The following is a 71373-nucleotide window of genomic DNA, read 5'->3' as shown; positions in this document are numbered from 1 at the left end:
GGTCCTGTAATTTTTAAAATCCCTGTAGTATTTTGAAGCAATATTAATTGGCTAGAACAGAAAAAGAAAACTACACCTGGAAAGATTTCAAGAAAATATATGGATATGCTTTACAGAAAGCTACCAAGGCAAAGCGTAGAATCTTCATTTTAAGATGTAAAGGATTCTGTAACCTTCTAGTGGCGGGGGGGGGGGGGGGGGGGGGACAGTAAGGATGCTTGGATTAAGCAGTTGACTGAATGATATTCAGTAATTCAACTTCACTTCCAGTATCAGTTTTCACATCTGTAAAAGGATCTAATCAGTTAAGTTTTTCCCATTAGTAGCAAGATTTGAAATTGCCTTGAAGGGAATGCCCCAGGGTTTTGGAAGTCACCCTCTCTGCCAGTGTCATGGACACAGGTCTAATAGAGAGGAAGAGCTATGAGAACGCCTTATGTGCAAGGAAAGGTGCGGAAGGTTAAAACACAAGATGGGTTTACTGTCAATAAGGCGGAAAGGCATGTCTTAGGTGTGAAATAGTTCATTTTTTAAAAACTCTATTATAGGTGTCACATGACTCTTGTCCTTTATAGACACACACACACAGAGAATAAAATTAACTTTTTTTTAGTTTTTATAAGAAGTCATTCATCTTCAGCAAATCTTAAAGCTCTTTCTAATCTCTCTTCTGTTTCTCTTCAGGAAATATCTGCTCAGCAAAATAAACTTCATCTTCAGGGGAATTAAATAACACATGCTAGGAAAGGTGGGTTTCTGAAAACCGAATCAGATTCCCCTCTTCAGCCAGAGGAAACCTATCTGTGGAGTAATTTGTGCTTAGGAGAGAGCTGCGATGAGCTTGTGTCGAATGGATTGATCCCCTGCTTGGTGTCTTTGAAGCCGTGTCCATGGATATTTGACAATGCGGGATGTTGGTGATGTTAGCATCCTGCCTATGCAATGCTCGGAGGGCAGGGGAGAGTAGTGGATTAGCAGAAAGGTGAACATATTGAGACAAAGATGAGGGTGGGCACAGAACATTCTGTGGGGCTCCTTGCTTTCTCTGACAGATGTAAGAAACTAAACACAATAGGATTAGCTCTCAAAACACGTTCAATTGTGTATAAGTGTGTGTGCCTGCGTGTGCAGCCTGGAGAAGGCATTAAGGAGGACACTGAATTTTCTTTAGGAGCTGCCTTTTGCAGAGGGAGGGATGGAATCTATTTCATCAGGGTCACCCTCATCACAACTCCTCAAAGGTTATACAGACAGTTGGCTATTGAACTCAGAGAGCAGGAAGGGGCCGGAGGGGGGGTGTGCCGTCCGCAGAGGAAAGGGGGCGGTGACTGCCTGCAGATCATTTACATTCATTCTCCTCCCCCCACATGGTTTCTGGGCCAGAGGGCCAATCCCCAGGCCTCCCTTCTTTCTCTGTGCTTTTTGTAAAGCTCTGAGCTAACCTGTTCGAACCATCTGCTGGGTGGGGAAAATGCAACCAGCGCTCTGTCGCCGGCCCACAGGCCGAGAGCCATTGAAGCAGAGAGGAGGGAGGCAACAGGCAGATTTATGGGCAGCAATCTGTTCCCCCCACCCCAGGCCCCTCTGCCAGGAGACAGCTTGATAATCCATCAAGCCCACTAATGAATTAATTAGTATTCCCAGTAATCCTGACCCCCAAAGGAGACTGGCCCACGGGCCTCTAAGGGGGCTAGAAACTGCCTTCTTCGACCAGACACTGAAGACCCGGGACCAATGTCTGACATTAGGCCCCAGGGTGCTCAGCTCCATGCCACAGATCCTGTTGTTAAGATCCCCAGATGTCCCTCCTTCTCACCTTCCCTCGGGAGACCGCGAGCTTTTGCTGAATTGAAACCAATACTACCAACAAATGGAGTCCAGAGCCATAAATCAGGGATGGTAGAAAGCAAGGATTCAGGCTGCCCATATTTAGGGTAAAACTTGAACAGATCCTAGAGCTATCCTCCAAGGGTTCGTACAGGGTTGGGGTAGGGTAAGGATGGAGGCAGAAGGTAAAGAAAGCACAGTCCCTGACCTCAAGAAACTCCAGTAGGGCAATGACACAGGGTCAAAAATAATCGTGAAACAGGTCGAAACAAAGTGATTTGTGACATGAATCTCTCCTGAATAAAGGCTGCAATGGAACAGAGACGTCAGCTGAGTTTCTGACCAGTCTGGAGACCAGCATCTGGGAGTTTAACAATCCTTCCTTACAACTGTAAACTCCTTCATTCTTTACAAAACTCTGAGATGTAGTGGGGTGAAAAGGCTTGGGAGTAAGGAAACCTGTGTTCTAAATCTTGGTCTGCCTCTTCCTGTGTGACCGTGATGAGTGATAGGAGCTCTCTGTGCCTCACATCCTCAGTCAATGACCGGGTTGGATCATGACCTCTTAGGTTCCTTCCAGCGCTAACATTTAGTGATGATGACATTGTTCAGTGCTACAATTCCCCCTCTGAGAGTGAATAACTCTAGCCCTGTGAAAGTAGACACTCTGAGTCCCAAGTTTGAGTGAGATAACAAACCAGGTTAATGACAAAAGTGGGTTTAGAAAACAGGTAGTAGACATAGGTGTCCTCTCTCCACCCAGATTCCTGGTCTCCTTTGGGAATGATGCTTTTGACTAAAACTGCTTCCACCCCATTCATTCAAGGCCTAAGCATTTGGACATTCACACGGCACAAAGAGTGACTCACACCAGCTACAAGATAGCTACCTACATTTCTTAAAAATCTGTTGGGAAACTTCCGAGCCTTGGAGAGCTCTACCACCTGCCTTCAGCGCCCTTCTCTGCACTTGCAATAACCCAATTGCTACAAGCAAAGTCCTCTTGCACTCTTTTGAAACCTAACATTGCCTTTTACTAACCATGCCACTTCAGAGAAGTTATTTATCTCTCTGGGCCTCAATTTCTTCATCTGTCAATTGAAGGTAATAATGTTGATCCAATAAACCTGCCCTGAGGAGTACGTATTTCATTAAATATGAGATAATGTATGCAAAGTGCCTGGTGTAGAGGCTGGCACTCTGCAAGCACTCAATAAACTGTAGTTGTTACTGATATTTCATCTCAAACATTTAAATCGGATTTTTCATCTCTTAGAAATCAAGGAAAAACTGTCAGGATCTTCATATAGAGTTCCTATCTCTGTGCTCTTACCTCTATAAAAGTATTCCTTTTTTATAATGATGACTGTACTATATTCATTTATCCAAGAAATGAATTTTATGTACATATAAAACCCTAGGTACTGTGTAAGATTCTGGGAATACAAAGCTGAGTGAGAGTCCTCATTCCTAACCAATCTTCAGTATAGTGACAGAGGCAGAGAACCAAATTATATAAACAAATAAATCAAAAACTCCACTGTCAATGTCTTTCTAACACAATTACATATGTGCTCCAGGAGCCACGTGTAGAACAGAGATGTTCATTGCAGTATTGTTTTTAATAAATAGTGAGAAAGCGCATTGTCAGTACATTAAGTAACCAGTGGTTTAGCCAGCCAATAGAATATCACTTAATTTGCATGACCTGGCCTATGTATACTAACAAGAAGTGTACTTTATGTACTAACATGCTGTGAGAGGAGATGTAAGGCAATGTGTAGACATATAGGTTCCATATGATACGTTTAATTGTTTTGAATGTATATGTTAAATGATAGATATTGCACACGCACACACACACCCCTACAAACTGATAACCCTGAGTCTTTCCCCCAGGATATCTCCTTACTGAGATTAAGTAGATTGAGATTAGGTGGTTATCAAAGGAGATTGTTTTCTTTTGGTCCAAGAATAATGTATTCATATATAATCTCTGAAAGCACAATTGATATGAAGATATAATTAATATATGGTACTTTAAAAATCTTATGTCCCACTCAGAGCCAACCTTATTTTCAGAAAGGATCTGATAGCCGCCCCCACCCACCCTGCCCCAGTCCCAAACACTGGGTATATGGCAATATACCTCTTCCATGACAAGACCGCCACACTAGCTCCCACCAACTCTGCCTTCATACCCTCAGCTCCGAGAGCGTTTGCCAAGTCTTAGGAGCACACTTTATGTTGAATTTAAGGGGCTTCGATCATGTGATTCTTAAGCCCAAGAATATCTGGTAGAGGGCAATAGGGATTTCCTAAGAATCCAGGCTTAATTTATGCCCCTGGAAGATTAGGATGAAGAGATGAATAAAACCAAGCCTTCTGGGAAGACCCAGCAGAGCACTGCCCTTGGTACTCTCCCATCACAGCCAAGGCTGCACTCCTCCAAGTGGACACTACGCCATCATGGACGCTGTCCCCCTGCCCCTGTGAGAGCTTTCAGTGGTCTGCTTCATTAGGCCAGTGCTCTAACCCATCACCCATCCTAAGCATTCATGAGTCGAGTGAGGCAGAGGCCAATGAGAAGAGGCTGTTTACTAACAGTAATAATTCACAGCTAATCCCTATAGGACACATACCATATGTTAGATGCTGTTGTAAGTGCTTTTCATGTATTAATTTATTTTGTCATCACAAGAGACTTATGAGGTGGGTAGGTAGGTAGGTATTAACAGTAGGATCATCTCTGTTTTATAGGCAAACTGGTCCAATACAGAGAGGGTGAATCACTCGCCCAAGGCCACACAGGAAGTGATGGGTCTTAAATGATGGTCTTGGATTTGGATACAAATAGTCAACCTCTACAACATGATACTGCCTTCCTAAGGCAGGTCACTGAGAGATAACTCTGCGTCTAAAATCTCTTCCCTGGATGGCCCAGCAGGGATACTGAAACTAAAATGATTAACAGTGCTTGCCAGAAAAGCTGGCAGGATGGCATCCTCATCTCATTCCCTGCAGTCCAAGGTATGTTTAAAAGAATCGTGTTTTGCCCATAATATACTAGCCTGAGATTCAATTTTGGGAGACTTTTTGCCTCTACAACTGATAATGCAATTTGGAGAGACGGTAGCACCTTGGTACCTAGAAGCTCGTACAATAGGAGAGATACTCCCCACTCCTCTGGCCTTTCTGAGCCCCAATCTACCCCAGGTCTCATGCTCTCAGACAGCATTTTATTAATCCAGAGCAGAGAGAATGACCTCTCTTATGAAAATAAAATGTAAATGTAGGATTTGAGCCAAGCAGAGTATTGAAAGACCGTTGTGGGAGCTAGCTGTGGAAGTGGGCTATATACTGTTCACCAGCGTGAGACGCATCTTCCGGATGGGGTTTTTCCTTTCTCCCACTAATTTTAAGAGGACAAAAGGACCAAAAGAATCATGAAATATCCGCACAGCCCGGTTCCCAAACTCTGGTGCTCTGCTTCTGCAGTGAATGATTTTTCAACCACACAGGTCTGGTGGGATTTCTCAGACATTTTCCCCTTCTTCCTGCTCACGCATTCTCTCAGCTGGAACTGCTTTCATTTCTAGACATTTTAATTCCTGGTATGAGTTAGGAAGGCAGGGATTCAGGCAACACGGAGAATATAAAGCCATGCCAGCCCTTTGGGGTTCAGAGGTGAGTATTTTCAGACCCGGGAACTCTAGTGTAGGGAAAGGGTAGGGATAAAGCAGGAAACTGACATTTGCAATGTGTCTACACCACACAGTTGCTGCGCCAGTAAACTGCATATATCATCTTCTTTAGAAATACAGCCAGCATTTTGTGAATTTTCACATTTATCTGACAGCGTTACCAACATGACTACATTTAATTGTGGCAACACCTCTTTGGGATGGGGACTAGCATTATCACCTTTTTTGTTAACAGATGAGGAGAAAAAGGTCCATTAATCCATGCATTCAGTAAATATTTGACTGCTTCCTCTGTGCAGTGAACACTGGGGATATATCAGCAAACAAAACAGAAAGGACAAGTGACTTTCCCGAGATCACACAGCCAGGAAATGAAGGCTATACTTTGAAAGCCTGGTGAAATAAAGGCAAGTAATGGTTCCAGGTAGTTACAACAAAAAGGGATTCTCTATAACAGGTCGAACAGTCTCCACATCTCCACCCATCCTTCCAAATCTATGTGTGTGCACACACACACTCACACAGACACAACACACAACTGTTGTGTTCACGCCATTTCTTCATATCCATGGTGACCGTAAGTTCTGGTTTGCTTAGCATAGTTGGTTTGTGCCCGCTGTAGATCAATTAATGTCCATTAATTATTTTTAGAGCCCCCTTCACTTTAAAAAATCCCGGCTTTCATGTACACCATATGATCCCCTACTCACACTCTGCCCTGAAGTTCCAGACTTGCCTGTTCCTGGACTTTAGGACCTTAGCCCTCCCTTGTTCCTTGTTCGGGTTAGCTTACTCCAGCACGAAAGGGGGAAAGGCTACCACTCCTCCCACAGGCTCAAAGGACTCATGATCAAGGGAGTTGGAGGGCTGTGAAGATATTGCAGGGCGGGGCTTTATGAGCGAAAGATGATTACAATGAGAATTGGGGAAGGTAAGGTGGGGAGAAGAGGTTAAAAGGCAGACACAAGACAAAACCTCCCTCTAACCCATCCAGCGACCCTGTGAAAAAACACCCCCAGGCCAGGTCTTGATATTCAGCCCCCACTCCCTCTGCGGCACCCAGCTGAAGCTGGGAGTTAGAAGCCAAATCCAGCTTTAAGGGTGGAGGCCATTTATTCCCCCAGGCTAGAAGGGATTTATCGTCTTTAAAGGCTAAATCAAGGCTCTGAATATTTTCTCTGCGCACCAGCTGAGGCCAGGCTGAAACCACCGCTCTACCTTCCGGGGAAACTCCCGTACTAATTCGTGGGGAGAGTTGCCACCTACTACCCAGGGTGCTGGTGAAGTCTGTCCCTAGATACTGCCTCTCCCTCCTAGACAGTTATTTACCCACAGCATTGAAAATTCAGTCTTGCCTAGATTTGAGGTCATCGAAATGCTCCTCCAAGTCCCCTGAGGCCTTGGGATTTATGACTCTCTGACCCTCCCTGTGCTATCTTTCCCCTTACTTCCTACCTGTTCCAGAAAAATGCCAGCCTCCCAAGACATGGCTTCCTTTTCTCTCCCCAACTCCCTCTGCTCTCTCCTCCTCAGGTTCCGAGGGGGGGTCCATCCCGCTGTTTCCGCCCCCACCCCACTGTGTGTCCTCTTCCCCCTCCCGTCCTTCCCCTTCCTTAGTGCACATGTCCCTCCATTTGATTTACTTCTGTACATTGTGTGGCTTTGCAACGGCCGGTCCTTAGAGAGCCCGCAGAGGGAGCACTCCATCTGTCAGCTTTTCGCCCTCCGTCCCTGGCCCCCAGCCATCGCCCCCCCCCCTTTCCCTTCCCATGGGTGGTTTCTAAGAGACCTGGGGAAGATGGAGGCACACTTCCCTTACCCCACTTCGTCCCCCTCCACGTCACTTGTTGGTTTCCTTTCCCCTGCTCGCCACCATCCTCCTTCCGCTCGGTTGCTGCCTTCCCTGCAAGGGACGCCTTTGAAGCCACAGAAGTCAGTGAGAAGTGCAGTCTGGAGAAGTCACTTTGCGCCCTCCCCCCTACTGGGAAGCTTGACGCCATGTAATTAAGACTTGCTGGTCTAACAGTACACTGGGTTCTCAGGAAAGTCGGGGTTAGGCACACTGACGATACGGGGCGATGGTGCAGAAAATCCCAAACTGCACATAATCCAAAATTCTATCCCATTTAACAAATATCTATTTGTTCAAATCCTGGGAGGTGCTGGAGACACAAACATGAATAAAATAGGAAACACTCCAAGGAGGCCAAGGCATCACAGTCTGATGGAGGCTATTAGCATGTACAAATAGCTTTAATTGAGGACAATGGCGAGGAGTGGAAAATGTGCCCCAGGACTCTTGGAGAAGATACCTCGAGGCTCAAAGAGTGGTTCCAGCAGGAGGTGGAACTTGAGATGTGGCTTGAACAGACGTCCTCCCATTAACTCAGCACCAAGTGGGAACCCGGCATGTACGTGCATTTTTCTTTAAAGCACGAGGGTAATCTATATATACTGTGTATAAGCAAACTTGCGGGAGTTTATTTGTTTAAGGTGAAAACCCTAGGGTGTTCTGTCTCTGTGTTTTGTTTTGCTTGTGAGTGCTAAGGAAAATCTGCAGATTTTTGGCTGGGGTTGATAATTCAGTAACTTGTTTCTGGGAGAAGTGCTGCATAATAGTGTTAGCTTTCAAGACTCTGACAGTTTGGAACCATCGAGAATAAAAGAAAGCCCCTATTTGCAGAGAGCTCTAAATATCTGCTAAGCTAAAGTTAGGTTTAACTCTGTTGGGTAGAAAGTCTGAATTATTTTGTGAATGGGAAAAAAAGAAAAGGTAAAATGTCCATTAGAAGAGTGGCTTGAATGATGTCCATGGACGGGGCTTGTCTCAGTGACTGTAACTTGTCTCCAAGCACCCCAAACAAAACCAAAATCACTTATCGCCACTTTAGTATTAAGATGTGACTAAATCCTTTGATTCCATAATTTCATCTCAAATGATCTAGCTAGAGGAAACAATCCCAAATCAGAAATAGCCTCATGTGAACTGAGGACTTCAGAGGGGAGGGGGTGGGGGAAGGGGATAGCCTGGTGATGGGTAGTAGGGAGGGCACGTATTGCATGGTGCACTGGGTGTTATACGCAACTAATGAAGCATCAAACTTTACATCGGAATCTGGGGATGTACTGTATGGTGATTAACACAATATAATAAAATAAAATTAAAAAAAAAACCTCATGTGTAGGTAAATTCATTCCTGTATTATTTACATGAGTTAACATAGGAGATAACTGAAATGAGCTCAAAAGAATAGTTAATTCATATTAGGTGAGTCCAAGAGATAAACCTTGCTGCTTTTCCTGGGTGTTCATAGCATATTTCTAAGACATAGAAAAATGGCATAAAGTAAGCAAGAAGAATATAATATATAAAATTTTGTATACAATGTGATCTCAATTACCTATAACGTATATTAAGAACTGAATCTTTTCTACACCCATGCAGCTTACTGTCTACATTAACCTGGCTTCCCTATTCTAGAAGTTCTCGCCCAGGAGGAAAAGCTTTCAAATAACTTTACTGTTTATTTCAGGAATTTTGCTGAAACAAAACCATTTAAATGAACATTGAGGGGTGCCTGGGTGTCACAGTGGTTAAGCGTCTGCCTTCGGCTCCAGGCGTGATCCCAATGTTATGGGATCGAGCCCCACATCAGGCTCCGCCGCTGGGAGCCTGCTTCTTCCTCTCCCACTCCCCCTGCTTGTGTTCCCTCTCTCGCTGGCTGTCTCTATCTCTGTCAAATAAATAAAATCTTTAAAAAAAAAATGAACATTGAATGACGTATATCCAATAACTGTTTACTATGAAGACTTTAAAATTCTCACCTCAGGGCGCCTGGGTGGCTCAGTAGGTTAAGCGTCTGCCTTTAACTCAGGTCATGATCTCAGGGTTCAGGAATCGAGTCCCACACTGGGCTCCTTGCTCGGTGGGAGCCTGCTTCTCCTTCTGCCTGCCACTCCCCCTGCTTGTGTTCTCTCTCTGACGAATAAATAAAATCATAAAATAAACAAAATAAAATTTTCATCTCATAATTCTTGCTTTCTTTCTCAATCCTAAATTATTCTGTTAAGCTTTACCCAATTATCTTTACTTCTCACACTGGAAGAACCTTCTTAAACTTCCATCTTATAAATAGCCTGATCCCCTTTTGACTCAAAAAACAAAACAAAACAAAACAAAACCCACTCTTGGGACTCTGACAAGATAGTGATCTCCCTTGCTGTGGAAAGCAAGAAGCCAAACTTTGTCTTAAAAGCAATTTATATTGGTAAAAGTTTTGAGGAATCCAGCATTTTTGAACATTCGAAGAAATAAATAGCAAGAAAGAAATACAAAAGATTTTTAACAATCATTATCCTTAAGCAGTATGCTATGCTTGATTTTTGTTTATTTTTATAGTAAAAAAATGTATGCTTTTACAAGTTTAAAATAAATTATTAGTCAAATGTATAAATCTCATGAAGTCTCTGCAGATTTCTCTTTTTTTATAAAGACTTGTTTATTTATTTATTTGAGAGAGAGAGCATGCATGCGAGTGGGGTGGAGGACAGAGGGAAAGGGAGAGAATCTCAAGCAGACTCCCCACTGAGCACGGAGTCCAAAGAGGGGCTCCATCTCACAACCCATGAGATCATGACCTGAGCCAAAATCAAGGGTCGGACTCTTAACCGCCTGAGCCACCCAGGTGCCCCTCTGCAGGTTTCTTTTTTTTTTTTTTCAAGATTTCATTTATTTATTTGACAGAGAGAGAGACAGCCAGCAAGAGAAGGAACACAAGCAGGGGCAGTGGGAGAGGAAGAAGCAGGCTCCCAGCGGAGGAGCCTGACATGGGGCTGGATCCCAGAACGCCAGGATCACGCCCTGAGCCAAAGGCAGACGCTTAACGACTGAGCCACACAGGCACCCCCCTCTGCAGGTCTCTTGAACTATATTCCACGTCATTAAGGCACAGAGAACATAAAATCATTTGAAAGCAATCCAACATGATAGTGGTTCAGAGGTCAGACTTTGAAATCTCCATGCTTTCTATCTTCCTTCATTTTTCTGACTCTGTGCTAACTCTGAAGACTAATGTCCTCCATCTAATTCTATATGCTAATACTCCAAAGCCGTCTTTGAACTTGTGATGGAACACCAGGCCACCCCTGGACTCCAGACCCACATATCCGACTGCAACTTGATATCCCCAAGTTCTGATTCAGAGACATCTCAAACTTAGCATGTTTAGGGCTGAGCAACTCCTCTCCCCAGATCTTCTCCAAGCTTTCACACCTCAGTTACTACTGGCAAAACCCCTCTTTCCAAGGACTCTGGCAAAAAAACTCACCGTCATTCCTGCCTACTCTCTTTCTCTTACGCTTCCAATCCAGCAACCAACACTTGTTGGCCCTAATTTCAAAATTTATTCAGAATCCCACTGGTCCTGCCACTACCTTACTACCCCGGTCTGAATCATCATCATCTTACATCTGGATTATTGTCACAGTCTCCTGACTGGTCTCCCTGTTTGCCTCTCTCATCTTTACTCTCTGTTCTCTGCATAGCAGAGAAGCGAGAATTATGTCCTATTTTTGCTCAAAAACTTCTAATAGCTTCACACTTTACTCACAAAATCCTTACAATGACTTACAACTCTCTATACATTCTTCCCTCCTCCCCATCCTACAACCTCTATGACCTGATCTCGGATCCTTTTTTTTTTTTTTTTTTGTCAGCTCTGCTCCAGAATCACCAGCTTCTCTGCTATTCCTCAAAGACCCCGATCTTCCTGTGCTCCCACCCTCATCCCCTACGACCCTATTATACCCCAAATTATATTCAGATCAGATTATTCTGCCTTCCAAAAGATAGCCCTTGGCCTCTCTTTGGTAAAAGCCCATTCATTGTTCTAGGGCATGCCACCTCCTCCATGATTCTCCTTCCAAGGCACAATCAGCCTGCCCTTCCAGGAAGGGAAAGAAGCACATTTTTTTTTTTTACCTCTACCATAACACTTATCAGGATTCGCTGCGTTATCATAATTCACGCTGTTTGTACATTTCTCCGACAGAATTCATCTTCTCCCCATGTTGAACTGTGTCTAAGTTTTCAGTGAAATCTCTGCGGCACACCGCACAGCACAGTTACTGCATTTGTTGAATCCGAACTGTGAGAAGTTGTCTCAAGAATCCTGCACTGCTGGTAGGACAGACTGACATCTTTGCATAAATTCCTACTAACCCCATATGATTGCCAGACCCCGTTCCAGGCACCAGTGAAGAATTCAACTGACAAGTTTCTTTCCAATTACATGATATGCATAAATAGAAACTAGACAATTTAGTTTCACGAGTGCTTCTCAGGAATAATCTTCTGAAGTCAGAATGTCCTACCTAGGAGAGAAATGCTATTTCTCTTTCCCAGTGAGATGTTCTTGTTGAAAATTCTTAACTCAAAAGAAATATTTTGTCACAGGCCACAAGGAGCTTATGACTTTAAAATGTTTCAAACACTGTATAAGCAATTGAATTAGATGTGTTACAAAGCGTATCCATGCATCCCAAGAGAAAATAGTAAAGTGACGCGTGAACGGATCCATCCAGGGAGCTTGTTTAGAATGCTAAAAGGAGAAAGCAGAATGGTTTAAAATAGGGAAGTAAGATGTTGAGTAGGAGGTGAAATGAGCCAGCTCCTCCGATGATGGATAGATGAGAGATGACAGATGAGAGATAGATCTCCTATTGGTTTGTTTCTCTGGAGAACCCTGACTGACACAATATTCAAAAGAAATTGTGAAGAAACGTTATTTCCTCTTTTGCAGATAAAGACCATGAATTAAGAGGAAAGTAAATAACCAAATGGTGTGCATACCTATTAAGTGTCACGGCAGGACTCCAGCCCACATTTATCTGACTGGAAGATTCATCATCCTTTGATTGCCCAGAGTGGTTGGGGAAATAAATAAGGCTCGTGTGAGGAAGAGAATGAAAGGCAGCATGAAATGTGACGAAGCCCGTATAGGGTGCGTGCTGAGGAAGCGGTGGAACCCTCAAGGGCTGTGGCATTTCAGACCCAGATCGTTCTGATACAGTCAATTGCTTCTTCTAAGGAAGGGTCTTAAAAACAAGTGTCTGCTTGGTTCCTGTACCTTTCTGAGAAAAGTGGTTCACCTTCCCTAAAGCTATAATTCAGGCTCTACCGAAACATTGAAACCCAACAATGGAGCTGCCTGGACCAGTGGTCAGAGGCAGACCTTGGGAGCTTATATGTGAAGGAGGCCAATCCCCTCGGAAGGGGTCTGGGGCAACACCCCAGCAGGAAAACTTAATTTCAGCTGTTGGTGAGAAGACCTAATCAGATCCTGTCCTGGGAAGGGCAAACTTTTGGTTCACACAGAACGTGAGGGAGGAGAGCCCACTTTGTTCTCAATTATCTCTGTCGCCCTCCCTGTGCATCAGTATCCTGGCATTCCTGGGACTCAGAATAATTGGGCCACTGCCATGTGTTCTCATGCTACTTTACTTCCCCACAAAGCCTGGTGGTAAACCTGGATTTTGAAAGACTTCTATGAGTCTTTCTTTACTCCACAAGACCCTCCCTGAAGCAGCTTTAAAGATAGCAGAGACGAGTGAAGTGGACACCAGGATCAGTAAATGGCATGAGCCGAGGTGCGTTACTTGGCCAACAGGGCCTGCTCAGAGTTTTGACACATTCAATGCACCTTTCTGTCTACCCATTCATTCAAGCCTTCGAACTCCAGCACTCATGCTCTATCAGCTCTTGTGCAAAGAGTTGGGATTATGGTGATGAATAGGATAGAGTCTCTTTCCTCTGGGATTGATATCTCTTTGGGAGGTCCAAAAAAATGATGCTTGTGCTTCTAGGAGGGCAGTAGGATGGCCATTTCAACCACTGAGGAAGAGCCATCCATCACTTCCCTTTATCCCACTTACTAGCAGTCAGGCTCCCGTTTTTCTGTGGTCAGAGCAGTAAGTCCAAGTCTGTAAGTAAGACAAGACATCTCGTTGGTACCACGATGAAGTACGCACTTCTTCCCGCCCGTCACTCTGTGATCCAGGCACATTTCTCACTCCCACATTCACTGCTTTGTGTCTCAGTATTCCATTCTAGAGCTGCAGGAACTTCACACTTCCCTGGTCTGTTCATGCCCTTTCGATGGCTTCCTGTGTCTTCCAATGTCACTTCCTCCAAAAGAATATCTTCCCCCAAATTGTGCAGAATCAAAACTTAGTTCAATCACTCCCACCTCTAGGACACTTCCTGATACGCCTAGGAAGAGTTAGGTACCTGATGCAAGCTGACTGTGTTCCCTCCAAAACAAGGTGCATTGACATCTTAATTAACCCCTAGGACCTTAGAATGTGATCTTGGAGAGTAAGTAATTAGTTAAAGTGAGGTCATACTGGAAGAGGGTGGGCCCCTTCCCAATATGACCAGTGTCCTTTCAAGAAGACCATCCGAAGACAGAGACACACAGGGAGAATGTCATGTGAATGAACACAGAGGATGGAAGTGATACGTGTATAGACCAAGGAAAGCCAATGATGTTAGCAAATCACCAAAAAGTAAGAAGAGGAAAAATGGATTCCCCTGGCATCAGGGGGAGCATGGCCTGACCGACATCTGGATATTGGACTTCTAGCCTCCAGACAATAAATATCTGCTGTGTTAAGCCACCCAGGTTTTGGGACTTGGTTACAGCAGCCCTAGGAAACAAATGGGGTGTCTTCCTCCACGCTCTCGCAATACCCTCTTTTTACGTATCTATGCGTAAGTCTATCTTCCTCTAGACTGAAGGACTCTCTTTCCATCTCTAGAATAGTGCTTGACACAGAAAAGGACTAAAAACATATGTGCTGAATCAGCATGTACATGAATAAAGAGGAAAAGGAGACTGGTGACTGTATGAGAAGACATGGACATCCAGTCCAAGGTTTTTGTTTTGTTTTCTTCTATTTTTAGCAACCCTACTGCCGGAACTTTTCCATTCAAATCCTTGGAAATCTTAGCTTCTTCCTTAAAGGCACCACCAAAGGAGATAGTCATCAAGAATGGGAGAGTTGGGGTGCCTGGATGGCTCATTCAGTTAAGCGACNGCATGTACATGAATAAAGAGGAAAAGGAGACTGGTGACTGTATGAGAAGACATGGACATCCAGTCCAAGGTTTTTGTTTTGTTTTCTTCTATTTTTAGCAACCCTACTGCCGGAACTTTTCCATTCAAATCCTTGGAAATCTTAGCTTCTTCCTTAAAGGCACCACCAAAGGAGATAGTCATCAAGAATGGGAGAGTTGGGGTGCCTGGATGGCTCATTCAGTTAAGCGACTACCTTGGTCTCAGGTCATGATCCCAGNCTACCTTGGGCTCAGGTCATGATCCCAGGGTCCTGAGATCGAGCCCCACGTCAGGCTCCCTGCTTAGCAGGGACCCTACTTCTCCATCTCCCCATGCCGCTCCCCCTGCCTGTGCTCTCTTGCTCTTTCTCTGTCAAATAAATAAATAAAGTCTTTTGGGAAAAAAAAAAGAATGGGGTAGTTATGTGTGGGAGGGATTCTTGCATGCAAATCTGAAGAGGAAAGCTAATACAAGGCGCGCACAAACTAGAGCAGCTCAGGTCTTTGAGAAACGGAGTTGTTCTCCCCGAGTGAAGAAGACATGAATTCGGGACCCAGAAAGATCCAGCAATAAAACATTCCTCCACTTCCCAAGACTCACCGTCCTGGCTACTCCTTTTTGTCTTATCCCCCGTATGCTTGCAGGTCACAAAACTGCTCTACCTTCTTGCCTTTTCTCATCCTGTTGTTGTTTCTGAGCAATTTTTCAAAGCTTCCCTCGAGAGACCTCTTTAATGATGCCTTTTCTGGTTCCTATCCCAAGCCTCTTGCACCAGCACTGCACCCCGTACAGATCTCTTGAAAGGCCTATCTGTACATCTACATATAGTTAGACCAATCATGAGGCCCTCCTCTTCTTGAGAACAGAAATTGTGTCTTTATTTCTTTAACATTCATCTCACTGAGAGGCATGTTAGTGGAATAAAGATATGAAGGCCAGGTAAGCTGTGTCCTGGGCAAATGGCAACATTTATTATGTTGCAGGCATGAATACAGGAAGAAAAGCATTAGAGAGAGTTTATGAAACAGGACTCTGTAAAGGGAGCAGCATTCTTTTCCACATGCAACGGAACTGGAAGAATTCAGCAATGATATGGCAGGACAAGCGGCAATGAGTATTTGCAGGAAAGACCTTGGAGTTGGGAAGAGTGGAAGGACCAGGAGAGAGAACAGTAGAATCTCAGTCTTGAGAACAAGCTCCATGCCATTCTTCCTCCCTTGGCCTGATGATGGCAATCAGGCAGCAGAGTGGATGGGGTTTAGGAAGGTCCCTCTGAGTACAACTCTCCTCTCATTCTAGTCTAATCTAATTCGAGGGGCCCAGATTGGTAGGGGAGGACAAAACCACCCAGGCAAGAGGAGTCAAATATCCTCAGCAAATATTGGCAGTGCTCATTTACTCTTCACTGGCCCAGTACCCCAAAGGTGGGGGAAGAGAATTCCGGGCCAGAAAATAGAATTAGTCAGCCTGCTGGTTTGGGCTCTAATTTAATCTGGACAGCTGTGCCAGGAGCCTGTATTAGCATGACACTGGGAGGCGGAGAACATAATTACGGAGCAATAGAGAAGGGGAGGAGAGGTGGGACGGTGACCAGTTTGTGCCTGTCCAGGGGAGGGGGTGTGGGAGGGTGATGTCAAGGGGGAGTGAGGATTCCCCTGGGAGAAGGGAATAGGAAATAGGCTTCTGTCAGTGGATGGATGGCAACTTTAATTTGGCTTTTGAGGAATTATGGATGTGGTGTACGGGATGTGTGTGTGTGTTGTGTGTGTGGAGGGCCTGGGCTTTGTAGCTCGGGGCTAGTCCACTCTGCATGACAAAGGTGAGACTGAGGGTTGATGGATGGCCTTGTTGGTTACCTTGGAGGGCATGGCAGAGGGGGTGATGGAGCAGGTTATGGCCGAATTCTGGACCCATCTTAGATACTTTTTCAGTGGGTCCGTCTAAATGGGGAAAGCAGAAAAAGGGTTTTAAATTTGCACACTCATTATCTCCTTTTTGCCTTTGGCAAAAGAAAGGCCATTAAAAGAATACTTCTTAGGAAATTCCATTCATACTAAAAAGCGACCAGCTGCTAATTTTACTTCTAGGGAGTCAACTTTGTGCTGGGCTCTGGGTTAAGCAGTTTATACTTTATTAAGTAGTTCTTACAAAGCTCGACAAGGTATTTGGTATTATAATCCCCACTTAACAATTGAGGAAACTGAGGGCTCGGAGAAGTCAAATAGGATGCCCCCAGGCACTTAGCTAGTAAATGCAGAAGGGATGATTGAAATCAGGCCTGTCGGACTCTGTTGACCAGAAACAAACTAACAACCTCAGTTGTGAGTTAGTATCACAATTGGAAATAGAACTTGGATCTCACACAATACTGCCTTTCTGCATAGAGGACTTACAGGGGAAAGAAGCAGCTATTATTTGCCAGGATAAGAACTGGATATATTAAAGAAACAGAAATAGGGGCCCCTGGGTGGCTCAGTCGGTTGAGTGTCTGACTCTTGATTTCCGCTCAGGTCATGATCTCAGGGTCATGGGATTGTGTCCCATGTCAAGCTCCACGCTGAGCATGGAGTCTGCTTGGGATTCTCTCCCTCTCCCTCTGCCCTTGCCCCTGCTCTTGCGCGCGCTCTCTCTCCAAATGAATAAATAAAATCTGGAAGAAAGAAAGAGAGAAAAGAACGAAAGAAAGAAAGGAAAGCAGGTTTTTCTCACCCTCAACCCAATGCTTTCGTCACTAGAACTAAGAAGCATGATAACAACCGCGACGTTCTCTGCTCACGTAGTGTGTCCTGGGTGACGCACCATCTCATTTCATCCTTACAGCACTTGGAGGTGGGCACTAGTATCGTCCCATGTTATGTGAGAAGACAAAGGCTTCCAGCCTACACCACTTGCACATTCTCTTCATCTCTGTCTCCCTGTGAGCCACACTCTTTTCTATCAGGTGTCATTGCCCCCTTCCTTCTGTGTCCATGACGGAGCCAAGAGGTTTATCCATTCCATGAGGTGACATGAAACTTCAAGGACCCATAGAAATCTTCCTTAATTTTAAGTCTCAGCCAGTACAAACCACATTTCAGCCTATTTGAGGGAGTGGAAAGACACAGAACTGTATTAGGGATCTTTTCCTTTACTCTCACAGTCAAGCTTCCCTGTGGCTTTTAGCCTTTTTCCCTCCCCTGCAAGGACCTGCAAAACCGTTCTGTCCTATCCTGGGGCCCTCTTGTCGTAGAAAAACACGAACCCCAACAGGGGAGAGGCCAGATTCTTCTTTTTCTGTCATTCCATGACTGTCCCAGCTCTCTTTTTCCCAGACAAAGTCCTCCCTCCAGGGCCTGGAGAGCCCCTGGGAGTAAGAAGGGAGAGAAGCCAGCTTCCTCCTCCCAAAGGAGGAAAGGAGGGCGGCTGTGCTCGCCTCGGGACAACAGAGTCAGCAGAGGAGATGGCCCTCCCTGCCTGCCTGTCCTGCTTGCTCAGCCGCTCAGCACCTGCCCTGCACCCAGGAGTGGGCTTCTCTAGGGTCCCTGCCAATCTCCTGGGCTCTGGCAAAAGGAGCCAAAAAGGGCGCAGATGTGTCCTGCATCCTGATGCCTTCAGGCACCGTTGGGCGGCTCCACGGTCCGTGTCTAGGAAGCCAGGAGAGGCGTCCTGACCTCACAGGTCTCCCTATCCCCTGACATCCTCCACTCATAGAGCTTTTATTCCCTGTGTCCTCTCTGTCACTCCAAAATCTTCGCTGGCCTGCTCAGAAGAAGGCACATGCTATCATTGGAAAGAGCTTTTGGCTGAACCTCAAAAAGCTTGGATTGGCCTCTAGCTGTGTGGGCACTAACCTCATCTATAAAATGAGACAAATGGCATCTGCTCTGTATTTCTCACAAAGTGGTGAGAATGACAGGAAAATGTCTGTGAAGAACCGTTACGTCAGTTACCGAGGCAATGACCGGGATTGCTCTCAGTATGGTCACCACAGTGAACGGGGCTACCCAGCAGCCCCAATGACACAGGTCTCAGAATCAGACCGACCAGGCCTGAAATCCTGGGCTCCTCCTGAGATGGCTGGAGCTCATTTCCTTTGTCTGTACACGGGATGAGATTGCCTGCCCTGCAGGATTGCCACGGGCTTCAGTGAGGGGATGGACGGTGACACCTCTAGAAGAGACGTAGGTGGCCCGTGAGAGCTTGAGACGGGTCTGTCCTCTCCCGGCTTCCAGTGTTCCCCAAATCCAACCCAGGGCTGCGGGCCCCTGCACTATGGCTGTGCTGGCTGGACCTCGAATAAAGGCACTTCCCCGAGGGAGCAAATACAACCAAGGCCCATACTCTGAGACCCAGCTGCATCGTCCTGGTAGAAAGGTGTCATTTTTGCCCCCAATCTACCAAGATTGTTATGTGCTAGACTCAAGCATTAAAAGGTTTCCTGAAGCCAGCTGGGACTCCAGTACCGGAGTTCCAGGCAGAAGGAGGACACAGTGTACAGGAGTTAGAGACAGTGAAATCACGCACAGGCACCTGCAAACACACGTGCTTCCAGCATGACACAGCTTCCAGAACGAGACTTCTGAGCATGGCTCCGATTACATCTTGCCCCACTCAATCTAGTTTTATTTTTGACTCTCCGCTGTTAAGAAAGTGAAATGCTAAAACGAGCAGGTGAGAATTGAAAGTTCGATAAGGAATAGGGTATTTCATAGTCCTGCAATCTTTAGAAGTGCATCGTAATTTTAAAAATTATAGTTTTACAATAAAAATCAAGAGAAGGAAAGTAGCATCTTATGTTGCCAGTAATGGGAAAAATGGTAGGTACCACGTGCTCCCTGATGTGACACACTGAGGGCACAAGAGAATTGTCTAATCCACAGCGACTCACAAGAAACAGCAAGCAAACCAAAGTGAGAGACGGTCTACAAAATAGGACTGTGCTCTTTAAAGGTCAGCACCACGAAAGAGAAAGAAAGCAAAGGAGCTGTTCCAGCTTAAAGGAGACAAGAGACATAAATCCCACGTGCACTTCGGGGTTCTACACATTCTTAGGAATATTAATGAAATCCAAGTTAAGTCTGCAGGTTGGATAATAATATTGTATCAGTCTTAAGTTTCCTAATTTTGATCATTGTACTGTGGTTGTGAAAATCATTGTTTTTAGGTAAGGGTAAAGGGGTGTAACATCTGCAAATGATTCTCAAAAGCTTCAGAAAAAAAAAAGGCAATGTAATAAAGCAAAATATTTTTTAAAAATCCAAGGGACCGGTGTACCAGCGTTCTCTTTACTCTCCTGACAATTCTTCTGTAAGTTTGAAATGATTTCAAAAGAGGAATTTACAAAATTAAACAGAAAATTCAAACCCTAAAAAGGGACATTCAAGGAATTCTTAGATATAATCTCAAACTATCTGAATGATCTATGTCCCGCTCATTCTTGGTCATATAAGTCACATTCAGCCACACAGGGCTGCTTGACTTTTCCCAAACAAACCCTACGTTTTCCACCTTGGTTTTACGCTCGCTCAGATCTCTCTGCCAGCACAGACTTCTTTTTACTCCTTGAACTTCTGAAATCCTATTCAACCCTGGACATCCTTTAAAAAAAATCACCCGATATTAAGAAAGAAACCCTCGTTAGCTCCTAAATCCATCCAGTCTGCTGGGTTTACTCCTAAGTCTGGGTTAAATCAACCTTCAGGGCAGAGTGGGCTCGTCTTAGATTCTGCCCAGGAAACCACACGCGGAATTCAGAGACCGAGTCTAGGCTGCCAGCTGGTGGTCATTAGGGATTCACGCGTTCATCCGTGAGCCCGTTTGCAGGATGGGAAGTCAGGACACAGATTCTGCTTGCAGTCTCATTCAACCCATCTGTGGGTTATAAAAATCCACTTCATGGATTGTTTGGAGACTACAGTTAAATATGTTCATTGTTTTTCACGGAATATTTACTCAATAAACTTAAAATAGTATACTTGAATCTCAAAGACGATTTATTTCCGTTTTATCACTTTATAGTTAAGGACCTTGAGATCCAGGAGAGGTGCAGAGCAAGGCCTACAAGACAGATTTCTTGGCCCCTCACTGCTTTAGCAAATGTAGGTCAGGAGAAGCAAGTTCATTATGAGCACGGCAAAAACTGTGATAGGTGATCGTAGAACGCTTGGAGTGGTCTGAATCTTTCATACCCAACCCGTCATTAACTTCCTTCTAAGGTAGGCTGCCAGCTTCTGGCTCCAAGTGGGTAAGGGCAAGAGGGGACTCCAGAGCAGGAGGGAGGAGGAGGATGGTTGCGGCAGGGGCTGCTGCCCGGGGAAGGGTGCTATGTCTCCTCCGATGAGGTAGACCAGAACGATCTGGGTGGTTCGGCTTCACTTTCACTTTCTCTGGTGTGTGAATCTCTTCCTTTCAGATTCTCCCTCTGTGCTTCTGTCTGGTTCAGTGTCTCTTCTTTCTTCTTCTCCACCTCTTCCTCCTTTTCTCTAAAACTAGCAAAGAAATGTCTCCTTCGCGCCAAGACTCCTGCACAGACCAAGGGCTGGGGTTAACACACACACCATTGCCCCTCCTGCAGCTCTCCCTCTGATCAGCAGACGACGGTTATCCCACTTCCTCTGATTAACTGACGCAACACTGATGCAGCGTGATAAGATCTTCCCAGAAATCCTAGTTTGTTCTCCAGTCCATCCCTGGGTTCTGTTCCACACCCTCTTTCTCCTGCCAGGGTCTCTAGTCCACTGTGACTGCAGAACAGCCTGACTTTGGTGGGATGGCCTCCAAGCTTCAGGGCTTCCCTTCTGGAGAGATGAGAGGAAACGGGCTTAGAAAAGAGCCACAGCTGCCTCCGATCTATTCACCTCTTGCCCCATCTCACCATAACCCAAGGGCTCCTGCTCTGGACCCCGTACTCACCCTACATTTTTTCCCCTTACACCAAATCTACAGCAGCCCCCAAATTCTATCTGCTGTTGTGGCTTTTTGTGCCTATCCTTTTAAAGATGTTAGAGTGTTGGACCCAAAGAGCCCAGTTTCAAACGCTCCTCAAATCCACGAGGTCACTAACCTCCCGGCACTTATTCCATAATTCCTCCAACGTTCAACCCACCTTAAAGGCTTTTTTTTTAAGGGCAACTTTGTTTATTTACTTACTTATCTAGAGAGATAGTGTGTGCATGAGCAGGGGGTAGGGGCAAAGGAAGAGAGAGAGAACTTTGAACAGGCTCCAGGCTCAGCACAGAGCCCAACACAGGGCTCCATCTCATGACCCAAAGATCATGACCTGAGCTGAAATCAAGAGTCAGACACGTAGCTGACGGAGCCACCCAGGTGCTCCCTTAAATGCTTTTTTACTCAAAAACATTATATTGCTTTTCTATCATCCCCTCTTTCTTTTCCCGCCATCAGTGAAATCAGTCATGAGTGTTTACTTCGTACCAGGTACCTGCTAGAGAGGGGCCCTACGGAAGCCCTCTTTTCTTCCTGACAGGGAGACCGAGGTGAAAATTTTTCCACACTTCCTGTTCCTCGAGTCCATGGGGCTGACCTAGCCCCCAAAGAATCCTGACTGTCACCCACCTATATCCCCAGATCCCCCCTCCTCCACTACACTCCTATGGGCCCCGGCTCTGTCCTCCTCAACAGCTTGTAAAGCACTGAGCATTCACTATGGGAGTCACACTTGAGACCGCAGTGAGGCCCTGTGCTTCTAAATTAAACAGGCTTACTCTGGAAAACAGTATGGAGGTTCCTCAAGACGTTAAAAATAGAGCTACCCTACAACCCAGCAATTGCACTACTGGGTATTTACCCCAAAGATACGGATGTGGTGAAAAGAAGGGGCACCTGCACCCCAATGTTCATAGCAGCAACGTCCACAATAGCCAAAATGTGGAAGGAGCCGAGATGCCCTCCTACAGATGACTGGATTAAGAAGATGTGGTTCATATATACAATGGAACATTACTCAACCATGAGAAAGGATGAACACCTACCATTTGCATCGACATGGATGGAACTGGAGGGGATTATGCTAAGTGAAATAAGTCAAGCAGAGAAAGACAATTATCATAGGGTTTCACTCATTTGTGGAACATAAGGAATAGTGCAGAGAACCATAGGGGAAGGGAGGGAAAACTGAATTGGAAGAAATCAGAGAGGGAGACAAACTGTGAGAAACTCTGGACTACAGGAAACAAACTGAGGGTTACAGAAGGGAGGGGGGTGGGGGATGGGGTAACGGGGTGATGGGTACTAAGGAGGGCACGTGTGGTGATGAGCACTGGGTGCTAGACACAGCTAATGAATCGTTGAACACTACATTAAAAATTAATGATGTACCAAACATTGGCTAATTGAACATAATAAAAAAATAAAAGTAATTAATTAAACAGGCTTGATCCGAAGAAAGATAGAACGTAGCTCACAGGACAGTCAAACGATCTCAAACCATTTGAGTATGATGAAAGACATGAATGTCACCATTTAATCTAGAGAAGACAGAACTGGAGCGGCTTTGTGGAGGGCAGCTTTCCTGAAACCAATTTCCTTGGGATGGTCCTCAAGAAAAATAAATAAACAATAAATAATAAATAAATGTATATATAGACAAATATGTTTGGGAACTAGAAACTCCTTCTAGGAGAATCACATTCTCACCAGCTTATTAAAAACTTCAGGAAGTTGTGCTTCAGTTTGTCTTTTGTTAACCATGTGTTTCCCCAAACTGTTTAATCAGACTGGAGAGTAAGCTCTCTAAGGGATAGCATTTTATACTGTCTCTCTTCATATGCCCCTGGATCTAGCTTCTTCCTGGTACTACCCAATAAAATACAACTTGGCTAGAATTCTAATTTCAGATCTCTGAAGGAATACTCTCGGCAGAGGCCTATGACAGATTGCTCTCCCAGTCTGCAGGACTTGGAAACAGGGAAGCCAAAGCAGGACAGAAGGAAGGACTTCCCTGTGACTGAGTTCCCTCTGAGTGATTCAGAGGGAAGGGTGTATTAGAAAAGTTACCAAATCCCATTTGTTGGAAACGTGAACTCCCAGAACACAGAAGCAAAGAGAAGGAGATGACCTTGGGGGATCCTCTTCTGTCTGGAGAAAGCCTAGAAAGCCCTGGATTAGTTGAACGACAGCCTTCTCCCTGAAGAGTGGCAAGGAAACAAACTCAAACTCCCACATCAGCAATGTGAAGGAGGCAGACTCGGTGAAGAACGGGTGTTGGCAAAGCCTCGCATCCAAGAGAGGAGAAAAACTGAGGACGGGAATGAAAGCAGGTCACTTGCATCTGGGCCTGGGTGGAGGGGTCCAGCTGCACAGCCGAGCAGGGCTTTGGGCTGCAGCTTCTCCGTCACCAGACAGCCTCTCTGAGCAGCTGTCCCAGCTCCGTGGCCCGGATCCTGCAGCCTCAGAACCGCTCCCAACTCCACCTCAGCTGTTGGAGGGACGCATGGGCATCCAGAAATCATTCTTACCTATCAGTGTTGTCAGGCTGCCTGTCTGGGGGATAGTATCATTCACAAGCAAGTTTTACTTGGCTTTGCCATGGACAAGAGTTGTTTTCTAGTGCATTCTCTGTTACTTGCATGATGGTTTCTTACAAAGGTCTGTCACTTAATATTTTCCTTTTCCACAATAAAGCACATGTAGTCAGGTGAGAGAAAAGAACAATAGTGCCTGTAGAGATGGGAGATTCCCAGAAGGAAGAGAATCTTTGAAAATATTTCTGTATTTGTCAGAAAAGGAAACTGATGTCCATGAAATTAAGTAACAACCCCACTGCTAATGTTGAAGTCGAGGGTCCTTTCTACTCCCAGTCCAGTGTTTATACTGAATTCCTGAGCAGCCAAGGGAGAGGGCTCCCAGAGGGACACACAGCCCGAGACGAGGCGCTGTGCTGCTAATGGCACAGCAGCAGAGCTAACTGCTCGCCTCGTTCCCTATAAGGCTTCTTGTTTTTAACCAAGGGGGAGAAATGAGCAAAATCTCATTAAAAACTCTGAAATCCGGGCCCCTAGGTGACTCAGTCGGTGCAGCGTCTGCCTTCCGCTGGGGTCATGATCCCAGAGTCCCAGGATGGAGCCCCATGTTGGGCTCCCTGCTCAGTGGGGAGTCTGCTTCTCCCTCTGCCCCTCACCGCACTCCTAGTTACTCTCTCCCACATGCTCTCTTTCTCTCAAATAAATAAAATCTTAATTAAAAAACCAATCAACCCTGAAATCCAAAGGGCAGCTGGTTCAGGACGCACATGTGATAGGTGATCAGAGCATTTCAAAGCGTCTGAGGTGTGGAGGCACTTAATGACTTCAAACACTAGAAAGAGTAGATGAGAGAGTGAGAGAGAGAGGGGAAGAGAAGCGGACATGGTGGGGGGAGTGGGAGAGAGAGAGAGAGACTGTGGGAAAGGAAAACACTCAACAACTGAGAAAGAAGACCAACCTAGAATGTGAGCATTTCCTTTTCCTCCTAGGAATCTCTGCAGGCTTTATTTGCATCTTCTAGCCACTGCTGGTAAAGAAGAAAACAGTTTTTAAAATCCCACACAAATAGCAATTTTCTTTCCTTAATTAAAAAAATCTCTAGAAACGTGCTTTAAAAAGGGCTTACTTAAACAATGAAGTGATTCTGATGTATAAAAACACATAACATGCTGGATAAATTGGAAACAGTATATAAAAGATCTATTAAAAAATTGCTCCGATTTGTTTAGCATTTGTGGTGAATAAACACTCTACATTCCTTTATTCCTATAGCTTTGCAACTTCTCCTTTAGGAACATTGTCCCCATTGCCCAGACGAGGAAGTTGAGGCCGGGAGTCGGCCAGTCCTGCGCACAGGACTACAGAGCCACCTACTGGCAGAGTCTGATGCTGACGCCTGCTGTCCTAACCGTGACACTACCTGTGTTGATGGAAATGTTAGCATGTTGGACAGGACAACCAATCATTCATTCCTGTGCTGAAAAGTTCTGTACCTTCAAAGGCACTTAGCATCTTTGGCCCTCGGGCACTAAATACGGGAGCAGCTCAACTGTCCCTCTGAAGATTAAAATGCCCTTCCGTGTTCACAAACTGCCTATGGAGGTCTACTCTCTAAACCCCAACTGTTAAGGGAAATATTGCATTTCAGAAGTGCAGGGCTGAAAAGAATTTTAAAGAGTTCCACTAGTTTAGTTGTTTTTGTCTTTGTTTTGTGGTGTTGTTTTTATTTTTGTTTTTGAGAGAGAGAGAGCAAGCCAGAGAGCAGGAGGGGCAGAGGGAGAGAGAGAATCTTAAGTAGGCTCCATGCTCAGGACGGAGCCCAACGCAGGGCTCGATCTCACGGTGACTGAGCCTGAACCAAGAGTCAGAAGCTCAACTGACTGAGCCACCCAGGCACCCCTACCGTAGTTTCTGTAGTTAATTTGTACAGAAAAGAGTCGTGATAAAGAGACCATGAGAATGCTGAGTTTGGTTTTTTTTTCACTTGTGGACTTTGAAGGAATTCTCAAAAAAAAAAGCACCTACTGTGTATTGGGAAACGTGTCAGACATTTTCATCCCCACATGTAAATAAATGCTGTGTGTGTGTGTGTGTACATATTTGAAAGAAAAACAGAGAATTATTATTTTGCTCATATTGTCCTTGAGGAAAATAATATTTAGAGCACTTCATCTGCTGAGCAGGAAGTTTACGTAGGCTTCTCTCCACCGTATACAGCTACACTGTGGATAGCCAGTGAAGTCGTCCCACTGGCAATTGGAATGGAATTCGGGGACGTGGTGAAAAGAGACCCAAATGTAGTTACAGCCATACAATTAGAAAGAAAAGAATGGATATGTGGAGACCTGTCTCATTCAGAACATTCGAGGTGTGCATTATACACGAATATCGTGATAAATATTTGTAAATAAATGCTACACGGAAGGAAACAGAATAGGTTCAAGAGAGAGGGATGAGACACAGCTGGAATGGAGGGCATCAAATGGAGAGTGAGGTAGGGAGCAGTCCTGGCAGGTGTTGGGAAAGTGGGGAGACAGCTGGTCACCAGTGCTGAATGCTAGCCAGGGGTGACAGTGATTGAAGGTTGGGGAAAACCTTTCAGAGTTTAAGAAAGCTTCTTGGAACTGAAAGCCAATACATTAGAGACATCTCCAGGTTGTGACAGAGTTTTAAAAATTCAGCTTTAAAAGTTCCTTGAAAAAGCAATAATTTATTTTTTTGTTTGTTTGTTTAGGAAGGAAGGAAGAAAAGAAAGGAAGAAAGGAAGAAAAAAGAAAGAAAGAAAGAAAGAAAGAAAGAGAAGAAAGAAAGAAAGAAAGAAAGAAAGAAAGAAAGAAAGAAAGAGAAAAAGAAAGGAAAGAAAGAAAGAAAGAAAGAAAGAAAGAAAGAAAGAAAGAAAGAAAAAGAAAGGAAGGAAGGNAGAAAGAAAGAAAGAAAGAAAGAAGAAAGAAAGAAAGAAAGAAAGAGAAAGAAAGGAAAGAAAGGAAAGAAAGAAAGAAAGAAAGAAAGAAAGAAAGAAAGAAAAAGAAAGAAAAAGAAAGGAAGGAAGGAAGGAAGGAAGAAAGAAAAAGACTTTAAAGTGGTTTGAACATAAAAACAAAGGGCTAATAAGTCAACCCCAAAAGAAATTGTCCACGATGGCACACAGTATTTGAAAATAAGCTCCTAGAGAATTTACCAGAGTGTGAAAGAATTATGCAAACTGATCAGTTTGGCTCAGAGCTGTCTCAAGTGTGTGATAGGCATTTTCTCAAATAAACGTGAGATAACTTTTAGACACCCCTCCTCCTGGGGACAGAAAGCTTTATCGCAGTCACAAGATTCCAGTAACATGGTAGGAAGACTCCTACACACGCATTGTTCAATGGGTTGTACCTTTCCCTTAATAGGAAAAGACCTCTTGTTTCACAAAGACCAAGGCAGCCCTCTGACAGGAAGGGCTCCTTACTGGTGAGCTCAGTGACTTCAGGTCTTTTGTTCTTCAGTCTCCTGAGCTAAGCAAAGGATGTGGCTGGGGTAGGAGGCGGGGACTATGCGTGCGTGTGTGCCTGTGTGTGTGTGTGTGTGCGCGTGTGTTCTCATTTCCGCTTCCCCTTTCTGAGCTGGCAACAGCAGTTTAATGAGGACAGAGAGAAAGGTACAACATGCAATATGCTATTTTGTCACTGTCCTCGCTCAGACCCCGATACCTGGGAAGGGCTTGGCCCGACTTTGCTGACCTCTCTGCCTCAAACTCTGCTCTCTACCTGCAGACCCGTGAGTATAATTTCCGCCTCAATTTTAAGACTATACTGATTTGGGACAGAGCCGGGAGATAGAGGAAACAGGTAGGAGAGAAATCAGGTTGCCAAGAAAAGGGAAAAATCAGGAGAAAATCTCCCACATCCCTGACTTCAATCTTAAAAAATTCATCACTGTGCCTCTTGGAATAGAAAGGACCCTTTACTTTTTCCTTCTTCTTCTTCCAATTACAGGAGAGGTGCTCTATTTAGGGTCACAAACCATGGGTTCTTTGGATGATCCGAATTACTATTTAGGAAAGTTTCACCTTTCTCTTGTGGGAAGTTCCTCTCTGTGTCTTGCTATACTCCCTTGTGCTGTAATTTCAAGCCGATTCTAACTTTGAAAGGTCCTCAAGGAGAAAAGTTTCTCACTTCCCTGCAGGTCCCATTCTCGTGCTTGTAGCTGTGAACTAGTGGAAAGACCTCGCCTAAATCGGTGCTGCTTTGTGTGGGGGGACTACTGTCCTCCGAAGCTGCAGGAGAAAGCTGGCCAGGACATAAGCTACAGCAAGATAGGCTGGGCATCTGTAGGAGGGAGAAGTCACACGCTGGACAGTGCCAGGCCAACTTCACTGGAAGGTTCAAGAGTGATAACCGTCTGTGGGGCTGTCTCTCAGGCTGGACATCTCAGAGGTGGACATAGGGGTATGTTGACCGCTTAATGACTTACGTCATCTCGGGTGGGGGAGGGCCTGTGCCCCTCCAACATCCCTTGTCTTACTGGCAGGCGGACTCAGCATGTCACCACCTACATGACTTTTGGGGAAGGTAGAGGAGTGGAAAGATCCCCCACCCTGGGGTTTTCCCAGGCCCCTGCTACGCTACTGAGCTTTCCAGTGGGTGGAGAAGAGGCGGGTCCCCTACGCGGAACAGCGACAAGATAAAAGAGCCCCCCAGAAATGGTTTGATAAGATCATGAGCATTTATAAGCACCAGTGACTCTACCACAAGTGGCTGCCTGTCTAGGCGAGAGGACCTTTGAGACAGTATGTAGCAGGTGCTGAGGGTAGGAAGTTGGAGGTGGGAGGCTTTCAGCTTATGTGTCCGAGCTGCAGATTGACGGGTGTTGGGCTTGAGTGATTGGAGCTGAAGACCTGGTATGATTCTCCTGTAACGGGAAGCAGTACCAGGAGGAGGGTAGGCCAGGTTTATTATCCATCTCTACTTGAATATCATCAGAGATCACAAGCAGAAGATGTAGCAACAGAGATAGAAAGAGACCTAACAAATGATTGCTTATTCACGGGCACCGCGGGGAGTTTAGAAACTCTTTACAGCCCTACTCATAGCTGTTTCTCGTAACTCCCCTGGCCCCTGAAAGGAGGATGGAGCCCTGGGATTAAGCATTACGTAGTAGCCCTGGGAATCAACACAGTCATTTTTAGTCCAGGGCTTCTAATAGAGTATGGAGAGGAAGTTTGGTCCCTCCTTAGACCATGACTCATGGGTCCACCCTGGGCTACAGTAAGGGAAAAAGATCAGACACTTATCGCCACTTGATAACTGGCAACTATTCTGCTTTCCACTGAAAGGACAAAACCAAAGTGTTTATTCTAGTACCCACAGTACTTTGTACCCTGCCCACACCCAAACCCAGTGCAGAAACAAACTGGGGGCTTCAGAGGGGAGGGGGGGTAGGACATTGGGATAGGCTGGTGGTGGGTATTAAGGAGGGCACATATCACATGGAGCAATGGGTGTCATACCCAAACAATGAATCATGGAACTTTACATCAAAAACTAGGGATGTACTGTATGGTGACTAACATAATATAATAAAAAATTTTTAAAAAAAGAAAAAGAAAGAAAGGCCTAAACACAGATTCAGAGAAGAGAGCGTGTAGATCATTGCGAAAGAAAAAGAGGGGAGAATTAAAATGAGCACATGAGGGAAAGAACTGCATTCCCATGGAAACAGGACTGAAGAATTGAAGACATGGATTCACAGAGCTAAGAAATCTGCTCACGCTCACTCCTGCCTCCAGACCAAGCCATCTGCAAACCAGGACAGGTTAAACGTATGTTTCTTCGCCCTGCTGTCTTTGTAGCCCATCCAGGTGAAAAAAATTCAGTGCCTCCCAACACTGAGAGCACAGGATTACTCTTTTCCAAATGTATAACTTTAATGTTTCCCATGGCACTTTATGAGGCTCCCATAAAACTCATTCACACCGCGGAGGTGGGCATAGGGAAGAAAAGGAAGGAGAGAGAAAGAGGTCTTAGATGGTCTTCTTTCAGTATTTTTCAGCTGAAATTATTTATGGGAGAGAGAGGGTAAGAGAGGAGGGTAAAATAGTTATATTCATTCATTGACATTTTTCTTCATATTATTTATCAAATAACATTCCCCTTTTCCCCCTGAAATAGATGGAACGGCTACTTTAGGCCATAGGAGTCTCGGAATGCTCCAATGCTAGGCTCAGGGGAATTTTTGTTCTGAAGATCTTCCCGACTGCAGTGACATGGACGAGAACTAGAAATTAGGAGTGTATTTCCTATCTATGAAAACACGTGAGAACATTTTGCAGGTTGGGGGCGTGTGCCGAATGGGGTGCAGTCAACCTGGCTTGAGGCGGAGGTTGTCCATCTGCAGCAAAATGGCAGTCCTGGGGTTTCCCACAGCCCTTTGCAATGGAGCTGATATGTGCATACCTTGGCTGTAAACGGGGATAAGATGCAGAAGGCCTTGTGGGCCCCATCATGGAAACTCTGTTTCCTTCTTCTCTCCTCCCACGCTTGTTTTCACTCTCAGTCCCAGTTTACAGGCCCTGCTTGGGTGTAGTCACAATACAGACAGAAGACAAGAGAGGTCTGTCTGATACGTGTTCCCGGGAGGAGGCCCAGAGTGGAAACCACAGGGGCATGAGGAAGGCGCTGTGGTGTAAAGGAAAAAGCAGAGACCTGGGGCTCAGATCTTTTGAGTTTCAGTCCCATTCATAACCTTAATAGTCTATGTGATTTCAGATAATCCTCCCCTTCTCTCTCCCTCTCTCTCTCTTCTCACTTTCTCCCCCCGCCACCCTTTCTCTTTTTCAAAATGACTGACCGGGATTAGATGCTCTCTCAGGTCCCTCTGGGCATGAAGGAAGAAGGAAGGAACTACTTACAGTTTATGTTTTATCTCTGCCCAGCAGCTGTGTCCCTCTTTCCCCATCTGGGTTTTATTTTATTATTATTTTTTAAATTTTAATGTTTTTTTATTATATTATGTTAATCACCATACAGAACATCCCTGGTTTCTGATGTAAAGTTTGATGCTTCATTAGTTGTGTATAACCCCCAGTGCACCATGCAATACATGCCCTCCTTACTACCCATCACCAGTCTATCCCATTCCCCCACCCCCCCTCCCCTCTGAAGCCCTCAGTTTGTTTCTCAGAGTCCATAGTCTCTCATGCTTCATTCCCCCTTCTGATTACCCCCCCTTTTTTATCCCTTTCTTCCCCTACCGATCTTCCTAGTTCTTATGTTCCATAGATGAGAGAAACCATATAATTGTCTTTCTCTGCTTGACTTATTTCACTTAGCATTATCTCCTCCATCTGGATTTTACATCCACTATTATACCCTGCTGCTCACTCCTTCTTCCTTCTTATTCCTGAGCGTGTTCTGACTTTAGTGAATGGCTTAGACTGAGGGAAAACTAATATTAATAATTGCTATCGCTTATTAAGCACTTCATCAATATAAGAGGGACTTAGCATCCATTACCTGATATTAGCCCCCAGTAGCCCAACAAGTTATGTGTTACCTGTTTTACATATGAAGAAACTTAGGTTTAGGGGGGACAGGTGATTTTGGCAAGGACACATATGCAGTAAGTAGATAGAACTGTGATTCCAAACAAGGTTAACCCTGATCCCAAGGCCCTTGCTCTTTCTACAGTTTTCCTTCTCGAGAGTTGGCCATCCTTACTGGGCCCCTTAAAAATATCGCCATGAGACACCTGCAAGCAGCACTGATATTTGACAGGTACAAATTGGTAGACCCATAATGATGCTTCAAATATTTCCATACCAAGTTATGATAAATATCAATTGCCCCAAGCCCACTGAGTGCCCATGACTAACCCAACTACCCCAGCTCTTCCCACAAGGTTCCCCAGACTGGCACCAGAAACTCAATGCCACAGACTTGTAGGACCCAGCTACAGGGCTGTGACTGGTGTCACCTATGATTGGTCAGTGCTGCTCTAAAACCATCCTTCAATGTTCTGAATGGCACAACAATCTGAAAGCCATGTGAAATCCCAGGCAGACTCTTTCCTCTCAACCAGATCCTAGTTGGACCCTTGCTGCTGTGAGCCTGACAAAGGCAAAGCTGCTTCATAATCTAGTTGGAGTTAAGAAGGAGAATTATGCTAATAACCAAACAAAGCAACATTTCCTTCCCTAAGATTGTCACAAAGCCAAGAGCAAATTAATTTTGGTTTATGCTGCCTCTTATATAAGATGCTATAAAGTGGAGAGTTTATGTAGCATGTAAAATGGAGAATTTACTGAAATAGTTTCTCCTTTCTTTTATCCCAAATTACATGTACACTGATACTTGGGTGGAAATATTAGGTTATTTTCTTGTTCTGTAATTAATGGAAAGACCATACAATTAGAGTCAGACCAACCTGAGTTTAATTCTCAACATTACAAGATCCTGAATATATGACCCTGGATAAGTCACCTATGTTCCTGAGCTTCACGTAGCAATAGTTAGCTCAAAGGTGATTATCAGGATTAAGTGAGATAGTTTACAGGAAGGTTTTATGGATAAATATAATGGTACTCCGCAATCCCAGTGATTTCAGCACCTATCGCTCTGACTGGCCCATATTAATGTATGGGAAGTCTCTGGCTACTTCCCTTGGAACACGGCTGGAGGTACATGCTGTACTCAGCCCAGTAACGATGCCAGACCCATAGAGGTTTCCTCCTCCTTCTACACTTGCTGCTTCTGCTGATGATTTTTGTTAGAAGATACTCCTTTCAAAGCTCTTAACTCCCAAATCTTCTTTGTCTAACTTCGATCCTGTCAGCTGGAATTTCTGCTTTGAACTATAACATCCTTGAAACAAAGAGAATTCCCTCCTGCTCTATTTGTTGTAGTCAGATTCCAGAACATTGGCCAGATTGCGGAGAAATATTTAGGGAGTGAACCTCTAGAGAGGTGTAGGAAAGAGGAAAGGACGAAGGGCTGGAAATGAGAGAAGAAGGGAAAAGAAGGCATTTAAAGAGTGATTCAGGCAAATAGCAATAGAATCAGTGTGGAGTTTTCTGGGTTGGGGGGCGGTCAGTTAGCAGGAACATCAGAGAAAAAAATACCAGCAGGCTAGGACTTCCTTCCTCACAGGAGTTAGATTAAATCCAATAGCAAATACAATAGATTAAATACAATAAACCGGCATCACGAAAGATGGTCCTCAGATTCCAGACGGAGCTTCTGACCAAGGAGTGGAAACTTTGCATGGAAAACTCCGGAAAAATGTTTTTTAAATATAGAAGAATTTGGTAGTTTAAGCTTTATAAAATTCAGTCAGACTTGTGTGACCCCTACGCTCCATCAACAAAAGATCGGCGTGACTATGCCCCAGGCCTCTTTCCTCTTCACGACAAGGTATAAAAGTATACACACGTTAGGGTTTGAGACCCTGTGGAGAGGCGGGAGCCCCTGTCCCACAGGCAAGTACTAAATGAGGACAGTTCTCCAGCACCGGTACGATTCTCGCTCTATGCACGTACAGCGTGCTGCAGGTACCCTGCTGGGTCCCGAGATGGGGCTTGGAGGAGGGGTTACAAGGAAGGGGGCACGATGACGAGACAGGTGACCTCTTCCCTCTTGCCACATGTGGCGTGAACATATGTGCTAGTTGCCAGAGGTGGGGAAGAGAAGAGATGACTTGAATAGGCCTTCAAAGTGTGCACAGGATTTGTCTGGATAGAGGCGGAGGTGGATGAAATTGCATAAGCTGAAGAAAACTAGCGGAAGTGTTCAAACAGCGTTGGAGCTCAGTGAGCAATGCCTAACACAATCACACTCCTTTGGGCTCCTTCTGGGCCTCCCCCGTTCAAGACTCAGCACTTTCCTGAGTCCGCAGGAGTTGGAAGTGCAAGCACCTCGTAAGTCAGTGTGTCTGTGGAAGGGAACCTGCCAAATGGGAAGTAACCCCGGAGGCCACGGGACGGTTTCCTAGCGCTTCTGGGGACACCGTACCAAAGCATTTTCTTTTACAGGCATTATCCACACAGATACTTCAAACTCGACTAGAGTAAATTCAGAGGCATTGGCATTGAAGGCAAATTTGTACAACACTGACTCCCACCAATTCATTTTCAAGAGGGTGAAACTCCTGCCCAAGGAGGAAACCTAACTGACGTACCAGAAGTCCATGAATTGGACCAAAAGGTTGAAAGAATGCCCACGTCTACCCTGATTCCTGGTCACTACTCTTTTCACTGCTCGCACGTCTGTTGTACATATGGGTGTATGTGTCTGTATGCTTATCTGAAGGAACTATGTCCAGGCCCTTCTCTCTCTCTCACAAGGAGCCCCAAGACCCTCAAAGTTGCCATCTACATGCACCCATCCTGCAATTCTTTCTAACGCCGTCACTACTGATGTTCTTGCCTGATACCATTTGCCACTTCCTCCAGATTCCCACAGAGAATACCAGTTTCTTATCTCTCAGCAACACAGCTTCCTCCTGCGATCTCTAACAAGACAGTTCTATTCCTCCCTCCCTGCGCTCATCTTGTTCCCACATAACACCATGAACAGGTCTCTGCGGCAGAGACTGGGGGGAAATGAACTTGTCCAATTCCCTGGGCCCATGTCCAGTCCGCCACAGTTGAGAAGATTAGTTTAGATGTGCCTTGCATCTTTTCTTTCAGAACCATGTTGCTTTCCTAAGGGAAGAAATTATTCCATTCTCACCCACATTGCTTAGAAAATGGCTGCCATTCTCAGTGGGCGGTAGAGTCCTTAACTCGTCCTGCCTTTTTGTTGCCATAACCATAATAGCTATTTATTTATAAACCCTTCTTTGGAATTCTTAGGCGTTGAGCATTCTGTTTCCATAGGCTTTGTCCTTTAGGTATTTGCATTGAGTAAAACCTTTGTGCATGGGACAGAACAGCAAATAGGAATAGTTAAGAAAATACAATGTCTGGTCATAATTATAAGAACTCCTAGAGCAGAAATAAATCTTAGAATAACCTTCAAATTCATCTCTTTTCTCTAACTTGCTGCATGAAACATTGTTACATGCTTGGTAACACCCAGTCACAGATTACTTGTTAACAGTTTCAAAAACTGCTCTCCCTACATGTGTTTATGGTGCATCTGTAAGGCAGTGGGTTCCTGAATATTCATTCGTTTAGAGAATCAGTATTTACAAAGCAACCACAGTGAGTTTGTTTCTGTTTTAGGCATTAGGGATACCGCAGCGAACAACGAATAACGCAGACAAAACCCCTGTCCTCATGGAGGTGATATTCCAATCAGAAGAGCAAACAATCCATTAGATTTACAAATAAAATATAAAGTATGTTAGTGGTAAGGACTAAGAAGAAAAAAAGATCAAGCAGAGAAGGAAATCAGTGAAAGTGGCCACTGTGGGCTGTAGAATCCAGGTCTGGCTTCACGAAGAAGGTTAGCTAACAGCTGGGCTTTGCAAGTGCGGTGTGTCAAAGGCCAAGGGTCAAGAGGATGGAGAGGGAAAAGAACATGAGAAAAGTACAGGGTTTAAAGGAGATAAGCATTTTCAGGGGGCAAAGGGGAAATTAGCCTATATGTGTGCAACATAGTTTCAAAGATGTGAGACCAATGTAGAACAGATTCGTATCACAGAGGATGTCGAAACCCAAGTAGAGATACCTATCTACCATCTCAATTAGCAAGATTCTGGCACTGCACTGGGCACTGTGGGGGTTCAGCTATAAAACAGCACACCCGGGAGTTTACGGTACCAGAAGCATCAAATTTTAGGGCCCAGTTGAGAAACCGAGACCAGAGAAAGATTGAATTTTCCAAGGTCATACCACTAGCAGAGCGGCAAAGTAAAGTGCAGGAGTCACGTCCTCCTTCTTTCCTTCTTTCCTCCTTTCTTTCTTTCCTTCCCCCCTCCTTCCTTCCTTTATTCCCTCCTTTCTTCTTCTCCCCTTCCCCTCTTCCTTCCCTTCTTTCTTCCTGCCCTCCTGCCTTCCTTTTAAATTCCCCTCATTACCAAAAAAGTCCTTCTTTGTGAGCTGAAGAGTTCTGATTTAGATGAGGTCCATTTACTCTGGGCGTTAAAGACAGTAGGCAAGTCAGCCTTTGACATTTTCTTCTCTGGACCAACCGACACCAACCTATTCAGTATTTGGAAGGTTCAGAACTAGGTAAATAAACCCTGATCAAGGCTTTTTAGACTTCCTAGGTTCTTTCTAGTGGCAGTTTCATCCTCTCTTTTATCACCTTGCAAGAGCTCTGATTGAAGGACAAGTTTCTCTGCCCCTCTTTGTGGTTTTCCCGCCTCACTAGCTGAATTTATTCATTTAATTGCCCTTAAAAGGCCCAGACAGTGGACAAAGAGCCAGGTGATCAGGGTTTACGTCTCAGAGCGCCAACTGCTGTCTCTCCTTGGAGAAGATTAGGCAGTGGGCTGGACCCGAAGTGGAAGAATTTAGACCCAACTAGCAGCAAGTGTGTGCTGTTCCTCTCTGGCTGTGTTCTGTCTGTAGCAAGCAGAGGCTTCCGAAACAATTTTGTTGCCCTAGGAAGGCACTGTAGGTTCAGGACGGCCTTTTCAAAAATAGCTAGTTTAGTCTTTGAGGAATAGAAGTCCCTGGACACCGGCAGTCTTCTTATTTTTTTCTTCTTGCTTTCCCTTACTCCGACAGTTAAAAGCACTGCTATGAGGATGGAGCTGTCCAGGGCAGCTCCGGGGAGCAGGGGGTGAGCCTGTAAAGAGCACTGGTCTGGCTCCCGTGGCCACTGTAAGCGGGTTGAGTGTGGCAGGTGGGGGAGAGGCAGGAGGACTGAGCATCAACCCATGAATGCACATTAGCCTCAAGGCTTTTTAAGGTCTATTCAGACAAGATTCTCCCCCCCCCCTTTGAATAAGTGGCTAGTGCCATCAGAATGTATCTTTTGGAAGAACACAGAGATGTTGAGTGGGCCGTGTTAAATGAAATATAAATGTATGGACGAACTGAGGAGCTAACTCCTGGCAGTGCAGAAACCCACGCTGACAAATTAGAAAGGAATGATCCTGAAGGTCGTGGCTGCTCATTGCATAAGGCAACGTCTCCCTGTTGTTTGTATTATGGGATTTTTTTTTCCCAAAAGAAATATTATGTGGACCCCTGTATATACAGGAAACAAAACAAAGCAAACAACAGACTCAGAATGACTGTAGTTGGAGTGACATCCTGGCTGTGGCACGTTTGAGATCTGGAAATCCTTCATATATCTTTACGAAGGCCAAATCAAGTGAATTTTATCAATTGCTGATTTAAAGATCTTCTAATTTTAGTGGAAAAGTCTGAAAGACAACATTCTTGAGGATTAAAGAAAGCTGTGTTCTAAGATAGTACACCAGCCATCGTGAGATGAAGCAATTCCTTAAGTTAGAAGAACTTTCTCAATATCCCTTAAATCATAAGATGTTTGAAGTTCCGAGATTTGCTGATTTGAAACACTTGCCCTGGTATATGTCAGAGCATGGAGGGGAGAGGGGTGCGGGGGTGGGGGTTGGGGCCACAGAGGAAGGGCTGGACAGCTCCTCCCCCTTCCAGAAGGGGCAGAGGGATCATGCTCCTTCATGCTGAGTGGGAAGATGTGGGGGCAGCCCTGGGGTGGTTTCTGGACGGAGCTTGAGGGGGTGATCGCTGTATTTCAGCTCTCAGAACCGCATTCCTGTGGCGGAGGCCCTGAAGTCTGACCCGGGGCCATGGAGGGCTCTGTGCTGAGCCCCACCTCCTGGGAGAAACGGCGGGCCTGGCTCCGGCAGAGCCGCCACTGGCAGACCCAGGTCCTGGAGGAGGAGGCCGCGGCTGCCCTGCGAGATGTCTCTGATCCTGAGCCTTCCAGCCTGGATGATGTTTTCCAGGAAGGTAAGCGGCGGTTAGACAACAGACAGACTTGCCCATGACCTCGTGCCAGGGAAAACGTGCCAGCACGCACGGGTCTGCTGAGGGTCCACAGTGGGGCCCTTGTTGAGGCTCAGCTTCAGGGAGGCTCCGTTTTGATGGGTTTAATGCGTTTAAGGGAAGAAGAGTAAAGTAATACAAAATGTAAATGATGGGGGCGAGAGATAAGCATAAGATTCGGAAAAATGAAGTACATTTTGCATCATCCCTAGAAGCTGTCTGTAAGGGCCTGAGGTCGGGGCTCTCTTGAACACATTGGGGTGTTTTAGTTGGTCTGTCCAACAAAGTAACGCTCGGTTTGGGTGCCTGGACTCTGGCTGCAAACGTGCTGCTGGCGAGCTGTGTGACCTCTGGAAGGTCACTCACCCCTCAGACGCGGATTTGTCTCAGGGCAGTGGGAGCAACTGAAGTCACAGTGGTTCTTCTCGCCCACGCCTCTCAGAGCTTCTTTGAGGTTCAAATGCGACTACAAACACAAAAGTTAAAAAAAAAAAAAAACAAAAAAGAAGAAGAAAGAAAAGAAAAAACCCTCATATATATAAACCCATCCTTGCTTATCTGGCCAAAAAAACGAAAGCACAAACACAAGTAGTGATTTTGTCGTTGTTGTTGTTTTCCTTTTTATTTATTTTTTATTTTATTTTATTTTAAGGAGAAGGATCCACCTCTGTTCCCAAATCTTGGGGAGAAGGGAGCAGTGGGCCTGTCATCCTGGGCATTTTCCAGGTTCTGGGAGGAAGGGGGCGGGAGGCAGAGAGAGAAGCAGCAGCCACTATTTTTATACACGGGTGTATTCTTCTCATGTCTTAAAGAAAAGTGTATGGGGGGAAGTCTTATGACGTGGCTCCCAGAAGGGTACACTCGCAGAACGAGGTGGGTTGCAGGGAGGTAGTCTGACCCCCTTCAGCTCTCAACAGTGATCCGACCTCTGACATTTCCAGGGAATCCAATCCACAAGATTGAAGACTGGCTGCAGGATTGCGGGTAAGAGCTGGAGGCCCTGGCAGTGAACGTGGCCGGTGTTGGATATGCCTTCAGGCACCGACCCTTGGGAACGCAGAGAGGGGAATAGGTTTGATTTGGGCCTAATGATTAGAGGAGAGGTTGAAAAGGTGGGGGTGGGGGCAGATTATAAGGGTTTGGGTTGAGTGTGGGCACCGGGCCTGGGCTGTAAATTAAGTTTAACTCTGGGCTGAGATGAAAGTAGGTTGAATATCTGGAAATCCAGGCTGGATGTGGTCTGAAGCCCAGAGTGATGGAAATCTGCAGCTCTGGGGACTGTCTGGGCTGAGTTGCAGAACCCTATTCCATCACTCCTCCTTCAGACTGTAGTCTTACACCGTGTAACAACACAGGAGTTAGAAACCTCATTGCTCCTATGATCACAGGAATTCACCACTGTGCTGATTTCTACTACAGAGCACAGGACGATGGGCTAAGGGTTTACCTCGGTTATCCAACGCAGCGGAGAACTGCAAGAGGTACTTCAAGGCAAAATGCACTATCTCCCTCCTCAGAAACACGGAAATGTGAGGCCCCGCACCCCATCAGTACCATTTTAGGCTCAGTCTATGCAGACACAGAGGGAAAGCTTCTGTGCCCTATTTAAGCCTGATCATTTGTGTGATAATTCTGAGAATTTATGACTCTTGCCTGCTCCCCTCCTTCTTTCCCCTCCAGGAATGTTTCAAACTTTATATAGCCTTTAATCTGAACTCATCCATGAACGCATAAATAAACTCATCCGTGTTTATTTGGTAGGAAATAAATAGCACTGAATCATCTAAGGTTGTTTATTTCAACTCTGCCCCAGAACGTAATGCCAGGAAGGATTTATTCTGTGTGTTTGTGGGTTTGCAAAACATGCTTGTCCTTATCGTCCTAACCTGGTTCACAATGCGTTGACTTCACAGTCTGTGAAGGGGCCTCAGAGTTCAGGAAGTGAAAGGATGGTGGTAATAGGAATGTTTGCACATTTTGGTGTGTCCCAACTATCCTGGGATTTGCAGTGCCTCACCCGATACCTACAGGAGAACCGGTCAGCTCAGTTAACGCCTTTCCGTCATTAACTACGCTTGAGTCAGTTTACATCAGTAATTGTGGCCAGTGCCTTTGCTGATGTCTGAGTGTCTAAATGGCTTAGAAGGGGGCCAAGGAGTTTAAAATAGGCTCCTTGACTTCAAACTTACTACATTCTAGCTGAAAAGAAAAAATTCACAGAAACACAAGATTGTGGACCCCAGAGATTACGTTTCCCCACTTACATTCCACACCAAAACATGTTCAGAGAGCTGAGCGGACACTTGTGCCAACTATTGTGTAAGCGACTGTAGGAAAACAACCCAAACTCCTCTCAGACTCCTCGCCTGTGAAGTGGAGACTTAGAATCGTAACATCTCAGAGTTTCTTGTGAGGCTTAAATGGTATCATAGATGCACAAGGGTTGTCTGTCCTGTGCTAAAACATGAGCAGTGAGGGTTATAAAGTCGAGGCTTCGGTCACTTTAAAAGAGCTCTGCCTAGAGACTAGCACCTAGCTGTCTAAACCTCGTTATTTCTGGGAAAAGCAAGTCCAGAAGTGATAAACACCAACTACGTCTGGGAAGGAAAAACATAGGAAAGAATGGGAGTGAAATGAGACTTCTGTTATATTTTTAGTATTATTTTTATATTTTTATTAACAGAGATCAGAAACAAAAATGACAAAACATTTACATGTGTGAAAACAGGGTGGCAGGTGCAGGGGTGTCTGTTGCATTTTCTATCCCTTTCTATGTGTTGAAAAAATGTTAATATTTACACTTTGAAAAGCCCACAGGAAAGTCTCTTAACACACTTTTGTCTCTGCAGGGGGAATTTAGGTTCATAAAATATTTCCAATTTTCTCCCATATATATATATATATATTATATTACATAATAAATATATAAATAAATATATTATATATTATATAATAAATATATAACACAGAATATATAATAATATATAAATATATAATAACAAATACATATAATATATTATATATATATATACATATTTCTCCCTAATATATATGTATACTTTTTTGTTATATGGGAAAACCAGAAAAATTTGATGATGGTTGATGGTAGTGAGAGAACACAGGATTGTAATAATAGACGATGAAGAAGAGGGGGAAAGGCATTGCAGATAGGCCGTTCTGAGTCCGTTCTTAGGCTGTCAAGACCGCAGGAAAGAAGATGAACAAGAACCTACATCCACTGGACACCTGTCCACTCTGTTGACAGGTGCCTGGGAGGCCCTTTTCAACTTTTACTTCAAGACTGTATAGTTTCCATTTTCTTTCCAATGCCAAACAGACATCCTCTAATATCAAGACAGTTTTCTTTTCTGACAAGGTCTCCAAGAAAGCCCCCCAGCTTCCTGGGTGACTGAGCGCCAGTGTCTCTCAGCGTACGGAAGCTAGTGGCAGGCCCTTCTGCTGCAGGTCAAGATCATGTATACCCCTTTTTTTTTTTAAGGTTTTATTTATTCATTTGACAGAGATAGAGACAGCCAGCGAGAGAAGGAACACAAGCAGGGGGAGTGGGGAGAGGAAGAAGCAGGCTCCTAGCGGAGGAGCCTGATGTGGGACTCGATCCCATAACGCCGGGATCACGCCCTGAGCTGAAGGCAGACGCTTAATGACTGAGCCACCCAGGCGCCCCAAGATCATGTGTATCTTTACTCACTGTGCCTGTCCTTTTGCTTCCTCCTCTTACGGCTCTCGGGGCGGGGGGGGTGCTAGGACGTGAATGTGTTGCTCATGAATCATTGGAGGTAGGGTTAGGAGCCCCAAGATCATCTGTGTGGACTTAGCTTAAATCTCTGCAGGCAAAATCCATGGAAATTGCTGGAAGAAGCTGAAAATAGTCACATCCTTCTCACAATCCGATCCTCCTTCCTCCTTTTGAATTGGGTATACAGGAGGGGGAGCCCCCTGGCTCTTCTGTCGCAGACTTGAAGTGATGCTAGGGGACCTTTCGTGGAAGGCGGAGACAGACGGAAGCTGTAGATCTAGTCCCTAGTCATCCATTTTATGTCCTGAGCAATAAGCCACGGGAGGCCTGGGGCTGGGGGATGGCCACGGGGTTTCACATCAACTTCAGTTTGGTCAGTAGATCCAGACACAGGTCCGCACTCTGTGTGTGTACACGCACACAGCCTACGGTCCCCAAGCTCCTCCCGGGCGGGTTCTCACACGAAGAGCACGCACATGCCTGCCGGGGCACAACCAGAGAAGACAAACGTGGGATGAACACCCAACAAAAACTGGTGTCTAGTGAGTAGTTCCGAGGTTTGTTTGGACAAAACAGAAATTTTATCAGATGTATTTTTTTTTTAATTTCAGAGGGAAACTTTCCTTCATTTTTTTAAAGGTTTATTTATTTATTTGAAAGAGACACACAGGGAGAGAGAGAGAGAGAGAGAATGAGTGGGGGAGGGGCAGAGGGAGAGGGAGAATCTCAAGCAAACTCCTAGATGAGCACGGAGCTGGAAGGGGGGCTCGATCTGATCCCACGACCCTGAGATCATGACCTGAGCCAAAATCACAAGTCGGACACTTAACCGACTGAGTCACCCAGGCACTCCTATCAGTGGTATTTTTTAATGTAAATTTTATTGAAGTACAGCATACATATCAATGGCGTTTTTCTTTTTTACGCTCACTGTAGTACGACTCAACAGGTACAAGTTTCAGCTCCGCTGGGTGCGTCAGTCCCGTACGACACGGTGCCTATGGTTGACAACGCAGTTTGTGCACTTCCGAACTTGTTGAGGGTGGCTCTCATGTTAAGTGTTCTTACCTCAGGGGGGAAAAAACGTCTAAGGGAAAAAAGGAGATTCTGGGAGATGCTGGATATGTCTGTTACCTTAACTGGTAAGGGTAACACGTGTGTTTGCATATGTCCAATCTCTTAACATGGAATACTTTCAATATGTGTACTTCTTTGCATGTCAGTTTTACCTCAAAAAGCTGTTAAGATAATAGCCATATAAGTTATATTGAAAAATAAAATACTTACTGAAAAATAAGCAAGTATTAAATATAGAGCCCCATGAATTTTCTCAAAGAGGATACATACAACCACGAAACCTGAAGCAGAGCATGGCCAGCATTCCAGAAGTCTCTTTCCGGAAGGTCTCCTTCCATTCACTACCCTGCTTCCAAGGGTAAACAAAACCCTGACTTATAACATCATAGAAACATTTTGCACTTTTTAAGCTTGATAGAAATAGAATCATACAATAGGTGCTGCTGTATTTTTATTCCAGATTTTGTTGAAGCACACTTGGCTACAATATTGTATTAGTTGCAGGTGTACAGCACAGTGATTCAACAACTGTCTACGTGATGAAATGCTCACTGTCACCAGACAAAGTCTTTACAGTACTGTTGACTATATTCCTGAAGCTGTACTTTTCACCCTTGTGACTTATTTAGTTTATACCTGGAAGTTAGTACCTCTTTCAGCGTGTAGCATTATGTCTGTGGTGTTCGCCCATGGTTTCGCACGCAGGGACAGCTCATTCCTTTTTATTGTTGTGAAGAAGTAAATTGTATATTTATCATACAATTCATCCATTTCACAATACACACTTGGTGTCTCCCGGTTCCGGGTTGTTATGAATACTATTTCTTTTGGTGAACAAATACAAGCACTTCCATTGAGTGTAGACAGTGGAATACTAGTGTGTGTTAGTTGTAGTTATAATAACAGTAGGCTTTGGCCCTTGCATTAATGTGTAGCTGCGGCCCAAGCATTAAAGCAAGAGTAAATCTCAGTATTCTAATAGTTGACGATATAAGTTATGATGTTTTTGGAATAATAGTAAATATAAATATATACCGATATTTGTAATGGTATATAAACTAACATTTATGTTTGTGATATTATCTTAAAATACATTTTTCTGTAGTTATCTGTTAGGAAAAGAAGTACATATTCACGGTTTTACTTAACATTAGTAGAGTTACCCCTTCTTAATTAGCTTGGGTATTGTTTCACGTTTTATAACGTACCTTGATGTACAGGGGTTTTTTTCGTGAAGACATAAAAATTCAGATTTTGGAAAACATGGTTAATGTTTCATTATTGAAAGAAAGTATCAATAAAAGATGTCTACGCGTGCAGTGATTTATTTTGTAAAACTTAAACACAGCCTGGTCTAGAGATGTTCAGTTAGCAAACCCATCGCTATTATTAAACATTTCATTGGGTGATTACATACTGAGATCACATTCAAAGCATCATGTGCAACTTTCCTTTTAAAAACTTTCAGGAAAATGAACTCTATAAAGCCCATAACGCCTTAGTCCTTGAAGTGGGCTTAGATAATGATCACAGCTAGGCCTCCAAGTCTCTCTGTGTGATATCTGAGACCAGAACAGCAGCCAGGAGGTAGTTGTGCAAGCCAGGCGCTCCGGCCCGAGGTCACCACTTTTCATAGACTGTTCCACTCACTTGCTTTAGACACAGAATTCTTCCCTGTTTGTAAAACTGTGTTGTTTCTTGCCATCATGTGTGCTGATGTCTGTCCGTTCCCCTTGTGGAGATGGTAACAAGTTTGATAAGGCCCTGTCTTAAAATGCAAAATTAAAGTCTGTAGCCAAGATGCAGTTTCCGCTGCTTCCTGAGAGATACGATCATCAGCAAGAACCTGCCTCAGAGGAAAGGAAGAAGGTGGGGGAGCTGAGGTGACCCCCTCAAAGCTGAAAACTATCAGTATTTGTGATGGCCCCCAAACCCCTGCTTGTATCGATGTATTTCTCCGGTTTCGTGTCTGTGTTCTGTCTTTCCCATTTCACCAAGCACCGGCAGACTTGCTGCTCGCCGAGCTGACTGTGCACAGTGTGGTCAGTGCAACGGCAGCCCCCCCACGGTGCGGACACACGTACGCAAAACACAGTGCCGGGCAGCACAAAACCCGGTGCGCTCGGGGCCCACTTCCCCTGCCCCCTCAGTGAACTTGTCAAGTCACTACTCTGGGTTTGCTTCAACCTAAAAGTAATCAAATATTGCTGAGGGGCGCCTGGGTGGCGCAGCGGTTGAGCGTCTGCCTTCGGCTCAGGACGTGATCCCGGCGTTCTGGGATCGAGCCCCACATCGGGCTCCTCCGCTATGAGCCTGCTTCTTCCTCTCCCACTCCCCTGCTGTGTTCCCTCTCTCGCTGGCTGTCTCTCTGTCACATAAATAAATAAGATCTTTAAAAATATATATATTGCTGAATCTCATCCGAAAATTATGTGAACTTATGGGACACATTTGAGGAGAAGCCCCTTGGAAAATGTAGTGATTTCAACCTGTAAGATTATTTCTAATCCTCAGATACTCTGAAGAAGGGTTTTTTGAGGAAACTGGACAGTCAAGCTACAATGGTGAGTACAGGCTCTGTTCTTGTTCGATGGTGACATGGCTGTGTGTGTGTGTGTCTTTATGCACATACACGTGCATGTGCAGGCATAAGAATGCTGACTGCAAAACACCTATTAGTGGTCACAAGGCAGTCCAGGTGGTCCAGAAGATGGAGCAAACGTTAGCTCAGAGCTGACAGGCTGACTAGCACTCGAAGATTATCTTCTGTTAGCGGTTGCTCGGCTAACCACCGCTGCTGTGGGGAAAGAGCTTTAAAAGACGTGTGTGAGTACATACCCCCATGTGCTCACTATCTGACACAGGACTGTGTACACAACTATATGATATAGGGGACAGGGTAACTGTAGGTGATTGTGTGTGTCTTTCTAAATCAAAATATGAACGTGATTTCTGAGGGAGTGTATGTAGAGCTGGGGAAAGTTCTGCAAACGTGATGTCTGACGTGATTACGTGGTTATAAATACTCATATATACAGGTGCGTGTGCGTGTGTGTGTGCAAGCCTATTTTCTGTGATCTGTGCCTTATTTGACAGGGTGCCTCAGCCATGGAACCAGCTTTGAAGATGACTTGACCTTAGGAGCAGAGGGTAAGTGGCACAGTCCTCTGATGTTGGAATCAAGGAAGAGGCTATACGAGATGAATTCAGGGTAAAAGGAAAGGGAAGAACTGTAGAAAGAAGCAACCCATTCCCTGGGGTCCTACCTGTAGGGAAAGAGCAGTCTCATCATGATCTAATGTAAAGTTCATAAAGCTTCATGTGCCCAGAAAAACTTCCTCACCAGCCTGACATGACATCCACCAGTCCATCACTAGGGCTCTCATTTGGCCCCTGGGGAGACAACATATAAAATCACCATAACATTGGCTGCCCAGACATCTTTGAAACTGTTGTCTGTATAGGAAACCCAAAGCAGCCTGAACACTGGGAGTAAGCAGGAGACCACACTGAAGGAGAGAAGAGCTTGAATAAAGGATGGAGATATAGCAAACTGCCAGTGTCTCCTGGGACCTGTGGAGACTCAGGCTGTGGGCCAAGAACACTAGCCTGGAGGGCTGAATGATGTTCTCCTCCTCAGGACAAAGAAACCCTTGCTTCAACACCAGTCATGGTGTATAAGTCCAGAGGCTCAGGGCCACTTGCCTCCTGCCACATCTGCCCCCCTTCCAGGTCTATGCTTGATGAACTTTAGATACCCCCACAAAGAGCAGAGTTCATGGGGTTCAGCTAGCCTGTAGCAGTGGCAGAGGGGAGGGAAGGGGGCTAGTGTTACGTTCCAAGAAGCAGCTTAGGTGATTTTCATTTTCCCTTCTAACTTTGTCTTTGCCTTTCTGTTCCTTGTCCAGCCACACTGTTGGCCACCAACAGCAAAGTCTTCTCCAGGTAAGTGTTAGGCTCCTCCAGACGGAATGGTGTCTTCTTTAGGAGCTAGTGAACTGCTGGAGGTGTCAGAGGCAAAGAGATGAAAATGACCAGCTCAAGAGTCACAGGAGAGACTGAGATTTTCCAACTAGGAATGAGCCCCTAGACTGGGTTTTCCCAGTAGACGGTAGACGGTACCCAGCCGGGAGTAAATATGCCCAGCAGAACGTGTCTTAGATCCAGGGTGCAGACTGCTTACAAGCTTAGTATGACATCCTCTCTGATCCCTGCAGGAGTTTCCTGGACACAGCCCGGCCCTGCCAGCTCCTCGATCTCGGCTGCAGCTTGGCTTCCAGCAGCATGACTGGTGGCACCAACAAGACTAGTTCAAGGTAGGTACTGGGTTTGGCAGAGGTGTAAGGGTGGGGAAGAGGAGAGGCAGAAGAGAATGGAACCAGGGACCATTGCCCATTTTTTCTGGGATCTCTTACTGGAGGTTTTGTGCACTCACATACTTGAGACGTATGACCATATTTTCTTCAAGAACACTGGGGGATGCAGGGGGACCTACTGCTTAGAGTTGGGTGCTCTGTAAAAGGGAGGTGACCTTGTACCCCAGGAGGTGTAGCATGGGGGTCATCACAGTTCCTGGACTTACAGTAAGTGCTCAATCAATAATCAATGAAGGTATTGATTGATTGATTGATTTGTTGATTGAATGAAACAAGAAGATATTAATTCACTAGGGCCATTTTGCGTCCCCTAATGCAGGCCAGGCATTACTATGTGGAATTGGAAAAGTTGAAGCAAAGTGCTTGCCCCCAGGAGTTCAACAATCAAATAGGGTGAACAAAAGGCACACACAAATAACTCTAAAACAAGATGGAAAGTGGTGAAAACTAATGTGGTATAAGAAAAAGTATTTGGGGGGCGCCTGGGTGGCTCAGTCGTTAAGCATCTGCCTTCGGCTCAGGGCGTGATCCCCGCGTTCTGGAATCAAGCCCCACATCGGGCTCCTCTGCTGGGAGCCTGCTTCTTCCTCTCCCACGCCCCCTGCTTGTGTTCCCTCCCTCACTGGCTGTCTCTCTGTCAAATAAATAAATAAAATCTTTAAAAAAAAAAAGAAAAGAAAAGAAAAAGTATTTAGAATTTGGTTCAAAGTTTGAATTTGAGACCCGGTTCTCAGATTTATTAGCCATGTGACTACCCATAGCGATTTGCCCTCACCGGGCCGCAGCCCTGGCCGCACCCCACTTCAATTACGTCAGAATCTCTGGAGATGAGACTCCGATATCTGCAGGTTTTTATTGAAGTGTACTTGACATGCAATGTCACACTCGTTTCAGGTGTACAGCATAGTGATTCGACCATCGTATGCTGTGCTCACCGTGATAAGGGTCGTCGCCCTCTGTCACACGCAATGTTACCACAGTATCACGGCTATACTCCCATCCTGCACTTTTCATCCACACGCCTTATTTCTGTGCAATGGGTAGTTACTGAGCTCGTGTGTCACCCAGCTTGCTGGTACACGGATTTGGGTGTAGATACATGTGAGTGCCATTCCAAGAGAGACTGAGAGGACTTGACCGTCCTAATGCAGGGCTTCTGTCCTGAAAATAGTGCGTCAGAGGAACCTACCTCTCAAAATATTGAACATACCTACATTGGTCCATTTTTACCCTCGGGGTAAGAATAAAAACGAGTTTTGTGTTTCTGACATACTTCCTGCCTCGCTGTCCCACACAACCGTGAGGCGAAGCTGGGGAGCAAGCTGCAAAGCCCTTGGCAAAAGCCAGCCGAACCACAGTGTAGGTGGTGGTTCCCGCAGTGTGCAGGTGGGAAACGACTGCTTAATAACACAAACACAAGATTTCTTTCAATCTAGAATGCTTCTGATTTTTCAGATCCCTCTCGCAGCGAATTTTCATTCATCTGTAACGGTGTTTAAAGTACTGCAATGGGGCACCGGGTGGCTCGGTCAGTGAAGCGTCTGCCTCCGGCTCAGGTCACGATCCTTGGGTCCTGGGATCAAGCCCCGAGTCGGGCTCCCTGCTCAGCTGGGAGTCTGCTTCTCTCTCTCTACCTCTCCCCCCCCTTGTACTCTCACTTGCTCTGTCTCTTTCACTCTCTCAATAAAGAAATAAAATCCTTAAAAAAAATAATAAAGTACCGCAATAGAATCTAATTCAATTTTTAAACCAGAGCCGGATTGTAATTCCCACGTTGCAGACAAAAAAATGTAGGTTCACAGAAGTGAAAGCTTTTCTCAGAGTCAGAATGGAAGGTAAAGAAATGATCAGAAATGCAGGTCAGTCTCCTGACACATTTATTGAGTACTCTGGATGACCCTGTCACTCGAAGTTGCCCCTATTCACCAAACTCCCTCTTTTCAGCATCTCTGAGATTCTGGACAAGGTGCAAGAAGACGCAGAAGATGTCCTCTTCAGTCTGGGCTTTGGCCAAGAGGACCACAAGGACACTTCGCGGATTCCTGCCCGATTTTTCAGCACCCCCTCTCAGGCCAGAGGCATCGACTTCCAGCTCTTCCTGAAGGCCCAGGTGCGGAGGATTGAGATGGAGGACCCTTGCCTCATGCTGGCCAGTGAGTGTTCCCATGGACCCACTGCACTACTTCTCCGCCATTCACGACGGGGATCGGTGGCTCCAGATCCTCGTTTCTCTTGGTCAGTTTCACTCCACCCTTTGTCTCCTCGGTCTATGTCCTGGCACCCTGTTTTCAGAGACGATGGAGAACTTTGATGTCCGCTTCTTCCTCTTAAAGAAATAGTCATCAAGAGACCTCACGTCACTGTTGCTTTCTTAGGCCTTCTCTCCTTTCATGGAATCAAATGAGAACAGTGCCTTTAAATCTTACCCCTGTCTTTATTTCTCAGTTGGAGCAATAGAATGTTCCCCATTTACAGCCACTGTTTTGCTTGTTTGTTTGTTTGTTTTTGTACAGTCCCTGTATTAAAGTCATTTCCTTTTAGGGCAATGTTCTCAAAGTTCTCAAAGTTAAATATGTTAAACTGTCTGGGAACTTTATAAAACATTCATATTCGTAGGTTTTTTCCCACAGAGAGAAAGGCTCACAAGTATTTATTTTGAACAAGATTCTTATGTACAATCCTTAGACCATATCCACGGAAACGATTATTTAAGTTGTCCTGATTTCACACTAAGGAAAGGTATGAGAGGTTTCTCTAGCTGGATGAGGCATAAAAGACTCTATTTGATTCTATATGTTAGAATATGTTTCAAATTACATTCTGCTACACCCCCAACATGGTTGTGTTTCTGACAGTGTTGTTTTAGATTCTTTTCATCAGATTCAATTTAAAATAACCTTGGTAAAACCACGCTCCTGAGCTCTACCTGCTGCAACAAAGATTTTGAGTTGGAGTATTCTCACAACCTAGATGATTCTTATGCACGCTAAAATTAGAGTCGAATTGATTGAATTTATTTTATGTGCCAGGTACATAATTAGGTGTTAAATTCTGGAACAACAGACAAGACAAGAGAAACAGGATTCTTTTTTTTTTTTTTTAAGATTTTATTTATTTATTTGACAGAGCAAGAGACAACCAGCAGTAGAGGGAACACAAGCGGGGGGAGTGGGAGAGGAAGAAACAGGTTCGCAGCAGAGCAGAGAGCCTGATGCGGGGCTTGATCCCAGGACCCTGGGATCATGCCCTGAGCGGAAGGCAGACGCTTAACAACTAAGCCACCCAGGTGCCCTGAGGGACAGGATTCTTAAGCCTTTTGGAAGCTTACAGTTTAAGAGATGTGTGGCTTATCACAGTGCTTTTCAAACATGGATGTGCATATGAAATACCAAACGATATTGTTAAAATGCTTGAGATACAGCCAGAGCTTCTCCATTTATTTCTAGTTCCTAAGCAATGCCAGTGCTTCTGGACTAGTGACCACACTGTGTGAAGCAAGGTCTAATAAAATGATGACATCGTGGTGCGAGCCCCACGTCAGACAGAGAATTTACTTAAAAAAAAAAAAGACATCAAATTTCTGCATCCTAGTCCATTGGTTAGTAATTGCCATTATTCCAATTTGTTGCCACTCCGGAGCCTTCTAGAACCCTAAAGTTTTGTTGCTAAGAAAATGAGGTGGGTTTTGTCCTTTTGTGGTCATGTTTGTCATCCAAAGCAAACAATAATCAAAGCCTTTGTTTAGAATACACTGACAGCAGAAAAGATATGTGAAATCAAGGTATAGAAAAGTTCCTCATCCCATATAGAATTAATTTTTGGACGAAGGAAAATATCTATTCGGGATAGGGAGTCAAGAAGTCAAGAAAGTCAAGAAAGGGGATCCTGGGTGTGAGAAATCTAAGTGGGAGAAACATTGGTGGGGAAAATAGCATCTTCTTTCTGAATTTTGAGTCTTAGGAAGGCTATTGAAGGAAGAGATACAAGACATATCTGTATGCTGATGACCCCCAGATTCACCATCTTCAACCCTTGTGCCCAGGCAGGTTTAAGCAGGTGCAAACACTGGCTGTCACTGCTGATGCCTTCTTCTGTCTCTACTCCTATGTGTCTAAGACACCTGTCCAGAAGTTCACACCATCCCACATGTTCTGGAATTACAACCCAAGTGATCTGCCATCCATCAGGATCCTGGCTCCAGAACCTGAACCTCACTCCCCCAGAGAGCGCCTCCGGAAAGCCATCTCCAAGATGTGTCTGTATACGAGCCCCCGAGATCGGCTGTCACCACCCCAGAATATCCCCAAAAGGAACAGTTTGGACCAAGTGGTGTGGGAAGTGATGGACAGAGTGAGAGGAGAGAAGCTTGTCTTGCAGCAAGACCCTGGGCTTGGGCCAGGCTCAGAGGAAGATCCTGTGCCCCTCATCAGGGATCCAAAGTTGCCCACTTCTGGTCCATGTGCCCTTTGCCCCAAAGAGGAAACACAGCAGGGGATGTCCACAATGCAAGCACCATCACAACCTCTGGGTCCTAAACCAGAGACAGCCTGTTGCACACATTCTCTGCCCGGAGCAGACCTACAGCGGAGCACAGACCCTGCACAGGTGAAGAGACAGCTGTGGGGTCTACAGGCCACCAATAAGGAAGTCCATTTGGCCAAAGATGAGACTTCCTGGAAAAGAAAGAGCAGAGCAAGAAAGAGCTTGTTTCAGAAGAATCCCACGAGCAAGACAGTTAAGTCACTGGACCTGTCCATCATCCAGCAGAGTCAGGAGCAACGAGCGCTGCACGGATCTCCAGCCCAGCAGCTGTGGGACACTTGTGTCTTGGAGGAGGTGAGCGGGTTGGGGGCAAGAGAGAGGCCGGCAGAGAAAGGTTCTGGATTCTTGCCTTTCAGTAAAGGGACTCCAGGCCCCCTGTCCTCACCAGATATACCAATTCTTGAATTACATTCAGAAACTTTGGGGAACAGGTTCGTAGAGAAGGAAAAGGATAAATAGGCTTGGTTCCCGAAGAACATCCAGGTTTTCGGAGCTTTTCTAATTCCTCATCTGATCTGATCTTGGCGGAAGTCCTTCATCAAGCACACCTGGCTCGTTCACTTGTGGGATCCACACCAGGGTATAAATAGAGGTTGGCGATACACTAAGCTAAACACTATATGCTGTCTTCTACCTTAATAAATATGTAACCATAAATACCTAGAAGTCCAGGTTCAAAGTTTATATTCTCAGACTCTTAGGACTTCTGTGCTAGAACACGGCCGTGCGGGCAGAGCCACTCCCCAGCTCTGGCCTGTCCCCTGCTCTTCCCATGCCCATAAAAGACTTTGCACATAGATGTGTGAGCACCTGGCCTGCGTATCCAAAAGCTACACACCCCCCACCCACACAAATAGCCATCGTCTGGTCATCACTCATGCCTGGGGGCGCGCACACTAGTAGAGAGGTCGACCCTTTAAGACAACAGACACCAGGCAAGACCAGTGCAAGTCCCTGAAACAGACTTGGGGGCATCTGAACAGCGTATCTGGGTATCCTGTGTAACCAGAGCGTGTTCTAGAAGGGGTAGTGCAGGACCCAGGTGGGCACAACCTGTCGGTCCACCAACTCCTCTTGCCTGGGACTCTACACAGTACTGCCATCCAGTGCTGAGCTCTCTTGGAAAAGCTCCCAGATCCCTGCTGTGATGATTTGCAATATTGTTTGCATGTACGCCACCTCTCATTGGACATAGAGCGGGGCCTCAGCTCCTGCCTTCCTCACCACCGCACTCCTGCCACCGGAGAAGAAGCCGAGTCTCTCAAGTACACTCAGCCTCTTTCCCCTACAGCCACCTGCCATCCGACATCTTTCCCCACTGGCTCCAAGTTCCGCTGGGACCTTGGTTACAGGTGCAAAGCCATAGTGAGGAGGACGAGAGCTGCTGGTGCAACGGTCCCAGACACCCCCACCTGTACTAGACTTTTGCTGGCAAAGACTCAAGAAGTAAGTGGGTCTCTCTTTCCCTTCTCTCTCTCTCTCTCCCTCCCGCCCTCCTCCAGGCAGTGATTCTCAAACCTGGCAACATATTATAATTGCCCAGGAAGAATTTTTTAAATATCCACAAGGAAGGGTCCCACATCCTGTGATTCTGATTTCATTGATATGGCATGGAAATCAGTGCCTGATTTCTTGTTTGTCTGTTTTTAAGCTCCTTGGGTGATTCTATTATGGCTGGTTAGATACTTCTCTAGATCAGTGGTTCTCAGATTTTAGCCTCACCTGGAGGGCTTGTTAAATAAAATGCCAGTGTCTGGGCCCCAAATCCCAGAGTTTCTGGTCGAGAAGCTCTGGACAGGGCCCAAGAAGCCGCATCTCTAACAAGCTCCCAGGTGATGCTGGTGCTGATGCTGCTGGTCTGGCAATCACCACCTGAGAGCCGTTCTAGAGTTCTAGCACTGCATAACCTTCAAACTGCAGGCTGCAGGCCGGCGGCAGAAGCATCACTTGGGATTCTGTGAGAAATGTGGCGTCTCAGATCCCATCCCAGATTTAAGGTATTTTATCAAGATCCTTAGGTGATTTGTTTGCACGTTGAAGTTCGAGAAGCACCCTGCTATGGCTCTTTAACAGGTGACAACCAACCATAAAGACCTTCATCCCAGCTCCTGCTCAAGGGGAATCCTAATCAGCCCGCATTCTGATCAGCCCACATCACCGCATGGGGAAGACCCCGGGTATCTCGCAGCTATGCTCCCTTAGGCTCTGAGTTCCTTCCTGCAGCGAGGGTCTGATGTCTGTAGCTCTCCTTCCCTCGGGGAAGGACAGGGAATCTCACAGAGGTGGTTACTGAAGCTAAAATGTCTTTCCTTTTGATATGAGTTTTGAGCATTAACTGTATCAGAGATATCCCTTATGCCTCTGAATATTTTTACTAAAGATTTGTTAAACTTAGTATAAATGAGGCTTCTGTAGTTTTTACCGCCTACCTTCTAGTGCCAGAGAGAAGAGGGCGTCAGGAATGAATGAACAAACAAACAAACAAACAAACAAATAAATTTTCTAAGATAGTAGAAATTGATATCCTTCTTGAATCAAGTCAATGAGTCTTGCTTAGAGTTCCCTCCATTTCGAATGTCTTAGTTTACTGCACTTCCTGGCCCAAGAGTTGTTTTTGCTCAATACCTTTAATGTGCAGTGTTACTTGTCCAGAATCACAAAGATCTTTACACTTCCAACTTTTTAAATTTTAATTCTCTATGATTTTAGGGCCCTAGTCACTCTTCTTTCTCTCTTACTCATTACTTTCATCTCCAGGTATATAAATTGTTTGTATACAGCAGTCACAAAGGAGGTAACTATCAGAAGGCAGCAGTAATTATATATAGTTGGGGAATGTTTAGGATATGGAGTCAAATGACCAACCCTATACTAATTCCATGATCTTGCAAAAATCACTGGACTTTTAATTTGATCCTACATAACAGGAGAATAATAATTATATTTACATATATGTGGACTGGCATCTCTGTAGTTTCAACCCCTTACAGGGAGTGTGTGAAGGTAATGTATTAGAATAATAATGATGTTGCTGCAGCTGTTGCTGGTTTTAGAAAAGCATAAAATACTTAGATCGGCGCTTCTCAAGCCTACAAGATGTTTTTGATTGCTGTTGTTGGGACTCCAACCAACAGGCTTAAATGCTTAAGTTTTGGACTTGGGCGTTTTTGTTTCTTCTTCTCTTAAAACTTTCCTATTGCTGCATAGCAAACCCAAAATGCAGTTGTTTAAAGAAAAAGTTGTTTCTGTTTTGTCACTATTTTGTGGGTTTACTGGAAGGTTCTACTGCTTGTCTCACCTGGGGTCCCTTATGCAGCTCTCTTTGGCTATTTGTCTGGCCTGGACTGAAGGGTCAGAAATGGGCTCCCCGCAAGTCTGGAACGTTGGTCTTGACCAGCAGGGGGCGCCCTTTCTGTGCGCTGTGTCATTCCTTACCAGTCTTGACTTGTCTTATGTAAATGTTCAGCAAAAACTGAAATTGCAATGCTTCCTTTTATGGGTGTGTTACAAGTTTCATAATGTCCCCCCCACCACATTACTGGTTAAATCAAGTCACAAGGCCAACCGAGATTTTGACTACATTTTAACAGGACTGACAATGTCACAAAGCAAAAAAGCCATGTGGAATGGGAGGGTTGTCGTGTCATCCTCATAAACGGTCCATCACTTTGACTCCGGCGCACCATGAGGGTGAAGAATAACTGTTTTAGGGGCGCCTGGGTGGCTCAGCGGGTTAAGCATCTGCCTTTGGCTCAGGTCATGATCCTGGAGTCCCTGGGATCAAGCCCCATGTCAGGCTCCCTGCTCAGCCGCGAGTCTGCTTCTCCCTCTCCCTCTGTCCCCCCCCCCTTGCTCCTCTCGTTCACTCTGCTTTAATCAAAGAGCTTTACCCTCACATATTAAAGATACACTGAGAGTAAGCTTTCTTGCTACCACTCATTCAGACTGAGCCACAGTGTGTGAATTTGAAAAGGAAATTAACTGGTAGTCTTATCGTATTCAAATAGAATATGATACTTTGCCAATAACCTAAATTTACTCTAAAATGCGAAGCTTTGCTCAAGTGTTATTTGTCCAGCAGATGTCAGCCTCGCACAAGAAAAAAATACCAAGATGTCTGGCAAAGCAGGCTGGGTGCAGGACCTACCAGGTTATACACCTTTCTGGGCGGTACCTGCAAAACCCAGGACGCCAGTTCCTCTCACACACCTGCCCCACCTTTGGCCAACTGTCAGTGTACAGAAAGATTAGAACCGAGTTGCCAGGGAGAAAGGATTGCTAGGAGCTATACGTTTCAGATAAGGAACGACATTCCATTTTCCTCCAGAGTTATGGGATCTCATCACAGCACAAGACATTGTGGTTAGAAATGTTGTATCTCAATTATTCTAAGGCATGCATTTTTCCACATTTTAACATCTCTGAGATAGAATGGGTCTTAACAATTGGCATTGTCAGCTAACGTCTCTATTTTTTTCCTCCTTAGTGAAATACAAAATAATTGAGTCTTGCAAAAGATGGCTTATCAGATTCAATGAAACACAGTAACTTTAGAAATTAAATATACTTATTCTCTCAGGTAAATGAGGAAATGATTTCGCAGATTTCCCTTCTATGATTCCCTAGAAGACTAAGAGATCTCTTCTTCACTGACACGGTCTTTGGCTGAGACAGAGGGTCACAGTGGTTCCCAACTTTTCAGATGTTCCATATATTTGTTTAATCATCTTTTCACAAAGCTATGCATTATCTCTCTCAATCCACTCCGCTATCATCCGTTAAGAGAGCACAAGAAGGGGGAATACCCATGAAAGCACCTCAGGACTACCAAGATTAAAGGCTGCGTGATAAATCTGGAAGGGGGAAATTCACTTACTACTATCAAAGGCAGAGTGAGCTGGGGCAGTTCCTCAGATCGACGGAGAAACAAGTCCTCTCTGCCTCCTCCAGGGCCTGTCATTATCTCCTGGGGATTAATGATCTCCCAGGAGCTCTGCAGCAAGCCCCTCTTCACCTACGACTTGTCACCAGGCATGAGAGGGGTGTGAGCATGGGTAGGAAGGGGTAGCAGCCCCCATCTGGCCATGGGGTCCAGATGTATAGCCTCATGTTGCACAAAGACCCTCAAAGAGACAAAGGGGGTTGAAATCCAGCTCTACTGTGCTTACCATCCAAAATCTCAAGGGTCTTCATCTCCTAAGAAGGAGTTCCTTTTTTTTTTTCTTCCTAACTCATCTACATAAAGTGAGTGCCTCTCTGTGGTTAACACAAGGGGACCTTCTCTTAAAAGAGGATCGTGTCCCCAGCTATCAGTTTTCTTCCCTTCCACTCTCTCCTTTAGTCTCTGCCAGAGAAGAGGTCTTAATCTTCCTCCCAGATCCCAGGAAAGGATGACCCTCACCATTCCTCATAGTTTGCACCATATTAAAAATGTCAGATGCACGGCCCTTTCTCTTAGTGCCCCGTTGCTGAGATGTAAGCCATTTGACGTTTATCAAGTTTATAAGAGGCAGGGCCAAGGTTTTATTTTTTGTTTCCTTTAGCAGATCTGAGGTAACTCAGGCTAAAATCTGTTCTGCTTGCAAAGTGATCACATCAGAGACAAGAGTTGCATTTTCTGGGCAACTCTGATGGTGGCAGTGGGAGGAGCCGGTGCAGAGCATAGGGTAAAGAAGGAGACTAGTCATAGATAATCCCAAATGGCAGGTAATTCAGAGCTGTCTGTTGGCACTTAGTGGAACCTCGATGACCCAGGTAGACAGACTTGCTCTTTGCTGTAAGATTTTCCGCTGTGACAATATTAACCACAAATGTTTCTATGTAGTGCTTACTATATGTCAGGCATAAGCCTTAGCAGTATGTGGAAATTAAATCATTTAATCCAATGATAAAACTTTTTTATTGTTCCTCATTTTATAGATGATCACACTGGCATAGTCTCTGAAGAGAGACTGTCAGACAGGAGGTGCAGGGAGAGATGGGGAAGGGGAGAGGGGAAGGCAAGAGGATATCATGAGAATGTGGCCACTATTTTTTTTTTTTTGCCTCATTTGGAATTCTTACCAAGATTATTTCGCATCTATCAAGGAAATATAATTAAAAACAAAATCTTCTGTGGCTCCTGGGTAGCTCAGTCGGTTAAGCATCTGACTTTTGACCTCAGCTCAGGTCTCGATCTCGGGGTCATGAGTTCAAGCCCGAGTCGGGCTCCCTGCTGGTGTGCAGTCTACTTTAAAAAAAAAAAGTGCTCTAAAAACAAAATCTGCCAACGCAGAAAACCTCTCCAGAAAAGTAAAAGAAAAAGAAAAGAGTTTTATTTTTGAATAGGATGTGTGTCAGAGGCCATCCACTAAAGAGATCGCAGAGACAGAAAGAAATCCCACCCGCTTCTATCAGCAGGCAGATAAAACCCCTTACGTACATACAACAACTAGTCCTCAAGGAAGAGGACTCGCAGGACAATTTGTCACACACACGTTCATTCTAGATGCACCTCGGAACTGGGGTGGCCAACTGTGTCAACTAATTGCCTTTATCCAAAGGAATAATACAACTTCTTGTATCTTCATGGCACAGGTGGTTTTGCCAGAGGGAGCTGGGCCCCTCAGTTAGACTCCTACCCTCTCATGGGGACTGAGAGACGAGGGTCTTTGATGATTACGTTTCAAAGCAATGGCTTCCATAGTCCTTGAGAAAGACATACCAGGGTGGTAAGGTGGCAAGAGGCTTATTTGGCGTTTTAAAAAGATGTGTATAAATTTCAAAAAGAGGGAGAACTTAGAAGTTTTCTAAAGAAACACACTTTCTGAAAAGGAGGGGGGAGCCTTTTCCACAACAGGGGAAATGAAGCCTCTCATTTTTCATTCTATTTGCCATCACACCTGTGTGTGCATCTCTTCTCTCCCTTGGCCCTCCCTCTACCCATACTGCCCCACTCTTCTCTGGAGCTGTGGAAGGAAGCAGGATCCTTTCTCCCTGCCCTGCATAATGCCCATTTTCTGAGTGACATTTCAGATGTTTCTGTGGAATTCCGAAGCTACATCCGAGGCTGTGGAGCCCCTCAGCTTCAGGGGTCAACGTGCACAAAGTCTGCAGTGCAGACATTGCTCGTGGAGATGTGCCAAGCAGAGGCCCCGGCTGCAGCCACAGCACCCGGCCTAGCCCTTCAGGTGGACGGGGCCTCACGATTATGTGGCACTTTCAGAGCCATTACTCCATGTCAGTCTTTTAATCATACAGACCAGATGAGAAAAAATTTACTTTGCAGGATCACATAACTAGTTAGTTAAAACTCAGATCTCCTGACTCCCAAGCCAGTGCTCTTTCATCAGAACACACTGCCCTGGGTGTGCAGGAGTCCGGGCTGTAGATAGGGATCAGAGCAAGCCTCATGATATGTCCTGGAGTCTGACCATCACTAAATATGTGCCCAAGCCTTTGCACTGAGCACCCATACCCTCACTACCGTTGTCACCCCTGGAGTTTGCGCGTCTTCCTAGAAACTCACCGACAAGAGGAATGTTGTACAGATTAAGCTGGAATGCTCGCAGCTTAGCAAAAGACATGACAAAGAAAATAAACAATTACTTTTATTGAATTCATTAAATGCCACAGGGACATAGAAAAATGAACTTCCTAAAGGTTGACATGTGCAGATGAATCTGGACATATGAGGAAAGGTCGAACGGGAAGAATAGTGGGGGGTGTAGAGGGAGCAGCAATGGTCTATCCGTGGACAGACGAGACAGAGAGATAAACATGCTCAAAGGCAAAGAGAAGTGGAATATCATAATATCTTCAGAAACCACACCTTGTGCCACGTGGGAGAAAGGCAACATGTGGGAGACCAAAATTAAGAATAGGAAAGATAAATAGAAATTAGATATGAAACAAAAGTCATCAATTGTCATTTAAAGTGCTTTGATTTAGTCTAGAAAGATGAGGCACTTAAAAATTTACAAAACAAGTTATACGATTAGATGTATCTTTTGGAAAGATCATTCTGGCAGAAATATGGGAGATGGATAGAATAGGGAGCCAATGGAGATAGGAAGATCATTTAAAAGCCTACCACAAAAGACCGAGGAGAAATGTGACAACCAGAGAAATAAGACGTGTGTACTAGGAATGGAGGGGACGAGTGGCACTCAGATATTTAATATGCCCAGTGGCAAAATGGAGGCCCGATCAGATTTGTGTTTGGGGGAGCGGGTAGGAAAAGCAAAAACCTTGGGAAATTTCCGGGTTTCTTCTTGAATGACTAAGTGAATACTGATGTCCTTTTATTAAGAACAAAATACAGGAGAAGTAGCAAGTTGGAAGGCAAATATTTTAAAGTATAATTTTCAAAAAGATAAAATAATGACTCTCGTGTTAATATAAGACAAACATGTTCAAAGATTTTATTCATCAATTAATAAGAATTCCAGTAATGTGTTTGAACTGGTCCAAAGAATATTTAAGAAGCTAGTTATAAAGAGACAACCTGAGTTAGCTACAAAACCACTTACCAAGCAGCGACACCATAAGACTCTCATCTCTGAAATTATTGGTTACACCAGAAATAAAGTACTTGCATCTCTACTCAACATACATTTGTGAGGCGACCTCTGCCCCGACAGAGTAGTAAATAGCCCTGGAAAGAGACACTCGAGACTAGCGCTGCCCTGAAAGAACGTTGGTAATCTTGTCGGTCTATTTTCAAGTCTAGAATAATTTGATGAGTTAAGATTTAGATACGGTGAGTTTGAGGAAGTCCGGAAATACTAAAATAGAGAAAGAACAAGGAACGAAGTCCGTGAGGCAGCTGGATACATGGGCTTGAGGGTCGAGCTTCTTGGATTCAAGGCTTACTTCTAGTAGGTGAGGGCATGAGGAACAGTAGTTTGCTTCAGGAAAGTATGCAGAGTCAGAAGTCAAAGTGTAAAGGGAACCCTTAGAAACATTAATATTTAAAAATCAAACACAAGATGGCCATAAAGGAGTAGCCATATGGATTGGAAAAAGAAAGTTTCAGATAGAAGCCAAGTGAGATTTGTTTCAAGGAGGAGGGTGTAGTCTTCAATAACATGTCATAAAATATCTAGAAGGAAGGAGAATGCAAAGATACCATTGGATTTGCAACTACACAATGATTAGAAACATTGATAAGAGAATTATTATTTGTATGACAGGGCTTTAAAATATTAATGTGAAAAGTGAATAGGAAATTGTGCAAATAAAGTAGATAAGGGGGTCAAGAGACATTAAGGAATGTTCCGTTTTTTCTAGGATGGGGAAGGTTTAAGCTTATAATTTGCTGAAGGGAAAGAATCAATAGGGTAGGGGAGGCCATGGTTCAGGAAGGAAGAGAGAATGATGATATGAAGTCACTGGAAAATTGGAATGAGTTGAGATCCAAATCACTTTTGAAAACTTAATTTAAAAGTAAAAACAAAGTGCTTTTGGAGGGCTTAGCCATGAACTAGAGGTACAGATCTTTGAGATTAGAGAAAAGGGAAAAGGACAAACGTGAATCCAATTATATTGGCCACCTGGAGAAGTCAAGAAATTTCTGCCTGTTGGTTTCTCTCTTTTTCCTAAAGAAAGGATCATCCCTAAACAGTGTGAGGCAGGGAACTTGAAGATAATAGTAAAGGTTTGAGATGGTCACTATGAAAAATAAATGAGAAATGTTTATTAGTAGAAGCACATATTAATAGTTGAATAGGTGAATAATATTAGGGTTCAGCTCAAGGTGCAGAATATGTATTGACGGGGATTTAAGAGTTTTCTCCTGGGCACCTGGGTGGCTCAGTCCATTACGCATCTGCCTTCGGCCTAGGTCATGATCCTGGAGTCCCGGGATCAAGTCCCGTATCAGGCTCCCTGCTCAGCGAGGAGTCTGCTTCTCCCTCTCCCTCTCCCTCTGCCCCCCTGCGCGCTCTCCCTCTCCCAAATAAATAAATACACTCTTTTAAAAACAATAATAGTTTTCTCCAGCCGTGTTCAGCAATCCATATAGACAAATAAGGATAAAAGTATATCTTTGTAAGTATAAAAACATAAGAAGCGAACCCCTCCAGGAACCTCACTTCATGGTGAGCACAGCAGAAACTCTCAGTTACGTGAGGGTTTCCTTGCTGCTGCCGCCGCCGCCTCTAATCACTCTACATGTGACTTTCAGCAGAGAGAAACATTTCAACAGGTGGGGGAGGAAGCACCTACCAACCCCAGTACCCAGAGTTGTCTCAAAAATGCATGATGCGGGGGCGCCTGGGTGGCACAGCGGTTGGGCGTCTGCCTTCGGCTCAGGGCGTGATCCCGGCGTTATGGGATCGACCCACATCAGGCTCTTCTGCTATGAGCCTGCTTCTTCCTCTCCCGCTCCCCCTGCTTGTGTTCCCTCTCTCGCTGGCTGTCTCTCTCTCTGTCAAATGAATAAATAAAATTAAAAAAAAAATGCATGATGTGTTCCTTTTCATCCCCATTGCAGGCTTTCTCCAGCACCACAACTATACGTGCTCTGAGAGCACTGGCTTCAGAGACGAGCCTAACTCCCGCCTCCTCTTAGAAGGGGCTGTGCTGCCCCCAACGCCCAGCTCCCTCTCCCTGCCCCTACAGACCCTGAACTCAGTAGGAGAAATGCAGCAGGGTACACTGGAAAGAAGCCCAGACTGAGAGACTTGGAACCTTCGCCCTGAGGCTATGGTGCACGCTGCATGCACAGAGAAAGGCCTGAGGCACGTCACGTCATTTCTGTGTGCATTGGTTTCTCTACCATGTGGGCATTAGAATATGCAAGATGGACAGTGGTAATCTAGACAAGACTTAATTTGCTCCCAAGCTTTGACACTGCCTAGGGCAGTTAGAGGATTTAACGATGTCCAGTTTGGGCAACAAGGATTGCTACTGGAATATTCTGAAAGGACCCAAGCTAAATGAAGAAGGAGAAATCCCACCTCAGGCCCTGAAACCTTGGTGCACCCAGCTCTGGGGTTTCTTCCCTTGGAGCCTCTCTATATCCTGATGTGTTCCTGATTAAATTCGAGGAAGTCTTCCACAACACCAGAGTCCTGCTCTTCTTCTCAAAGTCTCACCTGAAGATCCTCCCCCTTATCCCAAATTTCTTCCTCTAGCTCAAATTTTATATCTTCATAGGAAAACAGATGAGTGGGACTCAGCATCCTTCATCTTGGCCATTGCAATACAATCACAGTATTTTCTGCTGGCAGAAAACAAAACACAAATAAAAATATTTTTTAAAACCATGGCATGTTTTAAAAGAGAATTAACAGCTGTGGTTTGTGTAGTAGGGAAAATATTTTGTTAACAAACAAGACTTGAGCCCTACCACCCTCTCGCAGGCAGTGTGTGGTACAGAGCGTTTGGGGCATGTTCCTGCCCTAAGAAAACTTTAGTAGAGCAGGAGAGATGATACACACACACACACACACACACACACACACACACCACACATATATTTCCAGTAATGTATTACTCAGTTGCCCAATAACTTGCAAGACAGCAAAGACCAGGAGAGAGGGATTTGAGGGAAGGCATCACCGTGAGGGTCAAAGAACAAAAAAATCATACCAGATATGATGAAGAGACAGGGCTAGATTTTATTTCAAAAATATTGGCGGCCGGAGGAGAGAACGTACAGTGCATTGGTGAAGTCTGGTTGTCAAGCTAGAACACAGAGAGCCAGAGAGTTTAAGAGCTGCGGTGCAGGGATCTTAGACCACCTGGGTTTGCTGACTGGCCTTATCTGAAGGACAAGTAAGCTTTCTGGCTTCTTTGTGACCACGGGAGCTAGCCCCCCCCCCCCCCCCCCCCCCCCCCNCCCCCCGCTGAAGTTGGGTTCCACCCTTTTACCGAACTTGGGAGATTGGGGCCTATCTTCCTTGATGTTTACATTTCAGAGAGATCATTCTCAGATCCCAGAGAAAGACCTGCCTGAGTTGTAGAATTGGAACGAGGCTGGGAGAAGATTTGTATCTCAAAAGATCTGAGAAAGGATTTACAGTACAAGCTTTGTAAATTAAACACTGTAAGAAAACCGAGGTCAGGGCCTAGAGTGGGGGGGCGGTGGAGTCCAAACTGCAGTCAAGCTGAGAAGAAACTTAAGGCCATCTTGGTCATGAGAGAGAACAGAAAGATCTGAGATGATTTCATTTAAAGAGCCTAAAGGAAAGTGTATCTGAGCCCATCTCATTGAGGAAATGGGCTGGGGCTGCAGAAAGAGGCAACCCCCCATTCAGCTTTGCCGGATTCCTTACAGGAGTGAGTTACTGAAGGCTTCTAGAAAGTGCATCTGGTGGGAGATGGGGCTCACATTCTGGGGCAGGGAATGGACAAGATAACCTCCTCAGGGCTGTAACAGATGGATCTGCATAAGCAATAACTGGGAGAAGAAAAAAACAATGCATTTGCCTCCTGGTCCCCCCAAGCAGACTCCCAGGAACTCGGACAGTAATCAGAATCATTTGGGTAAGATTCCCTGATTAGTCTGGGGAACAAAGGCCCCCCTGCTCCGCTCTCGCCTTAGCTCTCTCCAGCGTCTGCCTCGCTCCACCTCCCGTTTGCCACTGAGGACACCCTGGCAACATAGCCCGCGTCCCCAGTCACAAAACGTCCCCGCAGGGACGGCGACGGGGGCGGCTGGGACCGACCCTCACTTTTCGCTTCTCCCCTCTCCGGTGTGGGCGAGGGCGGAGTGGGTCCCAGGGCGGGCGCCCGGTTTGGGAGGACGGATTGGAGGCCGTAGCAGTTCCGTGGCTCGGCAGGTGCCGCGGGGGCGCAGGCGCCCTGGTCTCAGTAAAGCCCCTAGAGCCCGGTGTACCGCTCCTTACCAGCTGTCCCCATCAGGACAAGCGAGCTGCTACACCCCAGTGGGTGCCATTCCCACTGAGAAAAGAGGCCTGAGACTCACCGAAAGTCACAGCTTGGAAGGACTAGCTTAATAGTCTGATTGTAAAGAAAAAAGGGCCCAGAGAAAGGGAATAAATGTAACCAAGATCACAGTGCAGGCAGCCAGGACTAGACTTTTTTCCATTAGATCCATTCTCTGTGCTGTCCAAGAATTTCCACACAACCCTCTTTCACCAACATCCTTTCAAGGCTGATTTATCTCTGCCACAACTACTCTTGCCCCACCCCCATCGTCCCATTGCCTCATTGCCACTCTGAATTACCTAGGAAACCCCATGTAAGGAAGAGAGGCCAATCTGGGAGATGGGACCTGCAAGAATCAGGCTGGAGCTCATGCTGGGGACGCCCCCAAGGCAAAGTGACAAGTACTTATATTCAAATTAGAGTTCCTAAGTAAATTCTAATTTACTTAGAACTTGCGATTGCCGCAAGCAGGTTCAAAGGGAAGTAATGTGAGCGGAAAAGCCTTTAGGAGATGGCCTTCCTGAATTACAGAGAGGCCTCCGAAGGCTGCTGAGTGAACGAGGGGAGTTGGGGGGTACTATTGGAATGGGGAGGGAGGGACCAGAGGTACTGAGCAGGCTTGGAGAGGGTATAGACTTCCAGAGTTGCTAAGATCCAGAGACTCTGGTGGTTATTTCAAGTTAGTCCTTCCCAGGCATCTGGCTCTAGTCAGATTCACAGCTCCACGAACCCCAAAGCTCGGGTTTAGAAAGAATAACTCAGAAATATACCTGGGCACCTGGGTGGCTCAGTCGGTTAAGTGTCTGCCTTTGGCTCAGTTCATGATCCTAGGGTCCTGGGATCAAGCCCCCCATTAGGCTCCTTGTTCAGCGGGGAGGCTGCTTCTCCCTCTGCCTCTGCCCCTACCCCCTACTTGTGCTCTCTCTCTCTGTCAAATAAATAAATAAAATCTTTTTTAAAAAAAAAAGAAAAGAAAAATATATTTACTTGGATTGTTCACTACCCAGCTGTGTGAATAAGCAAAGTGTTTAATATCCCTAAGTTCTGAACTACAAAGATGCAATTACTTGCCCTGTCTAGTTTATTGGGTTGGATCAAATGAAAAATGGAATAAAAGTGCTTTAGAGACAGTGATATTTATTCGAGGTAGGATTCAAATGACACAGAAAATCCTGATTCATGGCATCAGTATGTCAGCAAAGTGAGGGGGTGGTCCTGGAATCAAGCCACTCACCAAGTGGGTGATCGTAGACAAGCGCCTCAAGTGCTCTGTGCCTCGGGTTCTTTAATCAGTACGTGAGGATAATGTCGAAGTAAAAATGGCGCCGAAATGAAGCAGGCAAGAGAGACTTCACTGTGGCTCTTGCAGCAGGGAAACAGGACATAGCTAAGTGTGATCTCAACTCTGCCGAAGCAGGGATAATAGAATTTTTTTTTTTAAGATTTATTTGTTTATTTGAGGGGGGAAGCATGAGAGAGCACAAGTGTGTGGGAGGGGCAGAGCGTGAGGGAGAAGCAAGCTCCCCGCTGAGCAGGGAGCCCAAGGACACAAAGACCCAGGGTCCACCCCAGGACCCTGGGATCCTGACCTGAACTGATGAAAGCAGACGCTTAACTGACTGAGCACCCCAGGCGCCCCTGGGTGATAGAATTTTTAAGAGCTGGACTGAACTAATGGAAAAGCACTAGAGGACCTTAAGAGGTAGTCATAGGCCATCTGTATTTGCTAACTAGCTTTATCAGAGGAAAAATCTCTCTCATATCTTTATAACAGGAGATGCTCTCGCTACTTGAAGCTAGGCATGCTCTAATGTTAGGCTCTTAGCCACCCACAGAAATTAGGAGATAATGGTGCTAATCTTCTTTGATGACTGTGTTTCAGAGAGATGGCTCCCTGTCCTGGAGAAAGGCTTGAATGAGTTATAAAACTGGCCAGGGCCTGGGAGGAGATTTACATCTCAAAGGCACAGAGGAAGAATTTACAATGATGATAAGTTGTCTAAAGGAAACACTAGAAGAAAATGGAGGTCAGGGGCCTAGAATCTGGAAGAAGCCTGCCTAAAGCCTAGTCAAGTTACAGAGAACGTTAAGGTCCCCTTGTTCAACAGTGATACCACTACACCATTCACAAGCTTGCTGTGGCCGTGGAATGACTTACTCTATGTAGGGAGCAGATAAGCATGCCTTGCATTTATTAATCACTTTGGGTAAGATTCTATTATTAGCCCAGGGAACAAAGGCTCCCCTTTGAAATTATTAATGTTAAAAGTGATGTCTCAGATTTCTTCTATTTTGAGCTTCATTAAATTTTCAGGACACGCTGACTTTAAAACAGGAGAACAGTATTTTTCGCATGAAACAACTATCTCAATTCCCTGGTCGTCAGCTTGCACTCTGGCAATTTTCCAACATGCATTTTCTTTCTCTTTTTCTTTTTTTAAAGACTTTATTTATTTATTTATTTATTTATTTATTTGAGAGAGGGAGAGCAAGAGAGAGAGTACGAGGGAGAGGGAGAAGGAGAAGCAGACTCCCTGCTGAGCAGGAAGCCCAGTGCGGGCTTGGTCCCAGGACCCTGGGATCCTGACCTGAGCTGAAGACAGATGCTTAACCACCTGAGCCACCAGGTGCCCCCCAAGGTGCATTCTCAATTTGCAGCCAGTTTCCTGCCCTCCCTCACTACGTATTCTGCTGCCTGTTCTAAAACCTGCACAGCCTCTAGGTCCCAGGAAACATGAACTAACTTCACAGTCTTTATAAACCAAAGCACATTAATGACATGAATTTTATAGGGGCAGAGAAGTCTGATGGTCAGTGCTTGTAAGATCTAATTCAAAATTGCTGTCGAATTATCTGCTGATGCCCATGATCATTTCCCCTAACTGCCTCTTTGCTAGTGTGAGGATTGGAATTCCTAGCATGGAGGTGGCCGGAGAAGACCCCTCCCTTTGATCCATCTTTCCTTACTTATGTCTCCAGGCAGAGATGTTTCCATCAAGGGCTTTGACAGGAGACCTGAACTGAGATAACGAATGGCTCTGAACAATGCCAAAGAAATTTGTTTTATAAAAATTTTTCTCAGGGTGCCTGGGTGGCTCAGTCGTTAAGCGTCTGCCTTCGGCTCAGGTCATAATCCCAGGGTCCTGGAATCTAGTCTTGTATCAGGCTCCCTGCTCAGTGAGCCTGCTTCTCCCACTCCCTCTGCCTGCTGCTCCCCCTGCTTGTGCTCTCGCTGTCTCTCTCTCTCTCTCTGTCAAAAAAAAAAAAAAGATCTAAAAATATTAAAAATTTAAAAAAATTTTTTTAAATAAATTTAATTAAGTAATTGAAATTTTTCTCTCATAAGAAAATTTCTTTCACTGTTGTTTAGTGCATGACAAAACCATGATTCCTTAGTACAACTTTCTCCCTCCAAACACATCGTCAGGACTATAACTGGTCAGTGATAAAGAATCAGATGATACTGTGCGTGAAAGCAACCAGACAATGTGGCTGCTTGGGTCCACAGCCTTATAGACTTTGCCTGGCGGACATGTCGTACCTCAAACAGGCTGATGAGGGCAGAGTGGCTTTGCCCTGGCCACAGAGGACACACACTACCCTGTGAACTTTACAAACTGAACTTTATCACTTACTCTCTGTGGGCCTCGGTTTCTTCATCAGTTAAAAATGGGAATAATAATGTGGAAGCAGCTTTTCTCTCAAGTTATTGTTATGAAGATCAGATACAAGAATAAAAGAGTGCTTTGTCAACTGAAAATCATATGCATAATAAAGCATATTGTTTCTTCTTATAAGCTACCACTCCCCAAACTGACCTATAAATTCAATTTTTATGCTATAATCACAACCAAGATTACTGTAGCTGTATTTTAAGAAAAGTGCACTGTTCAGCCTTTGTCCCTGTTGACTTCCATCAGTGGTATCAGGATGCAGTGGCTTCACAAGGGTACCTTCTGATCTCGGCACGTGCAGGAGGAACAGAGGCAGGAACACAGGACCGTCAGTAGGAGACCTTGGCTCCCCCGCCTGCTGCCCGTCCCTGGACAAGGCTCTTTCCCTCTCTCAGCCTCAGAGTCCTCCTGCAGGTCTTCCTACACCTGTAACAGCCTAGCACCCCTCAATCCATAGCCCCCTTCCCTGCTACAATGTCTCTCCACAGAATTATACTATTTAACATTCTAGGTTTATTTATATAGTTTATTTATTGCCTCTTTCTCCTGAAGACAATATAAGCTCCACGTGGGAAAGCATTTTTGTCTATTTTCTATCCTCAGGACTAGAAAAGCCCCCAATAGATGACTCACTCTATTTGTTAAATGAATGGATAAAGACTGAGAATATGTACTGTATGGTGACTAACATAACATAACAATAAAAAAAAAAAAAGGACAGAGAATATGAGATTAGATGATCTCAAATCTACCAGTCTTAACTGTTTGAATCTTTGATTTAGTCATGAGATAATCTCACCATTTGGTCTCATTGCCCCAAGTGAACTGAAAATAACTTCCACCATCTTGTGAGCTTAATAAGAGCAACAAAGGTTCCGGTTAGAATGAAAAACTTTCTGATCCATAAAAATTAAATCTATGTTAGCTCTTACACCACAAATGGCTCCCAATTTTTCCATTTGTATGTAATTTATCTTCCATTGTATGCTAAAATTGGTGGAAGACAGAGAACGTCTCTTTATCTCTACACCCAAAGGAAGGAGGTAGGTAAATTGAATTTAGGTCCTTAGTGACTCTCTGAAGGAACAGTATGAGGGAATCCTGGAACTCATTCCCTTTCCTTGAGGATCCTAGCATTTCTTTTTTTTTTTTTAAGATTTATTTATTTATTTATTTGAGAGAGAGAGAGAGAGAGAGAGTGCTGGGGAAAGCCCGGGATGGGCAGAGGGAGAAGGAGAGAAAGAGAACCCTCAAGCCAGCTCTCCCCAGAGCTCAGAGCCTGATGCAAGGATCGATCTCAGCACCCTCAGATCATGACCTGAGCCAAAACCAAGAGTCAGATTCTTAAGCGAGTGACCCAGGATCCAACCACTTCAAAAGAAGAAGGAATGTGCTCTGCCTGGCAGGAGGTCATCCTGCCCAAAGCCAGAGAGATGGGTCAGATGAATTTTCTAAGTTCTCTATTGCCCAAAGTGCCTTAAGATTGGAAGGTTTCAATCTGTCCAGTGGACATTAGAAGGATTCAGCTAAAGAAGAATAGACCAGGGGAGTAATCAATGTTGCCTACTCGGCAAGCCACATTGTTACCTGTGGAAAATGGGGAACAGAAGGAGGAGTTAAAATGGCAAAGAAGTAGGGGGACCTGGGGCTTTCCTCATCCTTTGAACACAGCTGCCTGGAGGTGAGATCACTTGGAACACCCCGGAAATTAATCTGAGTATTTGAAGAAGGATTTCCATGGTTGGAGAGAGACAGTGTGGCTGGTGTAAGGTGCGTGGAAGTGAACTGGGGGAGAGAAAAGCTGCCATGCTGCAGAGGGGAGGGAACACTTTCCATGGGGAGAGAAAAGAAAGAGAGAGGGAGAGAGGGGTTGAGAGAGTGCAGCATTGGGTTCGCACAAGAAGAAAAGTTCTCAGACCACAGACTGGGGAGCTGGGGGAACTGAGTGGCACAAGTCTTTTGCAAACAGTGAGTGTAGCTCAAACTCTGAATTTCTGAAAGTGCATGACTTTCTCCAGAGCAAAGCGGTAGGATACAATCCTGGTGAGAAGGACTCCTCTGGCCCAGGAGCACACACTAAGCGGTGTAGCGGTATAGGGATTTTAGGGGTTGCACTGGGAGAGATCGGTCCCTTTCCTGGAGTTCATTTGGAAGAGGGTATATGTCCTTTCCAAGGACAAAAGCAAATATTCTTTCATCTGCGAGGGACTAAGGCATGTGCAGAGCAGGGATAACCTGGTCGCTGCTTTTCATGTTGTTCAGAGCATAGAATCCGTGCTCCCTGCAGGCAGGAGACTGTTTTTCTGGGACAAAGAGCATGAGTCAGAGCGCAGGGAGCCTCTAATCCAGAAGAGGGAGCAGATCAGAGCACTGCTGGTTTCTTTAAGATTTGGAGTTTTGAATTCCGGCCACTCCAGGAGAGCTGGGCACTGGCCCACTGATGGCCCTCACTTTTCTGTGAAGCCTTCCTGAACAGAGGGGAGTTGAGATGCCCTGCCCAGGTTGAGAGAGAGTGGAGTGTGTCCATTTTGCCCCCCACAACCAACACTGTCAGATGGCAGAGAGCAAGGGCTCCCAGTAGAGGTGGAAGTGCTTACATCAACACACACACCCCACTCCCCCACGTGGCGCACCACCCCCACCCCCATGCTAGGCAAGGACTTTTTTATTGGGTTGACTCTCGGCCAACGCAGCAAGGCCCTCCCCCAGAAGAGCAACACAGGCAAGACTCTTCACTCACCAAATGTACTGATCATATAATGAGCCCCAGCATCACCTTCAGTTCTGGTAGAAATAGGACGAGGTGGTTGGTTTTTGTTTTTTGTTTTTAAATTTTTTTTCTCTTACTCTTTTCTTTTCCTTTGGAGTCAGAATTATAGTTTTTTTGTTTGTTTGTTTGCTTGTTTTTTCATTTCCTTTCCCTTTGTGGGGGAGATAAGGCTTCTTTTTTTCTTTTCTTTTTCTTTATTATTTTTTCCTCTGTTTTTCTTTGGAATCAGGCTTATAGTGTTGTTTGTGTGTTCATTTTGTTTATTTGTTTTTGATTGTCTGGGGTTGTTG

At 45.1% G+C, this 71373-nt stretch overlaps 1 protein-coding gene across 10 annotated transcripts; it reads left to right on the top strand.

Moving 5' to 3' along the window:
• Nucleotides 1–27612: 27612 nt before the first annotated feature.
• On the top strand, nucleotides 27613–63029 carry TESPA1 (thymocyte expressed, positive selection associated 1). Of its 10 annotated transcripts, none has more exons than XM_019793464.2 (11): nucleotides 27614–27864; nucleotides 28273–28535; nucleotides 37762–37975; nucleotides 38953–38995; nucleotides 45360–45409; nucleotides 45942–45995; nucleotides 46754–46790; nucleotides 47063–47161; nucleotides 49166–49456; nucleotides 51268–53209; nucleotides 62238–63029. In XM_019793464.2, exons 3-10 carry the CDS (start codon nucleotides 37813–37815, stop codon nucleotides 52220–52222), a joined length of 1692 nt encoding a protein of 563 aa, XP_019649023.1. In that variant the 5' UTR covers nucleotides 27614–27864; nucleotides 28273–28535; nucleotides 37762–37812; the 3' UTR covers nucleotides 52223–53209; nucleotides 62238–63029. The 10 variants fall into 10 exon arrangements, with proteins under 10 accessions (XP_034500760.1, XP_019649029.1, XP_019649023.1 ...); XM_034644868.1 differs by lacking the exon at nucleotides 28273–28535 and having other exon boundaries at nucleotides 27731–27745; nucleotides 27861–27864; XM_019793466.2 differs by lacking the exon at nucleotides 28273–28535 and having other exon boundaries at nucleotides 27617–27864; nucleotides 49166–49374; nucleotides 51264–53209; nucleotides 62238–63028.
• The last annotated feature ends 8344 nt before the right edge of the window (nucleotides 63030–71373 follow it).

The sequence above is a fragment of the Ailuropoda melanoleuca genome, chromosome 16 (assembly GCF_002007445.2).
Source record: "Ailuropoda melanoleuca isolate Jingjing chromosome 16, ASM200744v2, whole genome shotgun sequence".
In the NCBI taxonomy this organism is placed as follows: Eukaryota; Metazoa; Chordata; class Mammalia; order Carnivora; family Ursidae; genus Ailuropoda; species Ailuropoda melanoleuca.
Note: the sequence above shows the minus strand (reverse complement) of the source record. Positions and strands in the feature narration are given on the sequence as shown.

Excerpts from the sequence above, each read along its gene's own strand:
- TESPA1 (XM_019793464.2), top strand. The coding sequence starts at position 37,813 with ATGGAGGGCTCTGTGCTGAGCCCCACCTCCTGGGAGAAACGGCGGGCC. Across the intron at positions 38,996-45,359 it reads GACTGGCTGCAGGATTGCGG|ATACTCTGAAGAAGGGTTTT; the intron begins GTAAGAGCTGGA and ends TCTAATCCTCAG. Across the intron at positions 45,996-46,753 it reads CTTGACCTTAGGAGCAGAGG|CCACACTGTTGGCCACCAAC; the intron begins GTAAGTGGCACA and ends TTCCTTGTCCAG.